General features: G+C 52.1%; 4 protein-coding genes and 2 long non-coding RNA genes across 7 annotated transcripts; all 6 read right to left on the bottom strand.

The window, feature by feature from the left end:
• Nucleotides 1-9,923: 9,923 nt before the first annotated feature.
• Nucleotides 9,924-17,466, bottom strand: LOC104147571 (uncharacterized). Of its 2 annotated transcripts, XR_011138803.1 has the most exons (4): nucleotides 15,766-17,466; nucleotides 13,084-13,356; nucleotides 12,915-12,955; nucleotides 9,924-12,432 (listed from the first exon to the last, which is right to left on the bottom strand). It is a non-coding gene; the product is annotated as an uncharacterized lncRNA (long non-coding RNA). The 2 variants fall into 2 exon arrangements; XR_011138802.1 differs by having other exon boundaries at nucleotides 12,915-13,356.
• A 485-nt stretch (nucleotides 17,467-17,951) lies between these two features.
• Nucleotides 17,952-25,556, bottom strand: LOC138060924 (uncharacterized). The gene is made up of 3 exons (XR_011138804.1): nucleotides 25,400-25,556; nucleotides 22,802-24,616; nucleotides 17,952-19,404 (listed from the first exon to the last, which is right to left on the bottom strand). It is a non-coding gene; the product is annotated as an uncharacterized lncRNA (long non-coding RNA).
• Nucleotides 25,557-31,106: 5,550 nt separating this feature from the next.
• LOC138065852 (folate receptor gamma-like) lies at nucleotides 31,107-33,878 on the bottom strand. The gene is made up of 4 exons (XM_068931274.1): nucleotides 33,609-33,878; nucleotides 32,671-32,859; nucleotides 32,158-32,293; nucleotides 31,107-31,857 (listed from the first exon to the last, which is right to left on the bottom strand). Exons 1-4 carry the CDS (start codon nucleotides 33,744-33,746, stop codon nucleotides 31,535-31,537), a joined length of 786 nt encoding a protein of 261 aa, XP_068787375.1. The 5' UTR covers nucleotides 33,747-33,878; the 3' UTR covers nucleotides 31,107-31,534.
• Nucleotides 33,879-42,184: 8,306 nt separating this feature from the next.
• LOC138065851 (folate receptor gamma-like) lies at nucleotides 42,185-46,607 on the bottom strand. Its single transcript, XM_068931273.1, has 5 exons — nucleotides 46,294-46,607; nucleotides 44,685-44,849; nucleotides 43,747-43,935; nucleotides 43,213-43,348; nucleotides 42,185-42,916 (listed from the first exon to the last, which is right to left on the bottom strand). Exons 1-5 carry the CDS (start codon nucleotides 46,351-46,353, stop codon nucleotides 42,594-42,596), a joined length of 873 nt encoding a protein of 290 aa, XP_068787374.1. The 5' UTR covers nucleotides 46,354-46,607; the 3' UTR covers nucleotides 42,185-42,593.
• A 7,162-nt stretch (nucleotides 46,608-53,769) lies between these two features.
• On the bottom strand, nucleotides 53,770-55,988 carry LOC138066335 (folate receptor alpha-like). The gene is made up of 4 exons (XM_068935451.1): nucleotides 55,851-55,988; nucleotides 54,917-55,105; nucleotides 54,389-54,524; nucleotides 53,770-54,029 (listed from the first exon to the last, which is right to left on the bottom strand). Exons 1-4 carry the CDS (start codon nucleotides 55,986-55,988, stop codon nucleotides 53,770-53,772), a joined length of 723 nt encoding a protein of 240 aa, XP_068791552.1.
• Nucleotides 55,989-64,508: 8,520 nt separating this feature from the next.
• On the bottom strand, nucleotides 64,509-67,253 carry LOC138065692 (folate receptor gamma-like). Its single transcript, XM_068930957.1, has 4 exons — nucleotides 66,984-67,253; nucleotides 66,050-66,238; nucleotides 65,537-65,672; nucleotides 64,509-65,240 (listed from the first exon to the last, which is right to left on the bottom strand). The coding sequence occupies exons 1-4, from the start codon at nucleotides 67,119-67,121 to the stop codon at nucleotides 64,918-64,920; spliced, it is 786 nt and encodes a 261-aa protein (XP_068787058.1). The 5' UTR covers nucleotides 67,122-67,253; the 3' UTR covers nucleotides 64,509-64,917.
• Nucleotides 67,254-67,867: the final 614 nt, after the last annotated feature.

Below are 67,867 nucleotides of genomic sequence, written 5' to 3'. Positions count from 1 at the left end.
GAGATCTTGGCATGGGGTAGCATTTGCTTGGGGAATCAAATCTCAGCCAAGATCTTTGGTCGCTGTCTGCATGTAGACGGGAGTGTCTGCTGCAAGGGTCCTTTCAACAGCCTCTTCAGCTGGATCAAGTGCGACTCTCCAAACCCTTCTTTGTGCTGAACTCTTATATCCACCTGGCCATTTGTCCTGCGTGACTACTCCAGTGCATCCATTGCTGTTGGTCATCTTAAAACGCATACAAAACATTTCATACCTACTATGTCTTACAGGATGAGGTTCTACTGACATTGCAAGTCTCTTATCTATGGACAGTTTGGTCCATTCTACAGCTGCTTGGGTAAGTCTCTGGGATGGACGGGATGTTAATCCAACTAGCGAAGCATACAAACAGTGCCTGTTGTATGGTCAAGGCCTCGCAGGACCTGTCTGGGGGAATCTTTGGGACTGCCTGAAATTCCCACCTGGACACCTCCTGTAACGAGATTAATCCAATATTTTGTTCTAAAAGTGGTTAGGAGTTCAGTCAATCACCTTGCCTGGGTCCATCTTTTCATCTCTCCAAAGATGAGCCAGGAAGCTCCTGGACCATCAAGGGAATTAAGGGCACTGGGTGTGCACAGCCCTGATAGCGAGCTACACAGTTACAGGAATAGGATAAACTTGAATTTCCTCCTTGTTATCTCACTTGTAACTCAAATTCCACAGCTCTGGCCATAGGTGATGTTTCTCAGTGGCTTAAGTCCTCTCAGTTCTGTTGCCTTCAGTGAATCTCTAAGAGGGTTCGTGGAAGAGAAAGGTTAGGTCTGAATTTTTAGCGATAAGCAGAGATGTGGTGGCACAGAAGTGTGCGGTTTTTAGCTGAAATTTGATGTGATGAGGAGCCACGAATGAATTGAGCCTGGTTCAGCGTGAACCCTGTTGGGTAAAATACCTGCACTCCTGGCCCAGCTCTCTGGGGGACTATTGTGCTGAGAGGCATGGCGTGGACAAGGAACAAGTCTGGGTCTCCAGCACCTGCACAATCAGCCTGGTTTGGGAAGTGGCACATCCCCAGTTCTGTCAAGAATGTGCCTGGAGCATTTTACCAACCTCAGATTACCCGCTCCTTCCCAGCAAACAACACCTGAGCGGCAAAGAGCCCTCCTGAAGCCCATGACTTGCCAGTGTGCTGTCCAGGACATCCAGGCGGAGCTGTGGGTCACCTGGTGGGGATGTCTGCAGTCTTCTCCTGCAAGTCCCAGCGGGGATGCAGAGCCAGCAGGGAGCAGCAGGACATTAAACTCCATGAGCTGGAACAAAACTAGCCTCCTGTGACCACAGTGAGCACTGCTTGCTTGCCTCTGCTCCCCCTTCCCGTGCATTGGGCAGCACAGCCATGGCCCAGCACTGTTCCTGCTGAACTGAATAGCAAACCTCCTGCTGGTGTCTCTGGATCGGGAATTCATGTCACAGCCCTTCTTTGGGGCACTGTGGCCACAGACTAAGGACGCAAAATGCATTTGTGCACCAAAGCCCCGTTTTCAGGTTTAGTGACTTATATGCTAAAATGGGAGGATGACATAGAGACTGCATCATGACAAGACATCAACCACGTGTGCACAAGACTGTTCTAAAAAACTTTTTTTATCCTGCTACTAGATGTCATTCTTTTAATGAGATGTTAGCACTAACCTTACCAGAAGCACCAAACTTCATCATTCTGAGACAACAGTACGCCTGACGTTGTTGTTGTGCTGGCTTTGATGCCAGGCCTTCCCTAACTTTTTTGTCAATCACAGTATATATATGTTATATATTTATAAGCAGAAAGTCATTTGAAAAATGTATATTTATAACTCACTAAATACTTTAGCACTGCACAATCCCTGACTTTAACTTGACATTTGTAATCATTGCAGGCTTAAACACCCATAAAGACTGTGTTTGTCTGAAGAAGCTGACACAGCAGTGCCCTTCAAGTGTTGATTATGATGCAGTAAGAATAATTCTGCCATTTTTAATCTCCTAGTAGTATGCAAGGCTGAGCGCACAAAGCGTGCTGCAAATCAGAAATCTGATAACTGGCAACTGCTAGTTAGTTCAAAAAGGAAGCTGACAGCCTGTGGCTAAGGCTATGCTCTCCACAGCCTGCAAGGAAGCTATTTCATTTTGTCACATGAGCATTTCCGCTGTGTTGAAACCACAGAAATATTTCACTTCGCCTTCAGCCCCTGCTGCCACTAGTTCTGTTGGAATGGGAAGGAGAAAAATCATACGCAACTCCCTGAGCCTTCCCATCTCCTCGATGGGCTGTGGGTGGAGAAAGGCCATCTGGAGCTGTTCGTGACTGTCACTGTCAAGACTTCCAAGGAAAGCTTGGTTAGAAACATGCCAGGCTTCAGTTTTGACAGATGAGGCCATATTCTGGATCTCTTTAGCATATTTATCCTTGCACAATGCAGTCTCCGCAGCAGATCTAAAGAACTGGAAGTTGCTCAAGGAATTGCAGTTAGGACTGAGAAAGGGAAAAGGATCCCATAAGTATAAAACAGCCATAGGATTCAGACATGGCCTTGAAGTGCTTGGGCATGGACGGGAGGATGAGGATGGGAACACAAGGTGGTGAGAGCCCTGTTGTTCAGAAAGCTGCAACCAGCCCTTCGATCCTATTGCTGGCACTGTCTGTGCAGGCCAGCATGGTGGTATCTGTGAGGCTGTGTTACGAATGATGGACCACATGCGACCTGCAGGACTGCATCCATTCCAGCTTCAGGCCGGAAGCAGAAACTCAGAGAATGTGGGCTAATCCCGCTGCGATCCTCTCTGGGGTGGCCAGGATGGGGTATAGCTCATGGGATTATGAAGTGTTGATGGAAAGCCGTGACCAACATCCCCTGAGAGCAAGTGCTGAACAACATCTCCCCAAAGAGACGTAGCCTCCATTTGCAGCTGGACAGGTACCAAACCTCATTCTGAATTTAGAGTCGTTGCATTGCAAATGGTCTAGACAGAGTGTCTGCAAACACCAGTTCCCATTGTGCACATTTATTTGATTTGCAAATCACACATTTAGAGCATTTTCTTCCAAGGTTCTTGCCAATGCCTTCTGGCAACTGGAGTCACTTATGGTCAATTTCTGCTAATATTGGTTTCCTATCAATAAAGACATGACATTCATTGCACAATTATTACACAATAAGCCTAAGTTTTCTTCTTTATTTGAGAGTACTGATGTTAATGTTTTGCTAGTAACTGTGGTGCATAAACTATTGGTTTCAGTTTTAGCAGCACAAAGACAGCTGTGGACAGTTCAGTTTTGTGTTCACAGTTACAGTACCTCCCAGAATTTACCCAAAGGTTCCTCCCATCAGTTCCCTCAGTTCCTCCTGTCTACTTGTGTCTTGGTAGTCTTTTCTCAGTAATACTTGTAGGTTACTTCTTGGATTAAGTTCAAAATTCTCTACATAGTGGGCTTCTCCAGAGGCCCTTTTGTATCTACTTCTTGAGTTTTGGAGTAAGAAAATGTTGCTTCAACCTTTCTAGAACATAGTTGTACACACAGTTTACCTAAAATTATTCATTACCAATGTGTAGTCATTTGGGGTGATGTTAACGTAATCAGCTAGCTCTTCCCTGTTGCTGGGGTTTGCTTTTATGGTATATTTGGGGGGAGCAATGATATCTACTCCCTGAACCACTACTTCATTATATTTTTATCTCTCCTGTAACAGAATGTACCAGTCTCTTTTTGGATGTCTCAGGAAGACTGAATTTTTGCTGCAGTTTTTGGGGGTTTGAGGTTTTTGTTTGTTTGGTTGGTTTTTGTTTTTTTCAGGAGTCTCAGACAATAACCAGCAGTGGCACTCTTTTGCCAAAGAAACTAAAGTCCGTTGATATCGTCCATGAGGGTGTGAACCAGAGGAGAATAGTGTCTACCAGATCTGTGTAGCACAGACAAACTGGTCATCAGGATGTAATAAATCAGGACAGTACAGATAAGAGAGACACAAGTGTTCAGGGCCTTGAGGTGCTTGTGCTTGGAAGCAATACTCAGCATGGTCTTAATGACCGTAAGACGAAATGATAGACATCAAGTCCAGCTCAAATGCGGCCAGGACAACAAATTATTATTGTTGATAGTGATGCTTGCATGTGGCAGCTGGATTAAACTGGGGTGCAAACAAGAGGGGTGAGCCAGCACATGGGGGGTTTGCAAAAGGCAGTCTTTTCAGAAGAAAAAGCAATGGCATCGTTAGTGCTACACTCCTCGCCGTGAACCCCAGTCCCATGAGGCCTGTCCTTGGGTTGATAAGGACAGACGCGTATTGCAGAGGTTTGTAGATGGCCATGAAGCTGTGGGGTTTAGCTCCAGTATTCCTTCTAAAGAAAAGAGAAATGGCATAAATATTGTAGTCTTATGCCATGAAGACACAAAGCTGGCAGCACGGAGAGGAAGACATCATTATTTAGTGTCTTTTGACAAAAATCTGTATCCTTAATCTTTGGGTAATTCTGAAGTTTGGATGGTGTGCTACGTGAGTGAGTGGGAAGATACAGGGAGACGGAGCATAAACTAGTAGGGAAAGGCGCGAATAACTGGTGGATGAGGGGAAGCCATAGCTGAGAAAGGGGGAAGAGAGGAGATTTGTGGAGAAAAGCAGTGCTGGGTGCAGGTATTGGAGCTGACAAGGATAAATGGAATGTATATTCTCATTAAGCACTGGCTGTCTCTACATTTCTGGGGGCAGGACAATTATTCCTTGCTAGCCAAGATTTTTTAAAATTATTTTCCTACCAAGAATAGAATAAGTATGGTAGAATAAAAGCATTTTTAATGTAACTCCAGAAGAAAATGTAGAATAACCCATGTAGAAGGCCACGTGGGCTGGACGACAGAGCATGAACTTCAGCCTGGGAAGAGCTCTATTATAGTCCTACTTCTTGTGTTTGCTCGCTACTTTGCACCAGACAGCTTGAACTCTAACTCATCCAAACAAGGACTGCCATCTCATGTGTGCACAGTACCTACCACTCCTGGGATCTGATCTTGGTTGGGACCAGGAAAAAGAGTGACAGAGAGGACGAACTTGCCTCTGAAACCCACAGAATGGATCAGACAACTGGGAATGAATGGCCATATACAAAACAGACAAGACCAAAAACACAGCTAAAGTAGATTAACTTAGCTCCTCAGAAGTCTATGAAAGCACGTCAACTCTTGGCTGTTGAAGAAAGAAATCTAAGGATCCTTTAAGCTGCACCTGTTCAGCTGGATAGGTCTTGCTCCACTGCATAGAAATGCTTTCTTTCTGAAAACTTCTACAAAACTATGAATAGTCAGAGTGAAGCTGAGAAACCATCTAAGTCACAGAATTACAGAATCACAGAATGGTTTAGGTTGGAAGGGACCTCTGGAGATCATCTAGTCCAACATCCCCACTCAAGCAGGGTCCTCTAGAGCACATTGCCCAGGATCACATCCAGACGGGTTTTGCATATCTCCAGCGAAGGAGACTCCACTACCTCTCTGGGCAACCTGTTCCAGGGCTCAGTCACCCTCTTAGTGAAGAAGCTTTTCCTCAGGTTTAGATGGAACTTCCTGTGGTTCAGTTTGTGTCCGTTGCCTCTTGTCCTGTTGCTGGGCACCACGGAGAAGAGACTGGCCCCATCCTCTCAACAACCCCCCTTCAGATACTTGTACACATTGATGAGATTCCCTCTCAGTCTTCTCTTCTCCAGGCTGAACAGGCCCAGCTCTCGCAGCCTTTCCTCAGAGCAGAGATGCTCCAGTCCCCTCATCCTCTTTGTAGCCCTCCACTGCACTCTCTCCAGCAGTGCCATGTCTCTCTTGTACTGGGGAGCCCAGAACTGGACACAGTACTCCAGGGGAGGCCTCCCCAGGGCTGAGGACAGGGGCAGGATCACCTCCCTCCACCTGCTGGCAACACTCTGCCTAATACACCCCAGGAGACCATTGGCCTTCTTGGCCACAAGGGCACATTGCTGGCTCATGCTTAACTCGTTGTCTACCAGCACGCCCAGGTCCTTCTCTGCAGAGCTGCTTTCCAGCAGGTCAACTGCGAACCTGTCCTGGTGCAGGGTGTTATTCCTCCCCATGTGCAGGACCTAACTGTTGCTCTACCTTAAGCCTGATCTGTGATAATGAAAACTGCCTCCAAACTGTTGTTTTAGAAGATGATGTCCTTCTTTTTAGTTGGTGCAGATCCTGACCTTCATGTCTTACTATGAATCCCAAATTTCAACAAATAATTAAAAAAAAAAAAGCTGTCTCAGTTCCAAAACTGTTCAGATCTCACTTGGCTCCTAGTCTTGCAAAATTGCAGTGAAAATGATCCAGCACAGGCATGCAAGCTGCCAGAGAGAATTAAACTAGTGCTATAATACTCAGCAGGAAGTTTCCTTCAGGAAACAGAGAGCTTGCCTTTTTTCCAGGGAGGGGGCAGCTGAATTTCTTTATGCCAGAAGTCTTTGAATTCACGTAGTTTTGAAGTAAAAAACCTAATCTTTGTTTGACTTTCTTTTCAAATTTTGATTTACATTCATCTGAACGACTACTTTGGGTTTAATTTATAGTAAGAATTTTGCATGTGTCTCATCTTTTTTCAATGCACAAAATCGTCTTTGCATTCTTGAGTCAAATATGGCCTAATATTTTTCAGAAAGTTTGTTTTAGGAATACATATCCTGTCCTAAACACTGCTCTTTTAGAGAAGAGTAAAGGAGCAATTTTCCTGGTTGGCTAGAGAATTGCGTAAACGGCATCTCATTGATCAGTAAAACCTTTCTGATAAATTCAGCTGGTGAACCTGAGGCAATCTAATAACTAGCACACATAGCTGTGTCACTGACCAAACAGCCTCTGCAGAAATGTTTGGGAGGAATTATTACCTACATTTTCAGAATGAGAGAAGTATGTGCACAGCCTGCCAATATCTCACCGCAAGACCTCATTGAGCCTGTATTTATGGAGCAACTTTATGAAATGTCACTAGGGCCCTTGGGTCACCAAGGACTCTGCACCACTCCAAGAAAATAATGTAAACTCAATTCCATCTCAACTTTATTAATGGTTTGAATTAATGGAGGGCAAAACTCAGGCAGTCAAACCCTGGGCTTTAATTTGGGACTCTGTTGACACCTCAGGAAATGCCGGTCCTGGCTCGCTCAGTGAAAGTACATAACACTATGCATGGGTAGGTAATCTTACTCAGTCAGACGCCTGCTAAATTGGAACTAGTCCTGAGCTAGCAATAAGATAAATTAGGTCCTGTTTCTAGTTCATAATTACTTTCTACGGTAGCTGGGAGTCCAGAAGCGAAAGGGCAGGATCTTGTGTTACACTAACGTTAGGTGGCCAGACGCAGGTAATGAGGAAGACGCCAGACCATCTCTGGGTCCTTAAAGCAAAGGGAGGCACAAAACCTCAGGGCGAGAGCGGAGGATTGGGTCTGTGCACAGTGAACATGGGCAGAGATGTCCACTGAAATCAGAAAGGGAGAAAAATGCACAGGGACCAGGTGGGAGCCATGAAAATCTGCGAACCTCTGCAGACATCTCCAGAGCATGCAGAAGAGAATAGTTTTTGCCTGTGGAGCAGTTGTGCAGATTCAGCTTCTGAGGTTCACACACTCCCGAGGGGGCTGCAGCCGACTGAGGCTAGTCAGGAGCACAGCCAGAATTTCAGGCCAGATTATCCTGACGATATCCTTATGAATTTCTATTGCTTCGTTGCTGTAAATGATGGAGTTTAGCAATGGAAAATCAAAAAGGAAGATATGGGAGATAAGAACGTGTGTATGTGTGAGTGTAGGATGAACAAGGTCTACTGGGGCAGAAAAGTAGCATAGCACAAATACATAATACAAGTGTTCAGAACCTTGAAGTATTGTTCAAGGGATATAATATTTAAGATGATATATGATTAGGAAACTAATGAAAAAAAAAAAAGACAGAACATGCACTGAATGTGTTCCGGTCTGGAGAGGAATGTCTGTGCCTGAAAACTTGCCTTTTTTGTCCATGTGCACAAGCCTAGCTACTGAAGACAGAAATTGCCTAGTACATGGATTAATTAACCTCTTGCAAAAGAAGCTTTCCTGATTTTAAAAAGGCTGAATACACAATGTAATTTCAAGCAGCAGTCTAAGCATGCTTCAATAGGACTTAATTTGCCATAGTTTGAAATGTCTGCTTTTCAATGAGCTGCCTGCTGCTTTGCATGTAAGTAAGAGTGTAGTTTGATTCACATCTTTGCTTCTGGGTCCACCTCTTCGCTCCCATGCTCGCAGCCTCAGCCACACAATATCATAATATAATCTTGAGGTCATCCAACTTACAACGTGCTAAAGGAAACTGAAAAGGCTAGACTTTTGTTTGATATGCTATATAGAACAGGATTTTCGTGCACAGAGTTATTGGCAAAAATACTGCAATTTTCAGGACCTGATACCTGGCAAAGGGACATTTAGTCCTTAGGTTTCTAAGTCCTTGACACAAAGAGTGTTGGAGAAATTAATTGCAAACCAGGCAATCATATATTGTTTAATTACTAAGTATCGGCAAGGAAAGCGTAATATAGTTGACCATCTGCATTTAATTGCAGTTGGGATGGTGCCACAGAACTGCAAAATTTGGAACTCATTGTTCAAACATGTGGTATGTGTGTGGCTCTGGAGAGGCGCAGTGCTTTCAAGGAGTGCTTTTACAAAATTAATGCGTTAGTCTTGTGCAAATTCAACACAGCCACCACTGCAAATATGGCTACCTACTGCAGATTGCTGCCTGCAAGGGGATGGAACCAACTAAGGACGGAGGTTCAGTGCCCCAAATGTTGGGGAAATGATACCTTTGTTAGTGCTCGTGCTGTTTAGTGGGCTTGAGACTGGCAAGTAGATGGTCCAGGCTGCACAGCTGCTGCTTAAGCTGCTGCTCACACCTGTCTGCCTGGGCACTTGTGGCTCCTGGAGCATTTCAACCACACAAAAGATCTGAGTGATTTAGGTCATTACCGTAACAAGCTGTCAGACTCTGGATCCGAGGAAGAGGCATTAATGCAAAGGTGGAGCAAACTGCTTATTTACAAGGACTGTTTTAAAAGTCCCAGTAGCTCCCTCTGGTCCTGTACTTCTGGAGAGACAGGCCACCCCAGTGTGCAGCACTGCTCAGCAGCATTGGTGTTTGGACTTTCTTGTCACGAAGGTGTACTGCAGACTGTGAGCAATTCCCCACGAAAATAAACGGCTGTTTTTCTTTCCATGGACCATATGTTAGTATAAGCTGAAGATGGGATGTAAGGGACTCTGAGGTTGGCAGGGACACAGTTTCCCCGCTATTTCAGGAAACTGGGACATTGTGCATGCCAAAATCAAAAGCAATAACCAATTGCTCGTCATAAGGATTAGATTAGAGACTACAAGTCATGGACATGAGTCCCAAAGCGTTCACAAAGGGTGCTTATAAAGAGCATGTTTGTGTGCTCTGTACAACCGTTCATCTCTCTGCAGTCTCTGAGATAGGCAGTGGGTTGGGTCCAAGTATCCTTTAAAGTACATTAAATGATCAAGGAAAGAAGGCTGAAAACAAAGAAGTGTATTGCTTAGTGTAGATCACCTTATGAAGTTCTCCTGCATACGCTATTTATGATGGTGTAATTTCATATCACTGCAAGCGAAATAAAATATTTTGGGCTACTTAAAGCAATGGTTTCATGGTTCTTGTTTTCATAAAATAAATCCAAGCAAGCTTCGTGTCAAAATGCTTTCCTTTATACTTTCTCAAATGATTAAATTCTCCTCTGTGAAATGAAAAGCCAACTTTTCTTTCAGATCAACAACCTGGAGGGAAAGGTAATAATGCTTTTCACTTTTTATTCTTCTTTTTCTTTTTTTTAAAATGAAGATTATTTACACTGTGTAAAGGAAAGACATAAAACTTGGTACCACAGAATCACATGAGTCAACATCTTGGGTAACAAAAAGAGAAATTTGTTCCACTGAGCAGAAGAAAACAGTGTGCAAAGGATAACAATTTCCTGGGTAGTGTGCCATTCTGAATTTTTAAGTGCAGTCTCTCAGACAAAGTAATAAAAATAAACAAACAACTAGCCTCTGGCTCCAGGAATCATACAGGAAACATTGTTTAATAATTACTACTCACATTCATCTTCTCTTGCCATATTCTCATTGCATTTACATTGATTTGATGTTTGAGGCAGCTGTAGTATTTCTCATCTCCCAATATTCAAGAGTTTAAAATAGTGATAAAATGTATATTAAAACTGAATGGCCTCTGTATATTGAATATATTGAAACAAATAGAGATAATGCTATTGTCTAATGGCCGAAGTCTAAAGACTAAGAGAAGTTTGTCGGCCAGTTAGACATACGCATTTCCTGAAAGCCCATTTAGCACTATGATTGCAAATTGCAAAGCAGAGCCACCGTCTAGGTGCCTCAGGGCGCAGGATGGACACTGTTGGGAAGTGAGCGCCTGGCACGCTGCCCACCCTTGCATGCCCTTGCATGTCCTTGCACGCCTCCTGGGCATGGGGCTGAGGTCATGTGCTGCGTGGTAGTGACTGCAAAGGCCACCAGTCTCTCCAGCACATGTGAAACCCAGAGGCACTCGACCGGCACCCAAAACACTGCTGCTGAACCCTGCTCAACAAGATGGGTGGTATTCCTGAGCCACATTTACTCCCATCTGGAGCCAATTGGAGCTCTACCCAGCCACAGGCTTTTGACCTTTACCATGGCTGGCCAGCTAAACTCAGGACACTGCAGATGGTTTTATTCCTCCATATGATGGACTCTGTATGAAGATGTATAAATCCTGTCTGCTCACCACTTACCCGCCTGGACACAAGCAACACAAGACTATTGACTAAACAGGCTGTGTCATAGATGAGAATTACAAATACTCCCTCTGTGGTTGAGAAACAGCTTCTCAGCTGGAGCAGGAGGGGCAAAAAGCCTAATTGTCTGAATTTAAACAGTTCTAAAAAAGTGTGTTCTGTGGTTTCCTGTGCTGTGAAGGGACTGGGCTGAACTATCTGAAGGTCCCTTCAAAAATGCACTCCTAAATCGCAGGTTTTTTAGGTTTATTACCTGGAGGTCGTTCTCAGGATGCCTTTTTGACTATCTTTGTTGTTTATACTGTAAATGATTGGGTTCGGGACAGGAGGCACAAAGAGGTAAGTAGTGGACATCAGAACCTGTGCAAGAGGAGGAAGGTTCTCCCCAAAGCGGTACATGGCAAAGAGAGCAACCATCGGGATATAGAATATTAAGACAGCACAGACCTCGGAGATGCAGGTGTTCAGGGCTTTGAGATGCTCTCCTCGAGATTCAGGGTTGAAGACAGCTGTCAAAATCATAAATGTAGGAGATGACAATGAGCAACGAAGCTATTCCGAAGACAAGGATAACAACGCACAAACCATGTAAGTTATGGAGAGAAATATCTGCACACACCAGCTTCGTTATGTCCGGATGCAAACAGTAGGGATGAGAGAGAGCTTTGCCGTTACAGAAAGGCAAGCACATGAAACGAAAGGATAAGGACGATATCACACCAAACCGCCTAATTGCAGCAGCCAGCCCTATGCCCAGGATCCTGGTGTAATCACAGTGGATGTGTAGTGCAGTGGGCTACAGATAGTAAGAAAGTGATCAAAGGACATGGCCAGCAGCAGCCTAGACTTGGTTAAGGAGAAGGAGCATCTGGGCCAAACAGGTGCTGAAACCAACTTCTCAGGAGTCAAAGCAGAAACTGCTGAGCACTGTGGGAAGGGTCGAGAGAGAGAGATCCCAAGGTCGTTGAGAGAAAACATGCAGAGGAACGAGTACATAAGTTGATGGAGATGTTGGCCTTTTCGTATGACCCAGAGAATGATCCAGTTGCCCATGACGGAGATGGTTTAGAGGATGCAGAAAGGGAGAGTGAGCCAGCGATGGGCAGCCTCCAGGCCTGGGAAGCCCGAGAGCAGGAATGTAGCAGTCTGGAAGACGGTGATGTTGAGGGCTGACATGATATGCAGTGGTTGAGCTGGCTGCCACCAAACCTTGCAACAAGGTACGGATGTGGGTGGTGGTTTGACCAGGTCAAAAGCAAAGTCATCGTGAACCTCAGAGCTGCAGTCAGAGGAACATCCCAATAGTATGAGGGTGATGTGCCCAGGGAGCTCATCTGCCGGGAGGCGGGAGGGGCAGATCCCAAGAATTTCATAGGCTGGTCAGCAGGTGAAGAGTCTTCCAGGCCTTTCGATATATACAGTTTTTACAAGTCACTCAGTACCTCTGTGTTTCCAGCAGACCTGTCCCTGGGAGTATGAGCAATTCGGAGGGCTGTGTGGAACTGACCTGATCCAGGCTCCACATTTAATCTGTTTCTGAGGGCTCTCTCTCACACCCACTGTGATAGTCTCCTCAAACACTGGTAAAGAAACACAACAGCACTCAGTTGTTAATGTGGGCATTATTTCCATTGGTGTCAGTGTATGCTCTACCTTTACACAGAAAATAAAGAAAAAGGCATCAGCTTTCAGATGCTCACAGATTGAAAGGCTAATTCACTTGGGACACACCACATGCACCCTTAAATTGTCATATCAGGACCACAGCTCCATCTCCTATCCCCAGATTAGGACATGAGCCTTGCACCTCACCAGTCTTCCTCCTGTACCCATTCAAAGCAGGACCTGATCCTACACTCCCAACCTCCTCACTCCTGCAGCACATGTTCCTGCCCCCCTCAGGCAGGGCTCCTGGCTGTACTTCATCATCCTCTTTCCCCTGCGTCCTGCCATTTTCAAAGCGGGGTTTGCTGCCTGGAGGAGCTCGCCCAGAGTGCCGGTGGCTTAAACCTTCCCCTGCTCCTACTAGGCACACTAGCGTACTTCCAACTGACTCACTCACCTCTAGTCGCTCGTGTTCCTCTGGTTCAGCAATGAATTAGCCTGAAATAAAAATGGAAGAAAGATGCTTTGCCATCTTGGAAAATTCTGACTCCTGGAAGAGTCTAAAGCAACGTAGCTCTTGAGAAGGCAAGGTAAAAGACACTGGAACATAACGTGACTTCTGATACCTTAGACAAGGAAGAGCTATACCAGGCAGACAGTAACTCATCTACACCTTGGTCTCTGTGGATTTTTCGGTCTAAGAGGAGTATAGAGGTTAGCTGGCTCTGCAGAGCTGCACTGCGTTTTCCCCGGATGTTTCACAACTCTGTAATGATGCATGTACACCTGGCAGATGCTCAGAAGCTGAGAAGAGGCGAGGATAGGTAATGCAAACAAACTCTCCCAAACAAATGAAGGCAAGGCACCCACGTGCATTTTGGCCTAGAGAAAGAAAAATCCTAAAGAAAGGTAAATCCACTTTTTACAGTGTCCTGATTATAAGCTTTAAAAACAAAACAAAGCAAACACACATCTGGAATGCTCCCAATTGCTGTTGGAACTCAGAATTAAATGTGCCAAAAATCAGTCTCCTTATCTCACCTACCAAGGCTGCTTTGGTTGTTACAGTCATGCAAGAAACCAATCTGAGGAATCAACTGATCTGGCCTGTCAGATACTGACTTTCAGGTTTAAGACTCTCATATTTATAACCTGTCCTTGCAACAATACCTTGGGGATTGGAGTCTTATGGGAACTGTAGGAGAGTCTGCTGTTTCCATATGTAAAATCCCCACCGTGAATCTACGTCCCAGAGCAAGCCTTAACCTTTCTGGGTCTTTTGCTTATTCACCTAATGTTTTGTGAGCCTGGACTTTAGACTTACCCTATAGATACTGCAGTAGCTCAAGGGTGCGTGTAGCTTGCTTTCCATATAACGTGGACAGTCCCTACATTGCTTACTGGCTACGCAGGAATAAAGTACAGGCACCGAAGTTAACAGCGCCAGAGCAGCTCTTCAGACTATGCTGTGTACAAGAGTGGGACTGCAACAGTTTTTTGTGGCACCATAATATTGCATGGCTCCTCCTTACTTCCAGGGCAGTTTATGGCTCTGGAGTGAATTATGCACACCATCTCCTTTAGGAAAGAAGGGACACACCACTTCCAAGGAGTTGTCCTCTCCATAGGCTGCAGAATCAGGCTCTTGGTGTGAATAACTAAGATGCAGGGATAGTTCCAGTACAGAATAGCTTCTATCCTGGTTGTTAGAGCACTCTTCTAGGAAACAGGACATGTGAGTTGAAACCCTTTTGAGCGCTATTGCTGTTATCTTGCTGTAGGCTGACTTTGTTTCTAGTAGTACTATGCATGGAAGAATTGAGGATATGTGACCATAGAGCAGTCCCTTGTTTGAACTTGCCAACTCCTGCATCAGGCAAAGCACCGATGGTACAGAATTCATCTCCTGAAACTCTGGATTTTGTTATTATTGCTGCTTTTTAATGTTATCTGTCTTCACATAGTGACACAAACACTCAAAAGTGACTAGAAATACTTGTTACCTTTTTGGTAATTTATTTTGGTGCTCAGGTTGAAAATTCTTCATATATGCTGGTTTTCAAAGACACACTCCTGCCTGTCTTCAGCATTGGATCACTGAGCAATGTTTCAGTTTGGATAACACATTAACCCCACCGTGCATCACCAGGAACTTCTGCATTAAGGCAGTGCTAAGGCACTCACCTGACTCTAGGGGGGTAATCATGAGTTTCTTTGCCACTGAGTCACCACCCAAGACTTAACACTTTGCAGGGTTGAGCCCTGTCAAAACAGTGAGGACCCTCACTTGGAAATTCTCACCGACATCCCGTGAGGTTGAGTAAAACAAATGCAAAGTCCTGCACCCGGGGCAGAACAGCCCCTGCATTGGTACTGGCTGGGACTGACTGGCTGGAGAGTAGCTCTTCAGAAGATGACTTGGGATTGTGGCGGAATGCCCGTGCAGCAGTGAAGAACAGCTGCATCTTGGCCTGCATTTGTAAAGTGTAACCAGCAGGTCAAGGGAAGAGTTTTTTTTCCATTTATTCAGCAAGGGTAGAACTTCTTCTCTAGTACTTGCCCCATTGTGGATCCTTCTACAGAAGGAAAATTAATCTTGATAAGTGGAGCAAGTTCATGGGAGGCCACTAAGATGCTCAGGAACTCATGAAGTGAGGAGAGGCTGAAGCATCTGGGTTTGTTTAACCTGGCAAAGAGAAGGCAAAAGAGGTCTCCGAACACCTGAAAAAAGTTGCAGAGAAGATGGAGACAGATTCTCTTCAGAGATGAAAAGACAAGAGGCTGTGGACAGAAGCTGCAGTAGGGGAATTTCAGCTAGACATAAAGGAAAAATTTTTCCTCATGGGTGGTGAGACTACAGTCCTTGGAAATTTTAAAAGTCATCAGGACAAGGCCCTGAGCAACCTGATCTAAGTAGACATTAAGACTCTGAGCCAGGCAGCTGAAGCGTACACATTCATTTTGCACAGGCACTTCTAGGGGAGAGTAAATAAAGGAAGACAGTTTTCCAAGAAAATGTGCTTGGAGTCAATCCCCCAATCCAGACCCTCGCGGATATGCCCCAGCATAATTCCCTAGACATGCAGGGAGCACGTCCATTTCGGTGGGTTTCACAGAGATTAGATTCTCCTTGTGTGCGTGGTGATGTTTGCACACAGTTGTGCAACGTGTCTCCTGTTTGCTGCCAAGTGGAGCTGTGGTGCGCTTTGGGTAGCAGTAATATAGGCACTCTTAATCTCTTTTCCCTCATTTTGTGTCTTATGCAGTCTGGAGGCTCTGTCCACTGCTCCTTCAAGAGAAGCACTTACCCAGGTGCCTTTCTATGATGGTAGCTGGCCTCTCCTAGGCCAGCATTCCCTCCATGTTCGTACATGCAGTGAGCTAGCACCTGGTCCCAGCTCTGCTGGAGGAGGTGTTCTGGGCCAAGCATCTGCGAAATGCTCTGTGGAGTGTCCTCCAGGTTCTCGCTGGTCCTGTCACAGGGATCTTCCAAGGCTTGCACAGGGATTCTGCCCTTTTCAGATCTTTAACAGAGGTTCTTCCTCTAACTTGTTCATCTGGGGAGAAAGTAGTGGGACAGATAAGAAAGGTAGAGGCTTTAACTAGAGAGAATGTCTCCTGTGGCCCCACAATCCCCACCACCTTGCTTGTTCTTACTTCCGGCTGTGTTAAGTTCTCTTTACTGAAGTTTTGGTTATGGAAACGGATTGTCAAATCAAGGGACTTCTGCATCATTTTGCTTTTCAGATGTCCCCCCATAAGGTGGAAAGATGCAGCAGCTAAGAGGCTGTTTCACTCCGATTCTGGAGGGTGTGATGGCAGTGGTTTCCCACCTTTTAGGCTCTGTCTTGCCTCCTTGTCACACTCTCGGCAGTTCTTCATAGAGCTGGACCCCTCTGAGCTCTAGGTCGCTTTTATTTTGCTGTCCTCAGTCTGGGAAGGGAGGCTACTTTGGTTGCAGAATGTCTGTTTGCTCCCTGGGGAGGTGAATGGTGTGTGAGGAACCTCTGCCCTTGTTGGAGGGAGCTCAAAGAGTCTGGCCGATGCTGTGTTGTGGACAGTGGCAGGAGACACTGTTCAGGGAAGGAATAAGAACGCCGCAGGCACCGGGGGATAATTTCTCTGTTAGCTTCTATCGATCTGAGGCTTGGGCACTTCCTGAACTAAGAGCAGTATTTTGTGTTGAATGTTTCTTAATGGATTTTTTTCCTGTGGATTTGTCTCATTTTTCAGTTAAGCCCCTGCAGAGTTTTGGCGTTTGCAACTCACTCTGACAAAATGTTCCAAACATTAATCCTATTGAGTGAAAAACACCTCCTGTAATTGGTTTTAAATTTGCCACCTGCTATTTTATTTAATGCTTCTTTATTCTTGTATTAAAAGAGACAGAGGACAATTCCCCCTAAATGTTCTGTTAATGTCACGGCATTTTACCGACCACTTCCCTACCCCGTCAGTCATCTCTCTTCCAGATGAAGAGTCCTAACTCACTCAATTCTTTCTTGCATAGAGATTAGTCTAGGCCTTTCATTGTCTTTGTTGCCTCTCCCCAAAACCTTTCTGATTCCTGTAAGGGTATGTGGAATGAGATAGCATCTGCTTCATTAAAGTTATCAGAGCAGGTCCTTAGTGATAAACAAAACAATGGAGACACCAACCTGATAGAGAAGCAATAATGGAGACAATAATGAAGACTAAGACTCTTCAGCCACTAGTTGGTGGACTGTTAAGAAACTGCAGGCATAGCTTTGAAGAGGGACAACCTGGACTTTGGATAAGAAGGGGGAAAGAAGACTAAGGTGAATATTGTGGATATTTGAGGTGGCCTGTGCGACTATGCAAAACTTATTAAGGGCTGATTAGCAGAAGGGTCAAAAGTGGGGAAAAGGGAGGGGAGGGAGGAGCAGGTGGGGGAAGCAAAAGGGAGGAGGGATGAAAGGTGCCGTCGTCTGTAAGCAGCTGCCGGTCAGCATGCTTCTCTGACCAAGGCTGCACCAGATCACCACAGCCTGTCCTGCCTGCTTATTAAATCTTTTCTTAGCTGTCTTTCTGTATGATTTCACCCTCTGCCCCAGGCGTGAGCGTTGCAAGGTCTAGGTGACAGCAACTGGAAAGGCAAGGGTGAATCGAGTACCAGCAAGTGGAGCCAGACCTCAGGTGACAGTGGCTGCTGGGTCTGCATCTCCAGGCCCGTTGAACGCTGCAGATGCTGCCCCTATAACCGCCCTTAACAGCTCCGCTGTGGACTTCTTGAGATGAGATGAGAGACTCATAACCGCATATAGCCCTGAGCAGGCTGGCACAAATGGGCCTGCATAGTGGAGCAATCCTGTTCCCCACTTTGTCCTCTGTTCCTCTGCTGCTAATTCTCAACAGCTGTTTTGGGCTCTTTGACTCATATCAGACACTGAACTGATGTTCTTGGCCAGTATCAAGTCCAATGCAAGAACCCATCATACTATACATGAAGATAGGACTGATTTTTCCTGTTAACATTTATTAACATTTATCATGTATGGAATTACATCTGTCTTTTTCTTGTCTCACTGGACTGTTCTAAGCTCCCCCTACAGTTCTTCACAGGGGGTCCTCATTAGTGTCATGGAAGACTTGATGTAATCAAGGTACTTTGTCATTCCTTCATTATTTATCCCTTTTCCAGATGATTTACAAATATACCAGGTAACACTAATGCAATAGGCCTGAGGGCCAAGAAATTCAGTAGATGGCCTAGTCTGCAGAAAACAGGACACACATACTGAAATGTACCACAGGGCATGCATATGTATGCATATGCATACAGGGCATGCCTGTAACACAGCATTCACATACACTATAACTAAAATTACATGTTACCATCACTACTAGTACTATTTTACAGATTCATATATTGCATCAGCCAAGTTTTTCCAAGGAAGAGGGGTAACCAAGAAATAAATGATATTTCATTTATTATTGACGATTTACTCAGTGAAGAGTAAATATATCTCACATGGATCAAGGTCCGAGTTCTTGCTGCCATGAAACATGACATACAAAGCAAGGGGCTGCTTGCACAGCAGTAGTTACACCAGCAGATAGGTATTTGCTGGTCCAAATGGATTTGTAACTGATTGATATCTGTTATGGGCTTTTGCCTGTGTTATCTTATAAGGCCTGAGTTGTTGTAAGGTCTGCGTATGGGTCCTCCCCTCTGTAGCTCATCCTGCAGTAATCTATGAACTGAGATGTGGTCAGCGGGGTACCCCAAACCCGAGGATAGCAGAGCTCAGGGGCCAGCAGCAGCAGAGGGGAAAATCAAAAGGCAGCTGCAGGCTCTGCCAGCTAAATCACATCTGCTGCACGCGATGGCTGGCTGTGCTTATGCTAATAACAGTGCCAGGAAACGTTTCCCAGCATGGGAATTTCAATTTCTAGACCGCTAAACGGTTAGCACGTTCCCTGGCACGCCTTTGGTCTATTCCAGATCTGAGCTCAGATCCAAGCAGGTCCCAGGCATTGGGGTTACCCTCCCGGATTTGCAGCAGAAAGGACATGTGGACAGGGGCAGCCTGTGCCAGCTGGCTCTGGTGACAGGGGCAGGCTCAGGCTTGTATAATTTAGGAATAGAGATGTAGCCACCTTGAGTTCTGCAAAAAGGGCTAAAAGGCAACTTAGAAGCTCTGCGCTGATCGAGGAGGTGTCAGGAGCCAGAAAGCAGGAGGTGCTGAGCAGAGGCAGGGTGTGAACCCACCTTCACCCAGCAGGAGCTTAAGTGCGTGGACCATTGCTACAGCCCTCTGTCTTCACCCCTGCAGGGCAAGCAGTCCTGAGCTCTTCCAGCAAAAGGTGTTTCAGTGCAGGGTATCTGGAGAACTGAGCAGGGATTATGATTTTTCTCTGAAGAACAAAGTAGGAACTGTTTCTGGTGGAACAGCTGTTTTCTGGAAGAATCTCCTGGATATTCACTACAACAAAAGTTGAAAGGGGAATTAGACTGTCCTCTCCAAATATGTAATTTCCAGATATGAGCAAAGTGCTTTTGCTAACAGGTTATAGGCTCTTTGTGGTGAGGGCCCAGGAAGGGTGACTTACTAACCCACTTCAGCACTGTAGGAGGAAACATCCTCTGATGATGCTGTTTGTCACTTGGTGCAGAAAAGCACAGAGCCAGAAGGGAATATCATGCAGTTCTGCTGTGTCTCCTCTGGCTTTTGGCCCTTCCACTCACTGAGAAAATGGGTATAGCTACATCCCTAAGGATGCAGAATTTAGATGATGATCCCATTCTACAAAATGGAAAAAAAATAATTGGGGGAGATGAAAAAAATATATTGAAATTGAGCTTTATTCTAACACAGGGTGTGAACAATGCCTTTTGAAAGTTTAACATATGAAATATATGACTGAAGGGCACCAGGACACAGAGTAGTCATAAAAACTGTTATCCAGCTGCAGAATGGGAGGTCATATACTCATTCCCACTGAAAATCAAGCAGTGCAAGGATGTGAAAAATGCCAGCATACTTCTCAAAGGAGTGACCTGTCCCCTGTGTTAGTCTCAGGTGGATCTTACTCTTTATTGACTGAAATTTCATATTAACTGCCTAACATGTTGTGGGAACAACCTTCTTTAAAACCATGTGTTTCTGGAAAATACTGCCATTTCAAAAAAAAAAAAAAAAGCTGTCATTCGCACCCAGTGGGTTAGAAAGGACAATATTTCTACATATACAAAGGCAAGGCCCCGTATACCCTGTGCTTTTTGTTGCACTTACTTAAGTGAAAATGCAGTCAGCTGGCAACCTGCATAAGGAAAACCGCAGAGAAGATTTTTTTCACCATTCTAAAAACCAAATAGGCTATTCAGACACAATGTCCAAATGACTCTTAACAAGATAATACGCTACTGTTCAGATCTATTAAACTCTATATACGCAGGTGTACATATACACATGTACACAAAGTATGCCACAAGTGCAAGGACAGAAATACAAAAGCTCTCGTGTAATGAATTGAATGTAATGGTATTAGGTATGACCAGAACGGAGAAAGGATGATGGGTGGGTAAGTGGGTGGAGGGAGTGTCAGGGTCTATACAAAAGATTAAACAGAAATTTGTTTTTACTTGTGACACAAGAAATTTGTTTTTAATTGTGATACACATAACCTGGGTGAAATAGAGATTGCCACCAAATGCATTGCAAAGGCAAGAATCTCTTCATCAAAGAAATAATTATGCGTTTCTTTGCTTTGCATGCTGCAGGAAACGACCTCCTGCATGTGTGTAGGACAATGTAAGCACAAGATGTTGGCTCAGACTGGTACAAACATGAGCACAAGCTCCATGGCAGGGGTATTTTTTTGTAAATGATGCCTGGGGCTGGAAAATGCCCACCTTTGGATCTCTATCCCCTTTACTCCACCTCTGCTGCAGTCCTGGCTGGCAGTGTGGCCATGCTCCTGGCCATCCTGTTGGAACATGGCCAGCACCAGCCTATGCTCGTTTTCCTCTCCACACTCTCATTAACAATTAATTTGCAGTGTATTGAACCCCATAGCTTGTTTTTCTCCAAAGCATCTTCCAAAAAGTCATTCAGTCAAGTTCTAAAAAGCTCAGGGCCTGGAGAATACAGTATTTTTCTGATGTTTCCACTAACTTCTTTCAATGGTTAAACATCACCACTGTAAAGTATGCACAACTATTCATGTGGATTCTGAGAGAAAAGCTTTCTGACCTGTACACTGAGTCTCTCATTTTGCTGGAAATGGGCAGGAAACAAATACATTCAGAGAAATCTCTCCCCAGAGGAACTGGTTTTGAGCATTGAAGTGAAGGATAATGAGCTGCTCTTCTGGTCTTTGCAGCATGGGTATAAATGCAGAGTGAAATTAATGTGGCTGCTGTGGTATGGGAGATGTCACAATGTGAACGAGAGAAATGCTGGGTTTAGGAAGTCTTTGTGATGCACTGTATGAAAAACATCTTGTTCCTTGTGCAGAGGAATGCATGAGCCTTGTAACTGAAGCTGGATGAAAAAGTAAGAGTCCCTATTGCCCTGAACCCTCTCATTTTTGTTTCATCTATCTTTCTGCCTGAGACCAACTTCTGTACAGCAGAGATGTTCCTAATTTGGGAAGAAATCAGACAGCTTGGCTTCCATTGCATGTCTAGTCTTGACATAATATAGCTCGGTGGGAACCGACTACCTGCATGTTCACAGCTTCTCAGGAGGCATTTTTTGCCCGCAGTGAACTCTGTGCTGTCACAAAACATCAAATGTTAGCTTAAATGTTGTTCAGCCAAGCCTGTGTTAAGTTGTAGTGACAGCAGCCCCTGTGCCATAGACAAACCTGCAGACCTATCTCCTCGTAGGCCATGTTTACTCTGGCTGAGCATCATGTTAACACAGTTATATGGCATCTGAGGCACAGCACAGAGGAGCGAGCTCATGTGTGCTCACATCACGGTCGGAAGGCGGCCATGTAGCCTACAAACAGCCATGGAAATCTTCCCTAAGCGACCTTGGGCGTCAGACTCACAACAGGAGGCTGAGACCAGCTGGATGCTGGAGAAGGTGCTGAGACAGCTCAAGGTCTCTGTAGCTGGCCATGCCCAGCACCAGATATAAGATTCATTGCCAGAGTATAGAAAACTGCCTGTCATGCCTAACAAGTGCCCTTGGTGTCCAAGCTGTGGTTGGTGGAAATGTCGTGGAGATGCTCGCAGGCATTAGTGTCTGGACAGCAACTCAGCTCCCCAGGGCAGGGGATTTTGGCTGAGCTGAGCTGCTCTCCAGGCTCCAGTGACCGTATTGGCTGGATGTGCACTGCCTCCAGTGGGAGCTCCACCACTGGCTGCACAGGTAGGCAGGCATAGATGTGCGGACAGAGGAGGGTGGCATGTGGCTGGGTAGTGACTCTTGTCCCTGGAGCAGAAGGCATAGGATTGACGTCCACCTTCCAAGAAGCTGCAGCTGTGTGACGTTCCCAGGCTGAAGGTTTTGGAAGTGAGGGAATGGGGTGTTGGAAATGTGAGTTTTAACCCACTTCCCCTGTCTCAGGTTGCTAGTGTTCATTGCTATTGTCCTCTGTTCCTGGGTGCTTGAAAATAGAGCAGAAGGGAGGGCAGAGTGGAAGATGGGAGAAGCCCCTTGAATAACTGACTGCTGCTGTGTAACAAGACCAGAAAATTTTGGCCTGGACAAGGTGGGAAATAAAGACTGTTGCTTATGACTTGTCATTCTCTGTCACATATGCCCTAAAACAACATCGCTGTCTATGTTGTGTCCTTAGCCCTAACTGACTGAAGGGGTTAATACCATGGAGTCTCCTCAGGAGCTCTCTCTAAGGTCCCACAGTTACCTGTTTTGCTCCTTTTTCTGGTCTTGTCATTATCATTTCTCAAAGTGCAGCAGCCGTTCATCCCAGGCCTAGGTGTTGGGTGCTGTGCATATGCAGAACAGGAACAGCCATGAAGCACTGCTAGCAAGGTCACCCTTCCGGTCTTTGGGGGTGAGCGGGTATTGAAACTCCTGCCTTACCATCCTGCATGGCGCCAGGGGTGTCTTGAGCCCATTCTTGTGGGGCAGTTGCTAGCCAAACATTTGGGGGCCATCAGCCAGTGTCGGCCAGCTGGAGAGCGGGAAGGTGGTCCTGCCAGTGAGGCTGTGCTGCGGTCCTGGGTTCACATGTTGCAAGGGTGGCATTGACCCACTGCTTCCCAGATCTCATCACCTGTCTGGGGAGAAGGTGGGCTCTCACTCTGTTGGCAAAGCCTGCTGAGGACATCAGTCTAGCAGGAACAAATCAGGAACTGGGAGATATTTCCCAAAATGGAGGCTGGGAGCAGCCATATTGAAGGAGAATGGTATTTTGCAAGATTGACGAAGGTTGCTGAAGGATGACGGACAGAGAGGACATGAGCCTTCCATCCTAACTTGATATGCAACACCAGAATGGTGATTTGGCTGGCGGGAGCACACATACCCTTGGTCCTTGGCTTGTCACTTGTGAAACCTCTGGGATACAACAAGCAGAATCACTGATGCCTTCTCAGTGCAGGGCAGCTGGTATGTTCCTGCCTGTGCAGACTTCTTGCCCAGGCCTACAGGACAGAAAAGCTCCTGTGCTAGCATGGTGGGGGCTGACAGCGCAAACGGTACAGCTTCATGACTCCCCTCACAGAGATGTAAGGTGTAGGTTCCTTCAGATAGTCCTTTTGTGAGCGATTTCCCACGGTATATCTAGCAGCACAGGCCAGGTAATGAAGCTCATGGTGGTACCTCTGTTTCTCCGCTGGCTATGAAAGGCAACTTCATATCCCAGGGAGAGATGCTCCACTGGAGTGTCTGGGCAACTAAACAGCCATCTTTTGGAGGCTTAAGTAAGCTGAAGTGAATCCTAGTAAATTTGGCCCTGAACGAGTGAGTTTTGCCTAAAATCTTATTTTCCATTTTCTTATTGTTATTTCTAGTACAATTTATTGCCAGGAAAAAGAGAGTACAGCACCTGCCAAACTGCAAACCAGAAGCCTTGCAAGCTGGCTGTTTCATCTCAGTAGACATTGATGATTCTGTCCACCAGGATTGTGTTTGCTCCTCTTGTCAACCGATTTATTCACACCGGTGTCTTTTACAATCTGCCCAAGGTGCACTTGGTTGCCACTAGATAAATCCCCAGCATAAATCAGAGGAAGAGCCACTCTGAAAGGCAGGAACGAGTAGGTGAAGCACGGCTGAGATGGACTCTCAGCATCTGAAATGAGGGAAACCCTCAGGAAAGTCCTAGCTAGTACCTGGCATAAGGGAACCACCTCAAAAGTAGTACCTTTGCATTGTCCCAGGTCTTTCCGTTTTAACCACATTCGCATTTTGGAAATCAAGACCTTCAATTTTCACATGCTGGAATTAATGTGTTTTACCCTTCGAGACTGTTCTGGGACCTGAAGTGAACCTGGCAGTCATGGAACATGTTGCTCCTCCTGGAGCAGTAAATCCTGGTTGTTTTGCATATGCGATCCTGAGATTTGGGTCATACTCCATAACCTGAGAACTTGCACAATTTGCTGTGACAGTCCCACTAGAGACTCGTAGCATCAGTTGACAAAACCAAGGGATAATTTTCCCTGCTGGACATTTTCTCTGGCAATGACAGGCAGTAGCGAAGCAATCCAATCTACTGAGAAAATAGAAGAAAAATTAAATAGTGAGACTACGTCTAAGATAGTGGGGTGATTTTTTTGAAGCACTCTGTTGAATGCAGAAGGCCTGTTTTTGATAAAGTTTCAAATTCGATGCTTAACTGCTTTTTTGCCTCTCTTGCCAGGAGTGTTGGTTTACCCAGATGAATAGTGGATCAGTGATCAGTGTCCAAATGGTCAGCATGATGTGGGATTTTATTATCCATTTTGTCTCATAATTAGCCCAGCTTCTGGGAAATAAACCCTTACGAGTCTCCAAAGACATTTATTGCTGACCTCTGCAGTGACCCTGACACTGACAGTCATCTGATCAAGGTTAATTACCCATTCATCTAATGAAAAGGTTAGCTTCCACATCAGTAATTATTTCATTTTCATTCATCAGAAGGGCATGGTTTTGCTATTGGGAACAATGTTTCCAATATTAGAAAATGGTCATATATAATTTTTTAAAAACCTAAAAGCTCTTAATGCTGGCTACATTTTACCCCCAGGAAACAATGATCATTAATGACGCATTTTCTTAAAAAAGCGTTTTTATCAGATGTTAGCATGTTGACCCTGCTTTTTGTTTCATAAGAGGGATAATTTTTTTTATTAGCATAATGGATGTGGTTGGAAGACAAGCTTGCAGAAGAGCCTTCTTATTTGCATTGATGCAAAAAAACACCCCCTGATCACAAGTAGCTATTACTGTGCTCTGCTTTGTCATTTGTGGCTCTAAGGGTCCTCATGGTTTCAGAGAGGAAAATTTCACTTACATGTGAGTTTCCTCTGTTGGGACCCTCTGTGTGTGTCCAGCTTCCAAGGAGGTTTCACAGCAACATTTCTACTCAAAGTCACCCAGGTCCTCGGGTATCCCAGAAGTGATATTTGTTTTGGTGCTGCTCAGTGGGCAGGGCTCACAGGGCTCAAAGCCTGCCTAAAATCCAGGATGTTCGAGAAAAACAAGCATACATACCTTTTTGTTTGACACCTGAGAAATGTGAGCAGCAGCTTACTCTATATGCAGTTTACTGATGAAAACACAGGAAGATCAAGAGTGCTGGTAGTTCTTTAACAAAATCCAAGTATTTATTATTAGTAAAGTCATACAGAGGAGTGCAATTCCCCTAATTTCTGCTTAGTGAAGTTCATTATAGCACTAGGCAGAAGAAGCTACCCTACATGCAGATAGGGAGTATCAAAATACACATACAACAAACAAGATAGAGGATCGAGATAGATATTATATATTTAATGTGAAAGTTTATGTAGAAGCACGAAAAGTAGAAACGGAGGAAACCTCAAGAGATCTTGTAGTCCATCTGCCACCCTAAAAGACAACAGTTAACCTAAACCATCCCAGAAGGATATTTGGTTCATCTGTTGTAAGCATTCCTGGCTGGCACTGGAGAGGCCTCAAAAAATTCTCCTCCCATGTCGGAGGAGTCTTCACAGTTCATATTCTGTGGCCTCTTAATATTTCCTTGCTCTCCTCTAGACTTTCTCTAATGGTTCTTCATCTTTCCGCACGGAAGATTCCCAAAGCTGTGCTTGCAGTGCACAGTGGTTCCAGGGGACCTGGTTTCCCTCAAAGTCTTCCACTTCCTTCGTGAAGGATTCAGCATCAGGGACACTGGGTCCCCTGTACGCATCCCTCACACCTCTGATTCATGTTTTCTTACACCTGGTTGTATATGGTCTGGCTGAACAGACAGACCCTTTGTCTGGACATGGAGGCGTAAAAATAAGAACAGACAGCATGCAGCATAAGTTTGCCTCTTTTAAGCAAGATCAAGTCTGCCTACCCAAAATGGCATGACTGTGGCTACATTGAGAACCCCCCAAAACTGCTATTTCCTCACAAGTTCATTAATGAAAATATTGAATAATTGCACAAATAAGACAGCTTCCTTCAAATCCCTGTTTGCTTCATCGTTCCTCTTTGATAATGAATAATTGATAACTTTCCTTTGAAAAAAAGGTTTTTCAATGAGTTTTACCTTCACTGTGTAGTAGTTTCATTTAGATCAGTTTCTCCTTTCTTGTTTCTGAATATTGATGTGAAATGTGTCAGAAGTATAATTAAAGTCACGGCAGATTTAATTTTCTGTTTCTTTCCTGTCAGTAAGGCAAGTTACCCTGCCTAAAGAAGAAATTAGATTGCTTTGCCACAGTTTGTTCCTAAGAAATTTGCGGTCACTACTGATTATTTCCTTGATATGCCGCTCATGCTTCTTAAATACTCGGTGTGGCTGCTTCAGTGTTTTTCAGGAAATTAAAGTTAATCTAACTGTTTCTAATTCCCCATTTCTTCTTTACCCTTTTCCACCTTTATGAAGTTGGGCCCTAAGGTTTTCTTTCTCCAGTGAGGTTTTCATTCACATCTACTTTCCGTCCATGTTCTTCAGTCTGTCCATATTTTCCTTGCCAGTCTGTATGTGCTGGTTGCACCTGTACCAAACTCTGTCATATATGAGGTGAAAACAGGGAAGATTTGGGAGAAACTGCTGAAAATACACAATTCTCAGGATATTTTGCCCTGAGAGGTCTCCTGACATCATCCCATCCTGCCAGAAAGCTGTGCAAAGCAAAGCACAGGCTCCAGCACAGGAAGATTCATACAGACCTCCCTCCCCCAGCTAGCAGAAGATAATCACCCTGGTGTGGTGCTGCAGGCCCAGTGTTTTCCAGATATGACTCAGTCAAGGCCCTTTAGCAGCTCAGCTCTACCACATGTAAAGAGAAATGATTGCACATCTGCAGTTCAAGGTAAGAAGGGACTTGGCAGCTCCATTTCTGCATCCTGCAGTGCAGCAAGAGGGGCGCAGAGAAGTTTGACCAGCAGGAGTGCAGGATGCCTGGCTTTCCAGGACACTTACACCAGTCTTCACATTGCTGGGGACTTACTCGTTGCTCTTTTACTATCCTTTAGCCCTGAGTCAGCCTTTCTTTGACATCTCTGCTACACTAGCATTTCCATGCATACACCGACATTTTCAAAGAAGTCAGCGTGCAAAAGCAGCGCTGCAAGCCTCTGCGGTGCTGTGGCTCCTTATTTACAGCTCTGCACTGGGCTCCTCCAAGCCTTAGTCTGCCTCTGCTCCCTAGCTCGAGTGTCCTGGCATCTCTATGAGACCTGCAGAAGGCCTAGTGTGCCCAGAAGCGTGGCTTTCTTCTACCAGTATCGAGGGACAAAAAGAGACATTATGAATCTCTGCTTGTCCACGTCCTCAGCCCATCACAGCTGCAGCTACAGCAGTACCCTGCCAGCTCCACACATTACCTTCTTCGTCTGCCAGAGAGCTCATGGAGCCAAACCTCCCCCACTGGTTCATCTCCCCCTGCTTTCCAGCTCTCATGAGGTTAGCTTCTGAGACCTGGGAACCACGTGCAAATCAGAGCCCTGATTTTCATTGATCGTGGCTTGTATGCAGAGCACATAGCTCATCAGCAGTCGTTTACATAGCCGCCTCCACAACACCATAACAACAAACCAACACAGCCAGCTTGGAAGCACCCTGTGACTAAATAAAATGACTCACTGCAGCAAAAACAGATTGGAAAGGGGGCTCATGCTGCTGTGCTCTCAGAGGGAGGGGAGTCTGTACTCCTACTGCCCTACACCAAGGGCTCCAATAAATCAGACAACTTATTGTACTGACTACAAGAAATCATGGTCCAGAAAAGCTTGGCAGAAAAGAGGAGATTCCCAACCTGCAGCTGCAGCAGGAAAAAAGGACAGCAGTGATCGGAGAGTAAAAATGGAAAGGTTTAGCCTAGAACTGTAGACCTAGTGTTAACTGTGACAGCAGCACACTTCCAGGATCCCTGGCTGAACAATAGGGTGACTTCTCTGCAAGCAGAGGAGCTTTCACCAGGACTGGAAATCTCTCACCAAGATCAGTGCCACCCACTCGTCCCCTCCCAAGAAGACAGGAGGACACACTGCAGGCTGGCAGCACCCCACAGTCTCAGTTACTGTCATGCAGAGCAAGCAGTTACCTGAGTGGCTTGCGCAGATAAAATCTCCACCTCTCTGAAGAAGGGAGCAACACAGGTGACAGCAGGAATTAGCATGAGCATCGAAAGTGGGGAGAAGCCCCTCCACAGAGTTTGCTCACACAGCTTCTGTGCTCAGGAGGGAGCTGAGAGAAACAGCTGCAGGATCTAGCACAAGCATGCAGTAGGAAGAGCTTGCATCTCTAGCTGTGATGCTTTCACCTTGCGCTCCAGATCCTCTGCAAATCCTGCCAGACAAGCACCTTCTGAAAGAGAGGAGCACGTCACAGCCAGCCTCACTCGCGCTCTGCCGGTACAAGGTTGCTTATAAGCCCACTAAGAAAGCCCCATGGGCAGCCTAGCATTCATATGCCAGCCGTGGGGAATGGGAAAGTCAGGTCAGAAATAACAGGCAAGCTATAGCACTCAGCCTGGTCCCTCCTGAGACTGCAGCCAACAGCCTGCAGCATGTTTTATCACCAGAGCCAGGCCATGGGCCAGGTGGCAGCTCACAGGGCTGTATGGGATACCATGAGGGCTCCTTTGTCTTCCAGGTGGGCAGAGCCAGGTCTCAAATGACTGATGTCCCCAGTGGTCGGCCTTTGGCTGAGCCAGGCTGGGAGCTTGCATTGTGCTAGTTAGTGGTTTCATGCTGAGCGGAGGGGAACCGCTGCCGCTGCTGGGTGAGCTGCGGTCCCAGGCCAGGGAAAGAGATGCCACAACCTCTCTGGGCAACCTGTTCCAATGCTCTGTCACCTTCACAGTGAAGAAGTTTTTCCTCATGTTCAGACGGACCTGCCTGTGTTTCAGGTTGTACCCGTTGCCTCTTGTCCTGTCACTGAACACCACGGAAAAGAGTCTGGCTCCATCCTCTGGACACCCTCCCTTCAGATACTTGTACACATGGATCAGATCCCCCCTCAGCCTTCTCTTCTCCTTGCTGAACAGGCCCAGCTCCCTCAGCCTTTCCTCACAGGAGACATGCTCCAGTGTCCATACCTCATCATTGGTATCAGCCACTCTTCCCAGTTGTGGATGATCAGCGAGCTTGCTGAGGAGGCCTTCTGTCGCTTCATCCAAGTCACTGATGAAGAAGTTAAATAATCCTGGACCCAGTACTGACCCCTGGCGGACACCGCTAGCTACAGCCTCCAACTAGACCCTGTGTCACTGATGACAACCCGCTGAGCTCGGCCATCCAGCCAGTTCTCAGTCCACCTCACCGTCCACTCCGCCAGCCCGCACTTCCTGAGCTTGCCTATGAGGATGGGATGGGAGACAGTGTGAAAAGCCTTGCTGAAGTCGAGGGAGACAACAGCCGCTGCTGGCCACTTGTCCCATCAGGGAAGGCTATCAGGTTGGTCAAGCATAGTTTTCCCCATGGGGAATCCATGCTGGCTGCTCCCGATCACAGTCTTGTCCTCCACATGCTTAGAGATGGCCTCTAGGACGAGCTGTTCCATCAGCTTTCCCGGGATGGAGGTGAGGCTGACTGGCTCCTCCTTCTTGCCCTTTCTGAAAACTGGGGAGAGCTTGGCTGTGCCCTGGCCAGGCTGGCTGGTGTCTGCCATTTGTGGCCCTCGTTGGGCACAAAGGTGGAAGGGAGAACAAGTTCAGGAGAGGCGTCCACCAGGGATAACTTCTCTTTGCAAACTCACACAACAAGCGAGCCAACGTGAAACGTGGCTGGGTGCCTGGGAGGGCTAGTGTCGGCCCTTTGGCTCAGTTCAGGGCGCAGCAGGTGCACTTCACCCGTGAGAACTGATGGGCCACTGACCTGATCAGCCTCCTCTCCTGAGAGGTGTCTCATCTCCAGCACAGCTTCACTAAAGCAGAAGTTGTCTGGGGCAGGCAAGCCACGATCCCTGCCCAAGCACGAGCACGGACTTGCCCACTCTGCTCACACGGCTAGCTTCTCCATCTGCCAGCAGGCACTGCCCATCACTATAGCCCAAGGGATATCACAAGTGAAAGCTGAAGAAACCCCCTCCCCCACCCCCCAAAAAATCCCCAATGCACGGGAATCCTAACGCAATGACACAGGGAAAGAATGAGAAGCTACAGATCAAGAAAAAGCAGGCGGAGCATCAAGACGAACCTCTCTGGCATCAAAGCCCCAAACGCTCAGCACAGTCAGTTCTGCAGCCTGAGACAAACCTCACATCAGTCCTGACCAGCACGGGGAGGAATTGGCATACGGGCTTGGGGAGGCTTACACCTCACCTGGCAGCCTACAGGGCTCTGCAGTTGCTTGCAGCAGGCAAAAACATTCCTCTCACTGACAGGCATGGCAATAGCCCCACGAGAACCAGTGACGTGTCCAGGGAGCAAAGGGCTCTACCTGAAGGTGTCTCACAAAGCAGTTTTGTTGGTGGGTTTTCCTTCTCTTGGGGTCCATGAGAGAAGGCTGCACCTCTCCCACCCACACACTGCTTGCTCCATTTACACAAAGCCCCTGTCCCACCCAGACCAGCAGGCTTGTTTCCCCCTGGGAGACGTGCTTCACAGGGGTCATGGTTTTATTTCAGCTCCAGGAAAGCAAGGCTGATTCAGAAGGCTGACTTCTGTTCTCCCCTCCCCACCCACCCCACCCCACCACCCCCCTTCAGGGAAGCTGGAGAGGAGCCTGAGAAACCCAGCCCCAGAGCTCAACTGAGGGCCATGAAGGGCAGGGACACAGGGGCCTCCACCAGTAACTCTGAGCAGAGGCAGGGACCAAGGTCCAACAACATGCATGTCAAGCAGTTACTGGCATGCACGAGCAGTTCAGACAGACCCAAGCGTTAGCCATGCCAGCTCCTCTGGAGGGCAGCTTGCGCAGCCCCTTCCTTCAGCATGGCCACAGTGAAGGCCCTTGGGAGAGCTGTCAGAGGGATCGCCCACCATGCACAGCACCAAGAGCTCCCCGGTGCCTAGGGGAGCATCACGAGGGCAAGAGGCAGCAGGAGCAGGGCAGGCCACGGCAGAGCCCGTGCCGCTTTGCCAGGCTCGGCGGGAGTCGCGTTCGTCCTCCAAGCAGGAGACGCTCTCCTCTTCCAAGCATAGTATTTTGCCACAAGCACGTTGGGGTTTCCCTGGGCAGGGTCAAACCACATCTGGATGCAGCGCCCACTGCCCCGGCGCTCGGTGGTGTATTTGTAGGAGTTGGACCAGATCTTCTCACACAGGTCTGCTGGGCGGGGGAAGACTCGGGAGAAGGGCCTGCACACGGAGCCCCAAGGACAGCGGTTTGTTCCTGCAGACAGACAGCCCCAGAGAGACCCTCCTGAGGGAGCACGCTGCAGTTCCTTCCTTCCTTCCTTCCTTCTTCCCTTCCACCCAGAGGAGCGGGCCACCAGGGGACAGCCCACCCACAGCCCACTGCGGCATTCCAGCTGGTGGAGGGTGGCTGGGCCACCACCTAGCCTGCAGCCCCCAAGCCAGCTGCGAGCAACCCAGCGTCTTGGCTTGGGCCACTGGGCAGGCAGCACTCACCCCTCCAGGGCCATTTTGTTGGCCAGCATGAGGCAAGGCTTGCTCCATGGAGCCCACTAACCTGTGGCCCAGTTCCAGCCCTTGTGCCAGTTCTCTTTGCAGGTGACATAGTCTTTGCAGTCCTCCCACCACTCCTCACAGTCCTCTCTGCAGAGCGGCACGTGCAGAATCCTCTCCCGACGCCAGCTGCTGTCAGCCTCCCAGAGGAGACAACCACACCCATTGGTGGTGGCCCTCCACACCTAAGCCACCTGCCACACCCCAGAGGTCCATCTCAATCCCCTTCCAGCCCTTTCCCCTGGCCTCCAGGGCTGACCCCCCTCCTCCTCCCCCAAGGAGTTCCAGTCCCAGCAGACATACCTGCAACAAGAGCCACCTGTGTGCCTAAGCAGAGGCTAGCAAAAGCCTGTGGAAGTCTACCTTCCAGGTGGAAAGGCTCAGCATGCCTGGAGAGCACCCATGCCAGCCCACAGCCAGGTGGGCCACAGCATAGCAGCCAGGGCACCAGCTGAGAACACAGCATGGCAGCAGCACAGGGCCCCTTGCCTTCCTCCGGGCCAGGGCAGAGCCCTACCTTGTCAATCCAGGGCCCCAGGTTGGGTGAGCACTCATACAAGCACGTGTCCTGGATGAAGTGGCGCTTGCACTTGGGTGGCATCACCCCACAATGGTTCCAGTTGAAGTTGTAGAGGTAGGACTGGTCCTTGTGCGCTTCCGAGCTGGTGTTGGCTGTGCAGCAGGCATTGTCCTTCCAGGGGGAACACTGCAACGGAGCAGGAGACAGGCCCATCAGGAAGGCCAGGCAGCAGCTCCAGACAGTCACAGGCTCCCTCCACTGCCTCCAGCAAGAGCCCGTGAGCAGCGACAGCACGGGCCCTTCAGACTGCGGGGTTTAGGGCTGCAGCAAGGCGGAGTTTGAGGGAGAGCAGGAGGGGCACCAGGAAGGCCAGATGCTAGCCTGCATCACACACCCCCAGTCAGTACCAGGGAGCTGCAACAAGAGCTCCCTCCTGCTGGGCCCTGGCTTGCTGTTAGCCCTGTCCCCACCCAGGCCAGGGGAAGAGAGCTCTCAAGGAGCAAGAGGGAGCTCTAACACAGAGAGGGAGCAGAAGAGACAGCCTTGTCTTGCCCCCATTTCTCTCACTGGGATCTCAGGTAGCCCAGCTTTGGGCAAAGGGGGCTTCCTTGCTGCAGGGGTGCAGGGTGGAAATTGAGCTAGCTCCGGAAATCCTCCCCCCCCCCCCCCACCACCACCCCACCCCACCCGGGGCAGGAGTGACCCACAGCCCATCTGCAGTAGCCTTTTGCTGGAAGAAAGGGGCAAATCAGGCAGCCTCCTACACAGCACAGGCCACCTTCCCCAGGCAAGAGGTGGCTAAGCCCAGAGCTCCACACCAGCCTCTCTGGTGCGGGAAGGTGGGCAGAGGGGACCTAGACAATGCCACCTGGCATCTCCTAGAGTGCAGGGGTGATGGCTGGGCAGGAACAATCACGAGCACAGCAGCACCCTACCTGGCCATGCAGCAGCCCCTCTGGGCCAGGCTTGGTTTTGTGGTGTTTGGCATCCATGCAGCTATTCAGCAGCGGGTCCTTGGTGGCAGTCGCTACAGAGGCGGCCAGCAGCACCAGCAGCACCTGCCCCGCTGCCATCTCCACAGGGCCAGGAGAAGAGCAAAGCTGCACAGGCAAGGCCACAGCCGAGGACAGGCTTCAGCAAGAGCAGCAGGAGCAGAGGGGCTGAGCAGGCAAGGCAGCCAGCAGCATACCAGCAGGTTGCTAGTGCCTCACAGCCCCCAGGACACACAGAGCACTGCTCCAGGGAAAGGCTGCCAGGCCAGCCAGGTGTTACCCCTGGACAACCTGGCACCATCTCCTCAGTCACTGCTGGGGCTGCTTGCTAGTCAGCCTCCGAGATCCCACAAGGCCCCGTGATCAGCGAGACTGGGCTGCGTTAGAGCCGTCCAAGTTGCACTCCTGCCGGCATTAAGCCACCCCACTGCTTACGGGCAGAGCTCTCAGATCCCCAGCTCCATGCAAGCTGGGCATCACTCCCTGGGGAGGGTCTTTAGCTGGCGGTTCAGAAGAGGCCCTGAGAAGCACTAGCACACCGAGCCCTTGCCTGCACCACCAGCTGCAAGAGGCCCACCTTGTTTTCAGTGAGGGCTCAAAAGAAAGAGGCCTTTGCTCCACTGCCTCAGCATCTCAGAGCCATTGCAGGGCCAGAACTACGGCCTTCCAAGGAGGAGGGACTAGAGCAACAAGAGACCACTTCACGTTCAAGTGTCTCGGCCTCTCCTTCCTACCCAGAGGCCCATAGGTCTTTCATGCTCCTCCAGGAAGAGGAGGCTACTCCCTCCCTGTCCTTGGCGAGGCAGGGTAAGGCTCCAGAACCACCACTTGTAAGACATGTTTTGGGAAGCACAGAAGGCAGACAAACTGCCTGCAGCATTAAAAGCAGTGGGAAGGCACAGAGGACAACAGAGCAAGCATTAAACTGAAGAAACATGCGCAGAAACCCCCCAGGGCAAGGAAGCTTACTAATCCCCCTCATAACTAGACAGACAGACAGAAGCAAGCAACTTACCAAGAGCCCCCAAGAGCTCTGAGAGACCTTAGAAGCACTCAGGAGAGGAGCTTCCTGGGGTCAGTTTAATAGGAGAGCCTTCCCATGCAGGTGCTGGCACTTGGAAGTCCTTGGGTGAGATGCTTAACAAGGTTTACCTCCTGGCAGCACTGCTCAGCTGAGGAGCAGTGGTTTAGCGACAAGCAGCTGTGCCCAGCTCCTCTGGCAAGCCACCCCCTCTGGCCTGGGGAGACAATCTAGTAGTTTCTTTGGAAAGACACGGCCCTGATCAGCCTTGGCCATTCGTAGCAAGCCCTCTTTCCTCCACTCTCCACCTGAAAGCGACGTCTGATCACAAGAGCCGTGTGGGGAGCCCCTAGCCCATTGCAGCTGACAGGCAGAACCTTCCCTCTGAAACCACACAGGTTCTGCAATCCCAGCCCTGGTTTTTGGTGATGAACCCACTTGCCTGAGGAGCTCATCTTTCTAGGTGGCACTCATGAACGCTTTCAGCTCCACAAGACCCTGTCTTCGTGATTTCCACCGTCTCATTACCTGGTGCGTGAAGATCGGCCTCGAGATGGTCGCTCTGAAGCAGCCGGGAGCTGTTTCCGTTTCTCATGCTTCTCGCTCTCGCGTTGGAAGCAACAGTGAGCAATTATTCCCCACTCATCTTCTCTGGGCCTTTGTCACCCCTATCGCATCTCCCCTCAGCTGCCTCTTTCCCATGCTGGAGAGTCTCGGTCTGCTCGTGTCTTGTGGCACGTTGTTTGCCTTCCGCGAAGGAGACTCAACTGCAGCAGTATCCCAGACCCATGACGCCCTTCTTGCCCTGTCGTCTACTCCTTTCCAAGGAATTTCTAATATCTGGCTTGTGTGTGGACACTGCTGGTCACTGCAACGATGCTGTCATGAAACTGTCAGAACTCGGGAGGCTTGTTCCTGGGAGATAATTGTTAGCCACAAGCCCAGCATTTCCTATCGAAAGTGTTCCGTTCTTTTTTTTCCCCTCCTCCACTGCATCACTTCATGCAAGTTGTCTGTGGGGTTTGGGATTGAGCGTGTCCTGGGGACCTCCCACCCCCAGGTGAGCTGTGGTGAGCCGGCTGCCCTGGGGCGGACGACAGGGACGTTTCTCGCTGTCCCGGCACATCCCGTCAGGGACACCTAACCTCGTGCTCCGGGTGCTCCTTCCCGGGGGGAAGACTCAACCCAGCGACTGTGGGGCAGTGACTTTGGGGTGTGCCGAACCCCCCTGCCCGATGATGTCCCACCCGGCTTCAAAACGCTGTGAGCATCATGACACTCAAAGTCTTGCTTGCGGGCAGAAAGGACACACCTCATATAGAAAGCCAAGAAGTTATTGTCAGTGCAACTGAGATCTTAACAGTCCAACAAAGCAATCCCGAGTAGTCCAGATCTAATTATTACTGCAAAAAGAAAGAAAACAGAAAGAAACGAACAAATAGTTCTCCACAGCAAAAAAAGGTCTCAATCATAACAACAACAACAACAACAATAATAATGCAGTTAAAATTGTTATGCGTACACTTCCTCGTTTCTTCCCCTTCTGCTGGGGTTTTACGCATGCCTTCACTGCTGCTCTGGGTCCTCCTGTTGGGGCTGAAATTCAGTGTGGTGGGGGGTGGGATGTTACAGCAAACTTGCTGAGGAGGCCTTCTGTCTCTTCATCCAAGTCACTGATGAAGAAGTTAAATAATCCTGGACCCAGTACTGACCCCTGGGGGACACCGCTAGCTACAGCCTCCAACTAGACCCTGTGCCACTGATGACAACCCGCTGAGCTCGGCCATCCAGCCAGTTCTCAGTCCACCTCACCGCCCACTCCGCCAGCCCGCACTTCCTGAGCTTGCCTATGAGGATGGGATGGGAGACAGTGTGAAAAGCCTTGCTGAAGTCGAGGGAGACAACAGCCGCTGCTGGCCACTTGTCCCATCAGGGAAGGCTATCAGGTTGGTCAAGCATAGTTTTCCCCGTGGGGAATCCATGCTGGCTGCTCCCGATCACCGTCTTGTCCTCCACATGCTTAGAGATGGCCTCCAGGACGAGCTGTTCCATCAGCTTTCCCGGGATGGAGGTGAGGCTGACTGGCTCCTCCTCCTTGCCCTTTCTGAGGACTGGGCTGACGTTTGCTTTCTCCCCGGCCTCCGGCACCTCTCCTGATTGCCATGACCTTCCAAAGACGATGGAGAGTGGCCCAGCAATGACGTCCGCCAGCTCCCTCAGCACTCGTGGGTGCATCTCAGCAGGGCCCATGGTTTTGTGGGTGTCAAGTTTGCCTAAGTCATCTCTAACCCGATCCTCCTCCACCAAGGGAAAGTCTTCCTTTGTCCACCCTTTCTCCCTGGGCTCCTGGGTCCGGCATTGCCTTGGGCTGCCCTTAGCACTGAAGACTGAAGCACAGAAGGCATGCAGTATCTCCGCCTTCGCTGGGCCCTCTGTCGCCAGGCAGGCTCCCTGCCCCAGTCAGGAGCAGGCCCACTTTTCCCCTAGTCTTCCTTTTGTTAATGATGTCTTAGAAGAAGCCCTTCCACCTGCTTCCACCTCCTGTACACCCCCTGCTTACTGTGGAGTTTTGTCAGGACGTCCTTGTCCGTCCGTGCAGGTCTCCCGCCCCTTTTGCTCGACTTCTTGCTCAGAGGGATGCCCCGTTCTTGAGCCTGGAGGAAGTGATGCTTGAATACTGACCAGCTCTCCTGGACCCCTCTTCCTTCTAGAGCCCTAACCCATGGCATGCTTCCAGGAAGGTCCCTGAAGAGGCCAACGTTGCCTCTCTTTGAGGCAAGTCTGTCCTCTAGAAGTCTTTGTGGATAGGAAGGAAATTACACACCCGCTATCGTCCCCAGGCCTTGGGACAGGAAGAAAGGAAGAACAGGCCCTTGGAAGAGAAATTAGCAGAAATCTGTGTACCCAGAGGGCTAAAAGGGCCAGAAGCCCGAAACTTACCTCCATGGGATATTTGGAGTATTCCAAAAGAGCCCATAGGCTTAACAGGGGCAGACATTCTTGCTGGGAGACCTCTAACTGCACTGGGAACCTGTATGCCCACCAAGACCAGCCTATTGGATGGAGAGGAGCGGTTGGCTCAGTATGTACTAGCTGTGCAAGAAAGATTTGAAACCTTTAGCAAACAAGCCTGATGGTACCAACCCACTCCACCAACACTATGGGGGCATGATATATTGCCTGGAGAGGAGGTTTTGATTAGAGTGTTTTCACAAAAGTCTGAATTAGAACCAAAGCAGGAGGGACCATACACTGCTTCAAGATGTTTGTTCTTTGCTGTTAAGGTTTCAGGGAAGAAAACAGGATACACCATTGGCACGTCAAGCGGGTTGTGAGCAACCATCCACCAGAGAAGTAAGCCATCGCATGGGATGGCTGGGCCTACTGCTTACGTGCTCATGATGTTTTTTGCCTCAACCCATTACAGAGAATCCACACATTTTTACTTATGACCCTCACAGTAATAAGGCCACGGCTTTTGTCCTAACGACACGCAATGCTTCCGTATTTATTATATACCCTATCCTTGCGCTGGGATGGAATCACAATGGAACTATGCTGGACCCAACAGAACACGGAGCGCGGGCCCTAAACAATGGAGACAAATGGCAAGCGGCCGATGTTAGCGCGTGTGTCGTGCGAGAGCAACGGGGATTTATCTGTGAGAGTAATACTATCAAGGCCCAGGACAGTTGTCTTGATGCTGAACAAAATGTCTGTCATTTTGAAATACATCCTGATGAAACTCCTGAAACTGCCCGTGTGTATCTCACACAACAAGGATGTGTCTGCATGGGAACCCGCTGTGATTTTATATCTGTAGGTAATGTTAATATAAGTGCAAGTAATCACTGGAATATTTGTCTCTGTAACTTTACTGAAATCCTGGGATGTGACTTGAACTAGGTCACGTAGCCATGAACCAATCAGAGGGAAAGAGTCCACCGACTCCGGAAAGAAGATTGGAAGAGACTTTCACTGGCAGGCGGGGAAATGAGACTGTAAGAAGTACAACTCCTTGGAAACCTAGGGTCCAAGTGATTCCAGCGCACTGAAGCCCAGCACTGCAGTCCTGCTTCTTGCCCTGCTTCCTCCTCGCAGCATCCTCAACTCCACCATCTCGTGGTCACTGTAGGCAAGACTGCCCCCAAGCTTCCCCTCTCCAACCAGTCCTTCCCTGGAGCCATCCATGACAGCATTCCAGGCACGCGCGCTATCCCACCATGTCTCTGTAATTGCAATGAGATCAGAGCCCTGCAACTGCACACAGGTCTTTCACTCTTCCTCTTTATTCCCCAGGCTGCGTACACTGGTGTACAGGCACTTGAGAGAGGTATTGGAGCACGCCGGTTTCTCAGGAGGGGGTGCAAGAGGATCTGTGGGATCATAGCTAACCTCACCGCTGCTCAGTCAGTTGCTTGCTTGCTTTCATGCTGCAGCTTGGGACTTGGGGGAAGTCACACTTGGGACTTGGGCACCTGGGAGCAAGTACAACCGTCCCGCTCTGAAGCGGGGCCCCAGGCATAACCAGGGGATGCCTTCTGCAACGGGATTTGGATCCCTCCCCCTCCTCAGACGTACTCATGACTAGCAGCGGGCCAGAGGATGGGGCAGGGGACCCAAGGCGAGTGTGACTGCCAGCACTACAACAGCACTCTGCTCAGGGCTTTTCCTTGCCCTTCGGGAGGAAGCTCTGCTCTCAACCCCAGCACGCCTGAAGGCTCAACACTGCTCAGGGCTGGAGGTGCCCCACGTTAGGGACGGAGCCAAGGCCTTGAAGAACAGCACTCATTGCAGCGTGTGCTCTTCCGAGAGCGTTGCAGGGTGTGCAGGGAGGCCCAGCATGCGCGCCCTGGATAGTGGCAATGGCAAGAAGCATTGCTGGGGAGGTGAATTTTGGGAAGGTCAGGGGGCGGGGGGGCGGGGGGTGGGGTGGTTCTTCTAATGAAGAACTCGGCAGCTGGTCTGGGAAAGGCACGTGTGCCAGGCTGCCTCTAGGGACAGCACAACGTGCCTTTGGGAAGGAATTCAGGATCTCGAGTGCAGTGGCCCTACCCGCTTCTCCCACTTCCGTTTCAGATGGGGGCTTCGGCTCAGCAGCTGTTGCCCAGCAATGGTTTCCCGGCTCTTGGCATCCTCGTGCCGTCCACGAATAGAGAGAACAGCTCCAGCGCAGGGAGCATTTGGGAGTCAGACTTGCAACGCTTGGACCCTTCCTTGCCTTCCCACTGCACCCAGTGGGTCACAGAGCTCTGCCAGGGCAGGGCAGCTGCACCACTCCTCTTGCCCTGGCTCCTGAAAAAGCATTCCAGACTCTCAAGAAAGGCTGCAGATTGGCTACAGGTTTGCATCCCTCGCCCTGAGCAGCAGCCTTGTCCTTGTCCCTCTATTTGATGGATAACTTCACTTTCCCGGACAGCATCATGAACAAGCTGTGAAGCTCACAGGAGTTTGCGTTCTGCTTGCAAGGAGAGGCAAAGAAAAGCAGCAAGAGCAGAATACAACAGGGCTCCTTTCCCCAACCAACTCCATAGCACAGCCCGAGCCACCCCCAAAGACACAGTGTGTGTGGGGGGGGGGGAGGGGGGGCAGCCTGACCCCCACGCTCTCCCCTGTGCCCTGCTCCTGCCAGGAACAGCAGTCCTGTGCTGGAAAGGTAGCTATGGAGCCACGGCAGGAGGGATCAGCTGCCTAAGAGCAGACAGAGAGCTGGAGCTATTTAACAAGTCTGCCAAGGAGTCCCTGGAGGGCCACGAAGCAGGAGAGAGATGCAAGTCCCAGTTGTCCCCACAGTGGGCTTAGAGACACACACCACAGCGGAACCCTTCCTTCCCTTGCCCTGCCCCACCGCGCACTGTTGCCCAGCATGCTTGCAGAGGGGCTTGCAGGGGTCACTCCAACAGAGCCACCAGAGCCAGGACCGATGCAAACTCAGGCATGCTTGGTAGCAGAGGAAACGGCACCCTGACCTTCCCCTAGTTCAGGGCTGGTCCTGGAGCCTACAGAAAGGAAACCAAGGGGGAGGCTGTGGCCACAGCACCTGAACTAGCTCCCACTCTTGGCAGGGTGAGGGTGGCATCTCATGTCCTCCTCCCTCCCTCCCTCCCCCACCCCACCTACCAGGCCCCCCTCCACCTTGTGAGCTGTGTGCTTGGGGCTTGGCCTCACCCCCACCTCCTAGGCCCATGCCTAGGGGACAGTGCCCAGGAGACCCAGGAAGGTTTCTTCTAGGCTACTGTCACTCACACCTTCTGGAGTCCACAGCATATGCGGGAGCCCGGTCCCTGTTTGCACAGGCCAATTACAGCCTTGCACCATGACTACAGGCCCCTCCACCAGGACCACCAGGGCACAGCAGGAGGCTCTCCCAGCTCCTTTTCATCTCATTCCTTCACAGCCTAAGGCCTTATTGAGCACCTCCCAGCCCTGCCGGGCACTTTTCTTTGCCCTGCCCAGCACACTGTACACATACAACCCACGTATTGCAAGACAGGGAACACAAGTACTTCACGCGGTCTCCCAAGGAGCTTGGCTGTGCCCTGGCCAGGCTGGCTGGTGTCTGCCATTTGTGGCCCTCGTTGGGCACAAAGGTGGAAGGGAGAACAAGTTCAGGAGAGGCGTCCACCAGGGATAACTTCTCTTTGCAAACTCACACAACAAGTGAGCCAACGTGAAACGTGGCTGGGTGCCTGGGAGGGCTAGTGTCGGCCCTTTGGCTCAGTTCAGGGCGCAGCAGGTGCACTTCACCCGTGAGAACTGATGGGCCACTGACCTGATCAGCCTCCTCTCCTGAGAGGTGTCTCATCTCCAGCACAGCTTCACTAAAGCAGAAGTTGTCTGGGGCAGGCAAGCCACGATCCCTGCCCAAGCACGAGCACGGACTTGCCCACTCTGCTCACACGGCTAGCTTCTCCATCTGCCAGCAGGCACTGCCCATCACTATAGCCCAAGGGATATCACAAGTGAAAGCTGAAGAAACCCCCTCCCCCACCCCCCAAAAAATCCCCAATGCACGGGAATCCTAATGCAATGACACAGGGAAAGAATGAGAAGCTACAGATCAAGAAAAAGCAGGCGGAGCATCAAGACGAACCTCTCTGGCATCAAAGCCCCAAACGCTCAGCACAGTCAGTTCTGCAGCCTGAGACAAACCTCACATCAGTCCTGACCAGCACGGGGAGGAATTGGCATACAGGCTTGGGGAGGCTTACACCTCACCTGGCAGCCTACAGGGCTCTGCAGTTGCTTGCAGCAGGCAAAAACATTCCTCTCACTGACAGGCATGGCAATAGCCCCACGAGAACCAGTGACGTGTCCAGGGAGCAAAGGGCTCTACCTGAAGGCGTCTCACAAAGCAGTTTTGTTGGTGGGTTTTCCTTCTCTTGGGGTCCATGAGAGAAGGCTGCACCTCTCCCACCCACACACTGCTTGCTCCATTTACACAAAGCCCCTGTCCCACCCAGACCAGCAGGCTTGTTTCCCCCTGGGAGACGTGCTTCACAGGGGTCATGGTTTTATTTCAGCTCCAGGAAAGCAAGGCTGATTCAGAAGGCTGACTTCTGTTCTCCCCTCCCCACCCACCCCTCCCCACCCCACCCCTTCAGGGAAGCTGGAGAGGAGCCTGAGAAACCCAGCCCCAGAGCTCAGCTGAGGGCCATGAAGGGCAGGGACACAGGGGCCTCCACCAGTAACTCTGAGCAGAGGCAGGGACCAAGGTCCAACAACATGCATGTCAAGCAGTTACTGGCATGCACGAGCAGTTCAGACAGACCCAAGCGTTAGCCATGCCAGCTCCTCTGGAGGGCAGCTTGCGCAGCCCCTTCCTTCAGCATGGCCACAGTGAAGGCCCTTGGGAGAGCTGTCAGAGGGATCGCCCACCATGCACAGCACCAAGAGCTCCCCGGTGCCTAGGGGAGCATCACGAGGGCAAGAGGCAGCAGGAGCAGGGCAGGCCACGGCAGAGCCCGTGCCGCTTTGCCAGGCTCGGCGGGAGTCGCGTTCGTCCTCCAAGCAGGAGACGCTCTCCTCTTCCAAGCATAGTATTTTGCCACAAGCACGTTGGGGTTTCCCTGGGCAGGGTCAAACCACATCTGGATGCAGCGCCCACTGCCCCGGCGCTCGGTGGTGTATTTGTAGGAGTTGGACCAGATCTTCTCACACAGGTCTGCTGGGCGGGGGAAGACTCGGGAGAAGGGCCTGCACACGGAGCCCCAAGGACAGCGGTTTGTTCCTGCAGACAGACAGCCCCAGAGAGACCCTCCTGAGGGAGCACGCTGCAGTTCCTTCCTTCCTTCCTTCTTCCCTTCCACCCAGAGGAGCGGGCCACCAGGGGACAGCCCACCCACAGCCCACTGCGGCATTCCAGCTGGTGGAGGGTGGCTGGGCCACCACCTAGCCTGCAGCCCCCAAGCCAGCTGCGAGCAACCCAGCGTCTTGGCTTGGGCCACTGGGCAGGCAGCACTCACCCCTCCAGGGCCATTTTGTTGGCCAGCATGAGGCAAGGCTTGCTCCATGGAGCCCACTAACCTGTGGCCCAGTTCCAGCCCTTGTGCCAGTTCTCTTTGCAGGTGACATAGTCTTTGCAGTCCTCCCACCACTCCTCACAGTCCTCTCTGCAGAGCGGCACGTGCAGAATCCTCTCCCGACGCCAGCTGCTGTCAGCCTCCCAGAGGAGACAACCACACCCATTGGTGGTGGCCCTCCACACCTAAGCCACCTGCCACACCCCAGAGGTCCATCTCAATCCCCTTCCAGCCCTTTCCCCTGGCCTCCAGGGCTGACCCCCCTCCTCCTCCTCCTCCTCCTCCACCCCCACCCCCAAGGAGTTCCAGTCCCAGCAGACATACCTGCAACAAGAGCCACCTGTGTGCCTAAGCAGAGGCTAGCAAAAGCCTGTGGAAGTCTACCTTCCAGGTGGAAAGGCTCAGCATGCCTGGAGAGCACCCATGCCAGCCCACAGCCAGGTGGGCCACAGCATAGCAGCCAGGGCACCAGCTGAGAACACAGCATGGCAGCAGCACAGGGCCCCTTGCCTTCCTCCGGGCCAGGGCAGAGCCCTACCTTGTCAATCCAGGGCCCCAGGTTGGGTGAGCACTCATACAAGCACGTGTCCTGGATGAAGTGGTGCTTGCACTTGGGTGGCATCACCCCACAATGGTTCCAGTTGAAGTTGTAGAGGTAGGACTGGTCCTTGTGCGCTTCCGAGCTGGTGTTGGCTGTGCAGCAGGCATTGTCCTTCCAGGGGGAACACTGCAACAGAGCAGGAGACAGGCCCATCAGGAAGGCCAGGCAGCAGCTCCAGACAGTCACAGGCTCCCTCCACTGCCTCCAGCAAGAGCCCGTGAGCAGCGACAGCACGGGCCCTTCAGACTGCGGGGTTTAGGGCTGCAGCAAGGCGGAGTTTGAGGGAGAGCAGGAGGGGCACCAGGAAGGCCAGATGCTAGCCTGCATCACACACCCCCAGTCAGTACCAGGGAGCTGCAACAAGAGCTCCCTCCTGCTGGGCCCTGGCTTGCTGTTAGCCCTGTCCCCACCCAGGCCAGGGGAAGAGAGCTCTCAAGGAGCAAGAAGGAGCTCTAACACAGAGAGGGAGCAGAAGAGACAGCCTTGTCTTGCCCCCATTTCTCTCACTGGGATCTCAGGTAGCCCAGCTTTGGGCAAAGGGGGCTTCCTTGCTGCAGGGGTGCAGGGTGGAAATTGAGCTAGCTCCGGAAATCCTCCCCCTCCCCCACCACCACCCCCCCACCCCACCCGGGGCAGGAGTGACCCACAGCCCATCTGCAGTAGCCTTTTGCTGGAAGAAAGGGGCAAATCGGGCAGCCTCCTACACAGCACAGGCCACCTTCCCCAGGCAAGAGGTGGCTAAGCCCAGAGCTCCACACCAGCCTCTCTGGTGAGGGAAGGTGGGCAGAGGGGACCTAGACAATGCCACCTGGCATCTCCTAGAGTGCAGGGGTGATGGCTGGGCAGGAACAATCACGAGCACAGCAGCACCCTACCTGGCCATGCAGCAGCCCCTCTGGGCCAGGCTTGGTTTTGTGGTGTTTGGCATCCATGCAGCTATTCAGCAGCGGGTCCTTGGTGGCAGTCGCTACAGAGGCGGCCAGCAGCACAAGCAGCACCTGCCCCGCTGCCATCTCCACAGGGCCAGGAGAAGAGCAAAGCTGCACAGGCAAGGCCACAGCCGAGGACAGGCTTCAGCAAGAGCAGCAGGAGCAGAGGGGCTGAGCAGGCAAGGCAGCCAGCAGCATACCAGCAGGTTGCTAGTGCCTCACAGCCCCCAGGACACACAGAGCACTGCTCCAGGGAAAGGCTGCCAGGCCAGCCAGGTGTTACCCCTGGACAACCTGGCACCATCTCCTCAGTCACTGCTGGGGCTGCTTGCTAGTCAGCCTCCGAGATCCCACAAGGCCCCGTGATCAGCGAGACTGGGCTGCGTTAGAGCCATCCAAGTTGCACTCCTGCCGGCATTAAGCCACCCCACTGCTTACGGGCAGAGCTCTCAGATCCCCAGCTCCATGCAAGCTGGGCATCACTCCCTGGGGAGGGTCTTTAGCTGGGGGTTCAGAAGAGGCCCTGAGAAGCACTAGCACACTGAGCCCTTGCCTGCACCACCAGCTGCAAGAGGCCCACCTTGTTTTCAGTGAGGGCTCAAAAGAAAGAGGCCTTTGCTCCACTGCCTCAGCATCTCAGAGCCATTGCAGGGCCAGAACTACGGCCTTCCAAGGAGGAGGGACTAGAGCAACAAGAGACCACTTCACGTTCAAGTGTCTCGGCCTCTCCTTCCTACCCAGAGGCCCATAGGTCTTTCATGCTCCTCCAGGAAGAGGAGGCTACTCCCTCCCTGTCCTTGGCAAGGCAGGGTAAGGCTCCAGAACCACCACTTGTAAGACATGTTTTGGGAAGCACAGAAGGCAGACAAACTGCCTGCAGCATTAAAAGCAGTGGGAAGGCACAGAGGACAAAAGAGCAAGCATTAAACTGAAGAAACATGCGCAGAAACCCCCCAGGGCAAGGAAGCTTACTAATCCCCCTCATAACTAGACAGACAGAAGCAAGCAACTTACCAAGAGCCCCCAAGAGCTCTGAGAGACCTTAGAAGCACTCAGGAGAGGAGCTTCCTGGGGTCAGTTTAATAGGAGAGCCTTCCCATGCAGGTGCTGGCACTTGGAAGTCCTTGGGTGAGATGCTTAACGAGGTTTACCTCCTGGCAGCACTGCTCCTCAGCTGAGGAGCAGTGGTTTAGCGACAAGCAGCTGTGCCCGCCCAGCTCCTCTGGCAAGCCACCCGCTCTGGCCTGGGGAGACAATCTAGTAGTTTCTTTGGAAAGACACGGCCCTGATCAGCCTTGGCCATTCGTAGCAAGCCCTCTTTCCTCCACTCTCCACCTGAAAGCGACGTCTGATTACAAGAGCCGTGTGGGGAGCCCCTAGCCCATTGCAGCTGACAGGCAGAACCTTCCCTCTGAAACCACACAGGTTCTGCAATCCCAGCCCTGGTTTTTGGTGATGAACCCACTTGCCTGAGGAGCTCATCTTTCTAGGTGGCACTCATGAACGCTTTCAGCTCCACAAGACCCTGTCTTCATGATTTCCACCGTCTCATTACCTGGTGCGTGAAGATCGGCCTCGAGATGGTCGCTCTGAAGCAGCCGGGAGCTGTTTCCATTTCTCATGCTTCTCGCTCTCGCGTTGGAAGCAACAGTGAGCAATTATTCCCCACTCATCTTCTCTGGGCCTTTGTCACCCCTATCGCATCTCCCCTCAGCTGCCTCTTTCCCATGCTGGAGAGTCTCGGTCTGCTCGTGTCTTGTGGCACGTTGTTTGCCTTCCGCGAAGGAGACTCAACTGCAGCAGTATCCCAGACCCATGACGCCCTTCTTGCCCTGTTGTCTACTCCTTTCCAAGGAATTTCTAATATCTGGCTTGTGTGTGGACACTGCTGGTCACTGCAACGATGCTGTCATGAAACTGTCGGAACTCGGGAGGCTTGTTCCTGGGAGATAATTGTTAGCCACAAGCCCAGCATTTCCTATCGAAAGTGTTCCGTTCTTTTTTTTCCCCTCCTCCACTGCATCACTTCATGCAAGTTGTCTGTGGGGTTTGGGATTGAGCGTGTCCTGGGGACCTCCCACCCCCAGGTGAGCTGTGGTGAGCCGGCTGCCCTGGGGCGGACGACAGGGACGTTTCTCGCTGTCCCGGCACATCCCGTCAGGGACACCTAACCTCGTGCTCCGGGTGCTCCTTCCCGGGGGGAAGACTCAACCCAGCGACTGTGGGGCAGTGACTTTGGGGTGTGCCGAACCCCCCTGCCCGATGATGTCCCACCCGGCTTCAAAACGCTGTGAGCATCATGACACTCAAAGTCTTGCTTGCGGGCAGAAAGGACACACCTCATATAGAAAGCCAAGAAGTTATTGTCAGTGCAACTGAGATCTTAACAGTCCAACAAAGCAATCCCGAGTAGTCCAGATCTAATTATTACTGCAAAAAGAAAGAAAACAGAAAGAAACGAACAAATAGTTCTCCACAGCAAAAAAAGGTCTCAATCATAACAACAACAACAACAACAATAATAATGCAGTTAAAATTGTTATGCGTACACTTCCTCGTTTCTTCCCCTTCTGCTGGGGTTTTACGCATGCCTTCACTGCTGCTCTGGGTCCTCCTGTTGGGGCTGAAATTCAGTGTGGTGGGGGGTGGGATGTTACAGCAAACTTGCTGAGGAGGCCTTCTGTCTCTTCATCCAAGTCACTGATGAAGAAGTTAAATAATCCTGGACCCAGTACTGACCCCTGGGGGACACCGCTAGCTACAGCCTCCAACTAGACCCTGTGCCACTGATGACAACCCGCTGAGCTCGGCCATCCAGCCAGTTCTCAGTCCACCTCACCGCCCACTCCGCCAGCCCGCACTTCCTGAGCTTGCCTATGAGGATGGGATGGGAGACAGTGTGAAAAGCCTTGCTGAAGTCGAGGGAGACAACAGCCGCTGCTGGCCACTTGTCCCATCAGGGAAGGCTATCAGGTTGGTCAAGCATAGTTTTCCCCGTGGGGAATCCATGCTGGCTGCTCCCGATCACCGTCTTGTCCTCCACATGCTTAGAGATGGCCTCCAGGACGAGCTGTTCCATCAGCTTTCCCGGGATGGAGGTGAGGCTGACTGGCTCCTCCTTCTTGCCCTTTCTGAGGACTGGGCTGACGTTTGCTTTCTCCCCGGCCTCTGGCACCTCTCCTGATTGCCATGACCTTCCAAAGACGATGGAGAGTGGCCCAGCAATGACGTCCGCCAGCTCCCTCAGCACTCGTGGGTGCATCTCAGCAGGGCCCATGGTTTTGTGGGTGTCAAGTTTGCCTAAGTCATCTCTAACCCGATCCTCCTCCACCAAGGGAAAGTCTTCCTTTGTCCACCCTTTCTCCCTGGGCTCCTGGGTCCGGCATTGCCTTGGGCTGCCCTTAGCACTGAAGACTGAAGCACAGAAGGCATGCAGTATCTCCGCCTTCGCTGGGCCCTCTGTCGCCAGGCAGGCTCCCTGCCCCAGTCAGGAGCAGGCCCACTTTTCCCCTAGTCTTCCTTTTGTTAATGATGTCTTAGAAGAAGCCCTTCTTGTTGTGCTTGACATCCCTAGCCAGCTTTAATCCCACACGGGCCTTGGCCTTCCCCGTCGCAGCCCTGCACACTCTGGCAACGTCCCTGTATTCCTCCCAAGTGGCCTGCCCCTGCTTCCACCTCCTGTACACCCCCTGCTTACCGTGGAGTTTTGTCAGGACGTCCTTGTCCGTCCGTGCAGGTCTCCTGCCCCTTTTGCTCGACTTCTTGCTCAGAGGGATGCCCCGTTCTTGAGCCTGGAGGAAGTGATGCTTGAATACTGACCAGCTCTCCTGGACCCCTCTTCCTTCTAGAGCCCTAACCCATGGCATGCTTCCAGGAAGGTCCCTGAAGAGGCCAACGTTGCCTCTCTTTGAGGCAAGTCTGTCCTCTAGAAGTCTTTGTGGATAGGAAGGAAATTACACACCCGCTATCGTCCCCAGGCCTTGGGACAGGAAGAAAGGAAGAACAGGCCCTTGGAAGAGAAATTAGCAGAAATCTGTGTACCCAGAGGGCTAAAAGGGCCAGAAGCCCGAAACTTACCTCCATGGGATATTTGGAGTATTCCAAAAGAGCCCATAGGCTTAACAGGGGCAGACATTCTTGCTGGGAGACCTCTAACTGCACTGGGAACCTGTATGCCCACCAAGACCAGCCTATTGGACGGAGGGGAGCGGTTGGCTCAGTATGTACTAGCTGTGCAAGAAAGATTTGAAACCTTTAGCAAACAAGCCTGATGGTACCAACCCACTCCACCAACACTATGGGGGCATGATATATTGCCTGGAGAGGAGGTTTTGATTAGAGTGTTTTCACAAAAGTCTGAATTAGAACCAAAGCAGGAGGGACCATACACTGCTTCAAGATGTTTGTTCTTTGCTGTTAAGGTTTCAGGGAAGAAAACAGGATACACCATTGGCACGTCAAGCGGGTTGTGAGCAACCATCCACCAGAGAAGTAAGCCATCGCATGGGATGGCTGGGCCTACTGCTTACGTGCTCATGATGTTTTTTGCCTCAACCCATTACAGAGAATCCACACATTTTTACTTATGACCCTCGCAGTAATAAGGCCACGGCTTTTGTCCTAACGACATGCAATGCTTCCGTATTTATTATATACCCTATCCTTGCGCTGGGATGGAATCACAATGGAACTATGCTGGACCCAACAGAACACGGAGCGCGGGCCCTAAATAATGGAGACAAATGGCAAGCGGCCGATGTTAGCGCGTGTGTCGTGCGAGAGCAACGGGGATTTATCTGTGAGAGTAATACTATCAAGGCCCAGGACAGTTGTCTTGATGCTGAACAAAATGTCTGTCATTTTGAAATACATCCTGATGAAACTCCTGAAACTGCCCGTGTGTATCTCACACAACAAGGATGTGTCTGCATGGGAACCCGCTGTGATTTTATATCTGTAGGTAATGTTAATATAAGTGCAAGTAATCACTGGAATATTTGTCTCTGTAACTTTACTGAAATCCTGGGATGTGACTTGAACTAGGTCACGTAGCCATGAACCAATCAGAGGGAAAGAGTCCACCGACTCCGGAAAGAAGATTGGAAGAGACTTTCACTGGCAGGCGGGGAAATGAGACTGTAAGAAGTACAACTCCTTGGAAACCTAGGGTCCAAGTGATTCCAGCGCACTGAAGCCCAGCACTGCAGTCCTGCTTCTTGCCCTGCTTCCTCCTCGCAGCATCCTCAACTCCACCATCTCGTGGTCACTGTAGGCAAGACTGCCCCCAAGCTTCCCCTCTCCAACCAGTCCTTCCCTGGAGCCATCCATGACAGCATTCCAGGCACGCGCGCTATCCCACCATGTCTCTGTAATTGCAATGAGATCAGAGCCCTGCAACTGCACACAGGTCTTTCACTCTTCCTCTTTATTCCCCAGGCTGCGTACACTGGTGTACAGGCACTTGAGAGAGGTATTGGAGCACGCCGGTTTCTCAGGAGGGGGTGCAAGAGGATCTGTGGGATCATAGCTAACCTCACCGCTGCTCAGTCAGTTGCTTGCTTGCTTTCATGCTGCAGCTTGGGACTTGGGGGAAGTCACACTTGGGACTTGGGCACCTGGGAGCAAGTACAACCGTCCCGCTCTGAAGCGGGGCCCCAGGCATAACCAGGGGATGCCTTCTGCAACGGGATTTGGATCCCTCCCCCTCCTCAGACGTACTCATGACTAGCAGCGGGCCAGAGGATGGGGCAGGGGACCCAAGGCGAGTGTGACTGCCAGCACTACAACAGCACTCTGCTCAGGGCTTTTCCTTGCCCTTCGGGAGGAAGCTCTGCTCTCAACCCCAGCACGCCTGAAGGCTCAACACTGCTCAGGGCTGGAGGTGCCCCACGTTAGGGACGGAGCCAAGGCCTTGAAGAACAGCACTCATTGCAGCGTGTGCTCTTCCGAGAGCGTTGCAGGGTGTGCAGGGAGGCCCAGCATGCGCGCCCTGGATAGTGGCAATGGCAAGAAGCATTGCTGGGGAGGTGAATTTTGGGAAGGTCAGGGGGCGGGGGGGCAGGGGGTGGGGTGATTCTTCTAATGAAGAACTCGGCAGCTGGTCTGGGAAAGGCATGTGTGCCAGGCTGCCTCTAGGGACAGCACAACGTGCCTTTGGGAAGGAATTCAGGATCTTGAGTGCAGTGGCCCTACCCGCTTCTCCCACTTCCGTTTCAGATGGGGGCTTCGGCTCAGCAGCTGTTGCCCAGCAATGGTTTCCCGGCTCTTGGCATCCTCGTGCCGTCCACGAATAGAGAGAACAGCTCCAGCGCAGGGAGCATTTGGGAGTCAGACTTGCAACGCTTGGACCCTTCCTTGCCTTCCCACTGCACCCAGTGGGTCACAGAGCTCTGCCAGGGCAGGGCAGCTGCACCACTCCTCTTGCCCTGGCTCCTGAAAAAGCATTCCAGACTCTCAAGAAAGGCTGCAGATTGGCTACAGGTTTGCATCCCTCGCCCTGAGCAGCAGCCTTGTCCTTGTCCCTCTATTTGATGGATAACTTCACTTTCCCGGACAGCATCATGAACAAGCTGTGAAGCTCACAGGAGTTTGCGTTCTGCTTGCAAGGAGAGGCAAAGAAAAGCAGCAAGAGCAGAATACAACAGGGCTCCTTTCCCCAACCAACTCCATAGCACAGCCCGAGCCACCCCCAAAGACACAGTGTGTGTGTGTGAGTGTGAGTGTGGGGAGGGGCAGCCTGACCCCCAAGCTCTCCCCTGTGCCCTGCTCCTGCCAGGAACAGCAGTCCTGTGCTGGAAAGGTAGCTATGGAGCCACGGCAGGAGGGATCAGCTGCCTAAGAGCAGACAGAGAGCTGGAGCTATTTAACAAGTCTGCCAAGGAGTCCCTGGAGGGCCACGAAGCAAGAGAGAGATGCAAGTCCCAGTTGTCCCCACAGTGGGCTTAGAGACACACACCACAGCGGAACCCTTCCTTCCCTTGCCCTGCCCCACCGCGCACTGTTGCCCAGCATGCTTGCAGAGGGGCTTGCAGGGGTCACTCCAACAGAGCCACCAGAGCCAGGACCGATGCAAACTCAGGCATGCTTGGTAGCAGAGGAAACGGCACCCTGACCTTCCCCTAGTTCAGGGCTGGTCCTGGAGCCTACAGAAAGGAAACCAAGGGGGAGGCTGTGGCCACAGCACCTGAACTAGCTCCCACTCTTGGCAGGGTGAGGGTGGCATCTCATGTCCTCCTCCCTCCCTCCCTCCCCCACCCCACCTACCAGGCCCCCCTCCACCTTGTGAGCTGTGTGCTTGGGGCTTGGCCTCACCCCCACCTCCTAGGCCCATGCCTAGGCGACAGTGCCCAGGAGACCCAGGAAGGCTTCTTCTAGGCTACTGTCACTCACACCTTCTGGAGTCCACAGCATATGCTGGAGCCCGGTCCCTGTTTGCACAGGCCAATTACAGCCTTGCACCATGACTACAGGCCCCTCCACCAGGAGGCTCTTCCAGCTCCTTTTCATCTCATTCCTTCACAGCCTAAGGCCTTATTGAGCACCTCCCAGCCCTGCCGGGCACTTTTCTTTGCCCTGCCCAGCACACTGTACACATACAACCCACGTATTGCAAGACAGGGAACACAAGTACTTCACGCGGTCTCCCAAGGAGCTTGGCTGTGCCCTGGCCAGGCTGGCTGGTGTCTGCCATTTGTGGCCCTCGTTGGGCACAAAGGTGGAAGGGAGAACAAGTTCAGGAGAGGCGTCCACCAGGGATAACTTCTCTTTGCAAACTCACACAACAAGCGAGCCAACGTGAAACGTGGCTGGGTGCCTGGGAGGGCTAGTGTCGGCCCTTTGGCTCAGTTCAGGGCACAGCAGGTGCACTTCACCCGTGAGAACTGATGGGCCACTGACCTGATCAGCCTCCTCTCCTGAGAGGTGTCTCATCTCCAGCACAGCTTCACTAAAGCAGAAGTTGTCTGGGGCAGGCAAGCCACGATCCCTGCCCAAGCACGAGCACGGACTTGCCCACTCTGCTCACACGGCTAGCTTCTCCATCTGCCAGCAGGCACTGCCCATCACTATAGCCCAAGGGATATCACAAGTGAAAGCTGAAGAAACCCCCTCCCCCACCCCCCAAAAAATCCCCAATGCACGGGAATCCTAATGCAATGACACAGGGAAAGAATGAGAAGCTACAGATCAAGAAAAAGCAGGCGGAGCATCAAGACGAACCTCTCTGGCATCAAAGCCCCAAACGCTCAGCACAGTCAGTTCTGCAGCCTGAGACAAACCTCACATCAGTCCTGACCAGCACGGGGAGGAATTGGCATACAGGCTTGGGGAGGCTTACACCTCACCTGGCAGCCTACAGGGCTCTGCAGTTGCTTGCAGCAGGCAAAAACATTCCTCTCACTGACAGGCATGGCAATAGCCCCACGAGAACCAGTGACGTGTCCAGGGAGCAAAGGGCTCTACCTGAAGGCGTCTCACAAAGCAGTTTTGTTGGTGGGTTTTCCTTCTCTTGGGGTCCATGAGAGAAGGCTGCACCTCTCCCACCCACACACTGCTTGCTCCATTTACACAAAGCCCCTGTCCCACCCAGACCAGCAGGCTTGTTTCCCCCTGGGAGACGTGCTTCACAGGGGTCATGGTTTTATTTCAGCTCCAGGAAAGCAAGGCTGATTCAGAAGGCTGACTTCTGTTCTCCCCTCCCCACCCACCCCACCCCACCACCCCCCTTCAGGGAAGCTGGAGAGGAGCCTGAGAAACCCAGCCCCAGAGCTCAGCTGAGGGCCATGAAGGGCAGGGACACAGGGGCCTCCACCAGTAACTCTGAGCAGAGGCAGGGACCAAGGTCCAACAACATGCATGTCAAGCAGTTACTGGCATGCACGAGCAGTTCAGACAGACCCAAGTGTTAGCCATGCCAGCTCCTCTGGAGGGCAGCTTGCGCAGCCCCTTCCTTCAGCATGGCCACAGTGAAGGCCCTTGGGAGAGCTGTCAGAGGGATCGCCCACCATGCACAGCACCAAGAGCTCCCAGGTGCCTAGGGGAGCATCACGAGGGCAAGAGGCAGCAGGAGCAGGGCAGGCCACGGCAGAGCCCGTGCCGCTTTGCCAGGCTCGGCGGGAGTCGCGTTCGTCCTCCAAGCAGGAGACGCTCTCCTCTTCCAAGCATAGTATTTTGCCACAAGCACGTTGGGGTTTCCCTGGGCAGGGTCAAACCACATCTGGATGCAGCGCCCACTGCCCCGGCGCTCGGTGGTGTATTTGTAGGAGTTGGACCAGATCTTCTCACACAGGTCTGCTGGGCGGGGGAAGACTCGGGAGAAGGGCCTGCACACGGAGCCCCAAGGACAGCGGTTTGTTCCTGCAGACAGACAGCCCCAGAGAGACCCTCCTGAGGGAGCACGCTGCAGTTCCTTCCTTCCTTCCTTCTTCCCTTCCACCCAGAGGAGCGGGCCACCAGGGGACAGCCCACCCACAGCCCACTGCGGCATTCCAGCTGGTGGAGGGTGGCTGGGCCACCACCTAGCCTGCAGCCCCCAAGCCAGCTGCGAGCAACCCAGCGTCTTGGCTTGGGCCACTGGGCAGGCAGCACTCACCCCTCCAGGGCCATTTTGTTGGCCAGCATGAGGCAAGGCTTGCTCCATGGAGCCCACTAACCTGTGGCCCAGTTCCAGCCCTTGTGCCAGTTCTCTTTGCAGGTGACATAGTCTTTGCAGTCCTCCCACCACTCCTCACAGTCCTCTCTGCAGAGCGGCACGTGCAGAATCCTCTCCCGACGCCAGCTGCTGTCAGCCTCCCAGAGGAGACAACCACACCCATTGGTGGTGGCCCTCCACACCTAAGCCACCTGCCACACCCCAGAGGTCCATCTCAATCCCCTTCCAGCCCTTTCCCCTGGCCTCCAGGGCTGACCCCCCTCCTCCTCCTCCTCCACCCCCTCCCCCAAGGAGTTCCAGTCCCAGCAGACATACCTGCAACAAGAGCCACCTGTGTGCCTAAGCAGAGGCTAGCAAAAGCCTGTGGAAGTCTACCTTCCAGGTGGAAAGGCTCAGCATGCCTGGAGAGCACCCATGCCAGCCCACAGCCAGGTGGGCCACAGCATAGCAGCCAGGGCACCAGCTGAGAACACAGCATGGCAGCAGCACAGGGCCCCTTGCCTTCCTCCGGGCCAGGGCAGAGCCCTACCTTGTCAATCCAGGGCCCCAGGTTGGGTGAGCACTCATACAAGCACATGTCCTGGATGAAGTGGCGCTTGCACTTGGGTGGCATCACCCCACAATGGTTCCAGTTGAAGTTGTAGAGGTAGGACTGGTCCTTGTGCGCTTCCGAGCTGGTGTTGGCTGTGCAGCAGGCATTGTCCTTCCAGGGGGAACACTGCAACGGAGCAGGAGACAGGCCCATCAGGAAGGCCAGGCAGCAGCTCCAGACAGTCACAGGCTCCCTCCACTGCCTCCAGCAAGAGCCCCTGAGCAGCGACAGCACGGGCCCTTCAGACTGCGGGGTTTAGGGCTGCAGCAAGGCGGAGTTTGAGGGAGAGCAGGAGGGGCACCAGGAAGGCCAGATGCTAGCCTGCATCACACACCCCCAGTCAGTACCAGGGAGCTGCAACAAGAGCTCCCTCCTGCTGGGCCCTGGCTTGCTGTTAGCCCTGTCCCCACCCAGGCCAGGGGAAGAGAGCTCTCAAGGAGCAAGAGGGAGCTCTAACACAGAGAGGGAGCAGAAGAGACAGCCTTGTCTTGCCCCCATTCCTCTCACTGGGATCTCAGGTAGCCCAGCTTTGGGCAAAGGGGGCTTCCTTGCTGCAGGGGTGCAGGGTGGAAATTGAGCTAGCTCCGGAAATCCTCCCCCCACCACCACCCCCCCCACCCCACCCAGGGCAGGAGTGACCCACAGCCCATCTGCAGTAGCCTTTTGCTGGAAGAAAGGGGCAAATCAGGCAGCCTCCTACACAGCACAGGCCACCTTCCCCAGGCAAGAGGTGGCTAAGCCCAGAGCTCCACACCAGCCTCTCTGGTGCGGGAAGGTGGGCAGAGGGGACCTAGACAATGCCACCTGGCATCTCCTAGAGTGCAGGGGTGATGGCTGGGCAGGAACAATCACGAGCACAGCAGCACCCTACCTGGCCATGCAGCAGCCCCTCTGGGCCAGGCTTGGTTTTGTGGTGTTTGGCATCCATGCAGCTATTCAGCAGCGGGTCCTTGGTGGCAGTCGCTACAGAGGCGGCCAGCAGCACCAGCAGCACCTGCCCCGCTGCCATCTCCACAGGGCCAGGAGAAGAGCAAAGCTGCACAGGCAAGGCCACAGCCGAGGACAGGCTTCAGCAAGAGCAGCAGGAGCAGAGGGGCTGAGCAGGCAAGGCAGCCAGCAGCATACCAGCAGGTTGCTAGTGCCTCACAGCCCCCAGGACACACAGAGCACTGCTCCAGGGAAAGGCTGCCAGGCCAGCCAGGTGTTACCCCTGGACAACCTGGCACCATCTCCTCAGTCACTGCTGGGGCTGCTTGCTAGTCAGCCTCCGAGATCCCACAAGGCCCCGTGATCAGCGAGACTGGGCTGCGTTAGAGCCATCCAAGTTGCACTCCTGCCGGCATTAAGCCACCCCACTGCTTACGGGCAGAGCTCTCAGATCCCCAGCTCCATGCAAGCTGGGCATCACTCCCTGGGGAGGGTCTTTAGCTGGCGGTTCAGAAGAGGCCCTGAGAAGCACTAGCACACCGAGCCCTTGCCTGCACCACCAGCTGCAAGAGGCCCACCTTGTTTTCAGTGAGGGCTCAAAAGAAAGAGGCCTTTGCTCCACTGCCTCAGCATCTCAGAGCCATTGCAGGGCCAGAACTACGGCCTTCCAAGGAGGAGGGACTAGAGCAACAAGAGACCACTTCACGTTCAAGTGTCTCGGCCTCTCCTTCCTACCCAGAGGCCCATAGGTCTTTCATGCTCCTCCAGGAAGAGGAGGCTACTCCCTCCCTGTCCTTGGCGAGGCAGGGTAAGGCTCCAGAACCACCACTTGTAAGACATGTTTTGGGAAGCACAGGAAGCAGACAAACTGCCTGCAGCATTAAAAGCAGTGGGAAGGCACAGAGGACAACAGAGCAAGCATTAAACTGAAGAAACATGCGCAGAAACCCCCCAGGGCAAGGAAGCTTACTAATCCCCCTCATAACTAGACAGACAGAAGCAAGCAACTTACCAAGAGCCCCCAAGAGCTCTGAGAGACCTTAGAAGCACTCAGGAGAGGAGCTTCCTGGGGTCAGTTTAATAGGAGAGCCTTCCCATGCAGGTGCTGGCACTTGGAAGTCCTTGGGTGAGATGCTTAACGAGGTTTACCTCCTGGCAGCACTGCTCCTCAGCTGAGGAGCAGTGGTTTAGCGACAAGCAGCTGTGCCCGCCCAGCTCCTCTGGCAAGCCACCCCCTCTGGCCTGGGGAGACAATCTAGTAGTTTCTTTGGAAAGACACGGCCCTGATCAGCCTTGGCCATTCGTAGCAAGCCCTCTTTCCTCCACTCTCCACCTGAAAGCGACGTCTGATCACAAGAGCCGTGTGGGGAGCCCCTAGCCCATTGCAGCTGACAGGCAGAACCTTCCCTCTGAAACCACACAGGTTCTGCAATCCCAGCCCTGGTTTTTGGTGATGAACCCACTTGCCTGAGGAGCTCATCTTTCTAGGTGGCACTCATGAACGCTTTCAGCTCCACAAGACCCTGTCTTCGTGATTTCCACCGTCTCATTACCTGGTGCATGAAGATCGGCCTCGAGATGGTCGCTCTGAAGCAGCCGGGAGCTGTTTCCGTTTCTCATGCTTCTCGCTCTCGCGTTGGAAGCAACAGTGAGCAATTATTCCCCACTCATCTTCTCTGGGCCTTTGTCACCCCTATCGCATCTCCCCTCAGCTGCCTCTTTCCCATGCTGGAGAGTCTCGGTCTGCTCGTGTCTTGTGGCACGTTGTTTGCCTTCCGCGAAGGAGACTCAACTGCAGCAGTATCCCAGACCCATGACGCCCTTCTTGCCCTGTCGTCTACTCCTTTCCAAGGAATTTCTAATATCTGGCTTGTGTGTGGACACTGCTGGTCACTGCAACGATGCTGTCATGAAACTGTCGGAACTCGGGAGGCTTGTTCCTGGGAGATAATTGTTAGCCACAAGCCCAGCATTTCCTATCGAAAGTGTTCCGTTCTTTTTTTTCCCCTCCTCCACTGCATCACTTCATGCAAGTTGTCTGTGGGGTTTGGGATTGAGCGTGTCCTGGGGACCTCCCAGCCCCAGGTGAGCTGTGGTGAGCCGGCTGCCCTGGGGCGGACGACAGGGACGTTTCTCGCTGTCCCGGCACATCCCGTCAGGGACACCTAACCTCGTGCTCCGGGTGCTCCTTCCCGGGGGGAAGACTCAACCCAGCGACTGTGGGGCAGTGACTTTGGGGTGTGCCGAACCCCCCTGCCCGATGATGTCCCACCCGGCTTCAAAACGCTGTGAGCATCATGACACTCAAAGTCTTGCTTGCGGGCAGAAAGGACACACCTCATATAGAAAGCCAAGAAGTTATTGTCAGTGCAACTGAGATCTTAACAGTCCAACAAAGCAATCCCGAGTAGTCCAGATCTAATTATTACTGCAAAAAGAAAGAAAACAGAAAGAAACGAACAAATAGTTCTCCACAGCAAAAAAAGGTCTCAATCATAACAACAACAACAACAACAATAATAATGCAGTTAAAATTGTTATGCGTACACTTCCTCGTTTCTTCCCCTTCTGCTGGGGTTTTACGCATGCCTTCACTGCTGCTCTGGGTCCTCCTGCTGGGGCTGAAATTCAGTGTGGTGGGGGGTGGGATGTTACAGCAAACTTGCTGAGGAGGCCTTCTGTCTCTTCATCCAAGTCACTGATGAAGAAGTTAAATAATCCTGGACCCAGTACTGACCCCTGGGGGATACCGCTAGCTACAGCCTCCAACGAGACCCTGTGCCACTGATGACAACCCGCTGAGCTCAGCCATCCAGCCAGTTCTCAGTCCACCTCACCGCCCACTCCGCCAGCCCGCACTTCCTGAGCTTGCCTATGAGGATGGGATGGGAGACAGTGTGAAAAGCCTTGCTGAAGTCGAGGGAGACAACAGCCGCTGCTGGCCACTTGTCCCAACAGGGAAGGCTATCAGGTTGGTCAAGCATAGTTTTCCCCGTGGGGAATCCATGCTGGCTGCTCCCGATCACCGTCTTGTCCTCCACATGCTTAGAGATGGCCTCCAGGACGAGCTGTTCCATCAGCTTTCCCGGGATGGAGGTGAGGCTGACTGGCTCCTCCTCCTTGCCCTTTCTGAGGACTGGGCTGACGTTTGCTTTCTCCCCGGCCTCCGGCACCTCTCCTGATTGCCATGACCTTCCAAAGACGATGGAGAGTGGCCCAGCAATGACGTCCGCCAGCTCCCTCAGCACTCGTGGGTGCATCTCAGCAGGGCCCATGGTTTTGTGGGTGTCAAGTTTGCCTAAGTCATCTCTAACCCGATCCTCCTCCACCAAGGGAAAGTCTTCCTTTGTCCACCCTTTCTCCCTGGGCTCCTGGGTCCGGCATTGCCTTGGGCTGCCCTTAGCACTGAAGACTGAAGCACAGAAGGCATGCAGTATCTCCGCCTTCGCTGGGCCCTCTGTCGCCAGGCAGGCTCCCTGCCCCAGTCAGGAGCAGGCCCACTTTTCCCCTAGTCTTCCTTTTGTTAATGATGTCTTAGAAGAAGCCCTTCTTGTTGTGCTTGACATCCCTAGCCAGCTTTAATCCCACACGGGCCTTGGCCTTCCCCGTCGCAGCCCTGCACACTCTGGCAACGTCCCTGTATTCCTCCCAAGTGGCCTGCCCCTGCTTCCACCTCCTGTACACCCCCTGCTTACCGTGGAGTTTTGTCAGGACGTCCTTGTCCGTCCGTGCAGGTCTCCTGCCCCTTTTGCTCGACTTCTTGCTCGGAGGGATGCCCCGTTCTTGAGCCTGGAGGAAGTGATGCTTGAATACTGACCAGCTCTCCTGGACCCCTCTTCCTTCTAGAGCCCTAACCCATGGCATGCTTCCAGGAAGGTCCCTGAAGAGGCCAACGTTGCCTCTCTTTGAGGCAAGTCTGTCCTCTAGAAGTCTTTGTGGATAGGAAGGAAATTACACACCCGCTATCGTCCCCAGGCCTTGGGACAGGAAGAAAGGAAGAACAGGCCCTTGGAAGAGAAATTAGCAGAAATCTGTGTACCCAGAGGGCTAAAAGGGCCAGAAGCCCGAAACTTACCTCCATGGGATATTTGGAGTATTCCAAAAGAGCCCATAGGCTTAACAGGGGCAGACATTCTTGCTGGGAGACCTCTAACTGCACTGGGAACCTGTATGCCCACCAAGACCAGCCTATTGGACGGAGGGGAGCGGTTGGCTCAGTATGTACTAGCTGTGCAAGAAAGATTTGAAACCTTTAGCAAACAAGCCTGATGGTACCAACCCACTCCACCAACACTATGGGGGCATGATATATTGCCTGGAGAGGAGGTTTTGATTAGAGTGTTTTCACAAAAGTCTGAATTAGAACCAAAGCAGGAGGGACCATACACTGCTTCAAGATGTTTGTTCTTTGCTGTTAAGGTTTCAGAGAAGAAAACAGGATACACCATTGGCACGTCAAGCGGGTTGTGAGCAACCATCCACCAGAGAAGTAAGCCATCGCATGGGATGGCTGGGCCTACTGCTTACATGCTCATGATGTTTTTTGCCTCAACCCATTACAGAGAATCCACACATTTTTACTTATGACCCTCGCAGTAATAAAGCCACGGCTTTTGTCCTAACGACATGCAATGCTTCCGTATTTATTATATACCCTATCCTTGTGCTGGGATGGAATCACAATGGAACTATGCTGGACCCAACAGAACATGGAGCGCGGGCCCTAAATAATGGAGACAAATGGCAAGCGGCCGATGTTAGCGCGTGTGTCGTGCGAGAGCAACGGGGATTTATCTGTGAGAGTAATACTATCAAGGCCCAGGACAGTTGTCTTGATGCTGAACAAAATGTCTGTCATTTTGAAATACATCCTGATGAAACTCCTGAAACTGCCCGTGTGTATCTCACACAACAAGGATGTGTCTGCATGGGAACCCGCTGTGATTTTATATCTGTAGGTAATGTTAATATAAGTGCAAGTAATCACTGGAATATTTGTCTCTGTAACTTTACTGAAATCCTGGGATGTGACTTGAACTAGGTCACGTAGCCATGAACCAATCAGAGGGAAAGAGTCCACCGACTCCGGAAAGAAGATTGGAAGAGACTTTCACTGGCAGGCGGGGAAATGAGACTGTAAGAAGTACAACTCCTTGGAAACCTAGGGTCCAAGTGATTCCAGCGCACTGAAGCCCAGCACTGCAGTCCTGCTTCTTGCCCTGCTTCCTCCTCGCAGCATCCTCAACTCCACCATCTCGTGGTCACTGTAGGCAAGACTGCCCCCAAGCTTCCCCTCTCCAACCAGTCCTTCCCTGGAGCCATCCATGACAGCATTCCAGGCACGCGCGCTATCCCACCATGTCTCTGTAATTGCAATGAGATCAGAGCCCTGCAACTGCACACAGGTCTTTCACTCTTCCTCTTTATTCCCCAGGCTGCGTACACTGGTGTACAGGCACTTGAGAGAGGTACTGGAGCACGCCGGTTTCTCAGGAGGGGGTGCAAGAGGATCTGTGGGATCACAGCTAACCTCACCGCTGCTCAGTCAGTTGCTTGCTTGCTTTCATGCTGCAGCTTGGGACTTGGGGGAAGTCACACTTGGGACTTGGGCACCTGGGAGCAAGTACAACCGTCCCGCTCTGAAGCGGGGCCCCAGGCATAACCAGGGGACGCCTTCTGCAACGGGATTTGGATCCCTCCCCCTCCTCAGACGTACTCATGACTAGCAGCGGGCCAGAGGATGGGGCAGGGGACCCAAGGCGAGTGTGACTGCCAGCACTACAACAGCACTCTGCTCAGGGCTTTTCCTTGCCCTTCGGGAGGAAGCTCTGCTCTCAACCCCAGCACGCCTGAAGGCTCAACACCGCTCAGGGCTGGAGGTGCCCCACGTTAGGGACGGAGCCAAGGCCTTGAAGAACAGCACTCATTGCAGCGTGTGCTCTTCCGAGAGCGTTGCAGGGTGTGCAGGGAGGCCCAGCATGCGCGCCCTGGATAGTGGCAATGGCAAGAAGCATTGCTGGGGAGGTGAATTTTGGGAAGGTCAGGGGGCGGGGGGTGGGGTGGTTCTTCTAATGAAGAACTCGGCAGCTGGTCTGGGAAAGGCACGTGTGCCAGGCTGCCTCTAGGGACAGCACAACGTGCCTTTGGGAAGGAATTCAGGATCTCGAGTGCAGTGGCCCTACCCGCTTCTCCCACTTCCGTTTCAGATGGGGGCTTCGGCTCAGCAGCTGTTGCCCAGCAATGGTTTCCCGGCTCTTGGCATCCTCGTGCCGTCCACGAATAGAGAGAACAGCTCCAGCGCAGGGAGCATTTGGGAGTCAGACTTGCAACGCTTGGACCCTTCCTTGCCTTCCCACTGCACCCAGTGGGTCACAGAGCTCTGCCAGGGCAGGGCAGCTGCACCACTCCTCTTGCCCTGGCTCCTGAAAAAGCATTCCAGACTCTCAAGAAAGGCTGCAGATTGGCTACAGGTTTGCATCCCTCGCCCTGAGCAGCAGCCTTGTCCTTGTCCCTCTATTTGATGGATAACTTCACTTTCCCGGACAGCATCATGAACAAGCTGTGAAGCTCACAGGAGTTTGCGTTCTGCTTGCAAGGAGAGGCAAAGAAAAGCAGCAAGAGCAGAATACAACAGGGCTCCTTTCCCCAACCAACTCCATAGCACAGCCCGAGCCACCCCCAAAGACACAGCGTGTGTGTGTGTGTGGGGGGGCAGCCTGACCCCCAAGCTCTCCCCTGTGCCCTGCTCCTGCCAGGAACAGCAGTCCTGTGCTGGAAAGGTAGCTATGGAGCCACGGCAGGAGGGATCAGCTGCCTAAGAGCAGACAGAGAGCTGGAGCTATTTAACAAGTCTGCCAAGGAGTCCCTGGAGGGCCACGAAGCAGGAGAGAGATGCAAGTCCCAGTTGTCCCCACAGTGGGCTTAGAGACACACACCACAGCGGAACCCTTCCTTCCCTTGCCCTGCCCCACCGTGCACTGTTGCCCAGCATGCTTGCAGAGGGGCTTGCAGGGGTCACTCCAACAGAGCCACCAGAGCCAGGACCGATGCAAACTCAGGCATGCTTGGTAGCAGAGGAAACGGCACCCTGACCTTCCCCTAGTTCAGGGCTGGTCCTGGAGCCTACAGAAAGGAAACCAAGGGGGAGGCTGTGGCCACAGCACCTGAACTAGCTCCCACTCTTGGCAGGGTGAGGGTGGCATCTCATGTCCTCCTCCCTCCCTCCCTCCCCCACCCCACCTACCAGGCCCCCCTCCACCTTGTGAGCTGTGTGCTTGGGGCTTGGCCTCACCCCCACCTCCTAGGCCCATGCCTAGGGGACAGTGCCCAGGAGACCCAGGAAGGCTTCTTCTAGGCTACTGTCACTCACACCTTCTGGAGTCCACAGCATATGCGGGAGCCCGGTCCCTGTTTGCACAGGCCAATTACAGCCTTGCACCATGACTACAGGCCCCTTCACCAGGAGGCTCTCCCAGGTCCTTTTCATCTCATTCCTTCACAGCCTAAGGCCTTATTGAGCACCTCCCAGCCCTGCCGGGCACTTTTCTTTGCCCTGCCCAGCACACTGTACACATACAACCCACGTATTGCAAGACAGGGAACACAAGTACTTCACGCGGTCTCCCAAGGAGCTTGGCTGTGCCCTGGCCAGGCTGGCTGGTGTCTGCCATTTGTGGCCCTCGTTGGGCACAAAGGTGGAAGGGAGAACAAGTTCAGGAGAGGCGTCCACCAGGGATAACTTCTCTTTGCAAACTCACACAACAAGCGAGCCAACGTGAAACGTGGCTGGGTGCCTGGGAGGGCTAGTGTCGGCCCTTTGGCTCAGTTCAGGGCGCAGCAGGTGCACTTCACCCGTGAGAACTGATGGGCCACTGACCTGATCAGCCTCCTCTCCTGAGAGGTGTCTCATCTCCAGCACAGCTTCACTAAAGCAGAAGTTGTCTGGGGCAGGCAAGCCACGATCCCTGCCCAAGCACGAGCACGGACTTGCCCACTCTGCTCACACGGCTAGCTTCTCCATCTGTCAGCAGGCACTGCCCATCACTATAGCCCAAGGGATATCACAAGTGAAAGCTGAAGAAACCCCCTCCCCCACCCCCCAAAAAATCCCCAATGCACGGGAATCCTAACGCAATGACACAGGGAAAGAATGAGAAGCTACAGATCAAGAAAAAGCAGGCGGAGCATCAAGACGAACCTCTCTGGCATCAAAGCCCCAAACGCTCAGCACAGTCAGTTCTGCAGCCTGAGACAAACCTCACATCAGTCCTGACCAGCACGGGGAGGAATTGGCATACAGGCTTGGGGAGGCTTACACCTCACCTGGCAGCCTACAGGGCTCTGCAGTTGCTTGCAGCAGGCAAAAACATTCCTCTCACTGACAGGCATGGCAATAGCCCCACGAGAACCAGTGACGTGTCCAGGGAGCAAAGGGCTCTACCTGAAGGCGTCTCACAAAGCAGTTTTGTTGGTGGGTTTTCCTTCTCTTGGGGTCCATGAGAGAAGGCTGCACCTCTCCCACCCACACACTGCTTGCTCCATTTACACAAAGCCCCTGTCCCACCCAGACCAGCAGGCTTGTTTCCCCCTGGGAGACGTGCTTCACAGGGGTCATGGTTTTATTTCAGCTCCAGGAAAGCAAGGCTGATTCAGAAGGCTGACTTCTGTTCTCCCCTCCCCACCCACCCCACCCCACCACCCCCCTTCAGGGAAGCTGGAGAGGAGCCTGAGAAACCCAGCCCCAGAGCTCAGCTGAGGGCCATGAAGGGCAGGGACACAGGGGCCTCCACCAGTAACTCTGAGCAGAGGCAGGGACCAAGGTCCAACAACATGCATGTCAAGCAGTTACTGGCATGCACGAGCAGTTCAGACAGACCCAAGCGTTAGCCATGCCAGCTCCTCTGGAGGGCAGCTTGCGCAGCCCCTTCCTTCAGCATGGCCACAGTGAAGGCCCTTGGGAGAGCTGTCAGAGGGATCGCCCACCATGCACAGCACCAAGAGCTCCCAGGTGCCTAGGGGAGCATCACGAGGGCAAGAGGCAGCAGGAGCAGGGCAGGCCACGGCAGAGCCCGTGCCGCTTTGCCAGGCTCGGCGGGAGTCGCGTTCGTCCTCCAAGCAGGAGACGCTCTCCTCTTCCAAGCATAGTATTTTGCCACAAGCACGTTGGGGTTTCCCTGGGCAGGGTCAAACCACATCTGGATGCAGCGCCCACTGCCCCGGCGCTCGGTGGTGTATTTGTAGGAGTTGGACCAGATCTTCTCACACAGGTCTGCTGGGCGGGGGAAGACTCGGGAGAAGGGCCTGCACACGGAGCCCCAAGGACAGCGGTTTGTTCCTGCAGACAGACAGCCCCAGAGAGACCCTCCTGAGGGAGCACGCTGCAGTTCCTTCCTTCCTTCCTTCTTCCCTTCCACCCAGAGGAGCGGGCCACCAGGGGACAGCCCACCCACAGCCCACTGCGGCATTCCAGCTGGTGGAGGGTGGCTGGGCCACCACCTAGCCTGCAGCCCCCAAGCCAGCTGCGAGCAACCCAGCGTCTTGGCTTGGGCCACTGGGCAGGCAGCACTCACCCCTCCAGGGCCATTTTGTTGGCCAGCATGAGGCAAGGCTTGCTCCATGGAGCCCACTAACCTGTGGCCCAGTTCCAGCCCTTGTGCCAGTTCTCTTTGCAGGTGACATAGTCTTTGCAGTCCTCCCACCACTCCTCACAGTCCTCTCTGCAGAGCGGCACGTGCAGAATCCTCTCCCGACGCCAGCTGCTGTCAGCCTCCCAGAGGAGACAACCACACCCATTGGTGGTGGCCCTCCACACCTAAGCCACCTGCCACACCCCAGAGGTCCATCTCAATCCCCTTCCAGCCCTTTCCCCTGGCCTCCAGGGCTGACCCCCCTCCTCCTCCCCCAAGGAGTTCCAGTCCCAGCAGACATACCTGCAACAAGAGCCACCTGTGTGCCTAAGCAGAGGCTAGCAAAAGCCTGTGGAAGTCTACCTTCCAGGTGGAAAGGCTCAGCATGCCTGGAGAGCACCCATGCCAGCCCACAGCCAGGTGGGCCACAGCATAGCAGCCAGGGCACCAGCTGAGAACACAGCATGGCAGCAGCACAGGGCCCCTTGCCTTCCTCCGGGCCAGGGCAGAGCCCTACCTTGTCAATCCAGGGCCCCAGGTTGGGTGAGCACTCATACAAGCACGTGTCCTGGATGAAGTGGCGCTTGCACTTGGGTGGCATCACCCCACAATGGTTCCAGTTGAAGTTGTAGAGGTAGGACTGGTCCTTGTGCGCTTCCGAGCTGGTGTTGGCTGTGCAGCAGGCATTGTCCTTCCAGGGGGAACACTGCAACGGAGCAGGAGACAGGCCCATCAGGAAGGCCAGGCAGCAGCTCCAGACAGTCACAGGCTCCCTCCACTGCCTCCAGCAAGAGCCCGTGAGCAGCCACAGCATGGGCCCTTCAGACTGCGGGGTTTAGGGCTGCAGCAAGGCGGAGTTTGAGGGAGAGCAGGAGGGGCACCAGGAAGGCCAGATGCTAGCCTGCATCACACACCCCCAGTCAGTACCAGGGAGCTGCAACAAGAGCTCCCTCCTGCTGGGCCCTGGCTTGCTGTTAGCCCTGTCCCCACCCAGGCCAGGGGAAGAGAGCTCTCAAGGAGCAAGAGGGAGCTCTAACACAGAGAGGGAGCAGAAGAGACAGCCTTGTCTTGCCCCCATTTCTCTCACTGGGATCTCAGGTAGCCCAGCTTTGGGCAAAGGGGGCTTCCTTGCTGCAGGGGTGCAGGGTGGAAATTGAGCTAGCACCGGAAATCCTCCCCCCACCACCACCACCCCCACCCCACCCGGGGCAGGAGTGACCCACAGCCCATCTGCAGTAGCCTTTTGCTGGAAGAAAGGGGCAAATCAGGCAGCCTCCTACACAGCACAGGCCACCTTCCCCAGGCAAGAGGTGGCTAAGCCCAGAGCTCCACACCAGCCTCTCTGGTGCGGGAAGGTGGGCAGAGGGGACCTAGACAATGCCACCTGGCATCTCCTAGAGTGCAGGGGTGATGGCTGGGCAGGAACAATCACGAGCACAGCAGCACCCTACCTGGCCATGCAGCAGCCCCTCTGGGCCAGGCTTGGTTTTGTGGTGTTTGGCATCCATGCAGCTATTCAGCAGCGGGTCCTTGGTGGCAGTCGCTACAGAGGCGGCCAGCAGCACCAGCAGCACCTGCCCCGCTGCCATCTCCACAGGGCCAGGAGAAGAGCAAAGCTGCACAGGCAAGGCCACAGCCGAGGACAGGCTTCAGCAAGAGCAGCAGGAGCAGAGGGGCTGAGCAGGCAAGGCAGCCAGCAGCATACCAGCAGGTTGCTAGTGCCTCACAGCCCCCAGGACACACAGAGCACTGCTCCAGGGAAAGGCTGCCAGGCCAGCCAGGTGTTACCCCTGGACAACCTGGCACCATCTCCTCAGTCACTGCTGGGGCTGCTTGCTAGTCAGCCTCCGAGATCCCACAAGGCCCCGTGATCAGCGAGACTGGGCTGCGTTAGAGCCATCCAAGTTGCACTCCTGCCGGCATTAAGCCACCCCACTGCTTACGGGCAGAGCTCTCAGATCCCCAGCTCCATGCAAGCTGGGCATCACTCCCTGGGGAGGGTCTTTAGCTGGCGGTTCAGAAGAGGCCCTGAGAAGCACTAGCACACTGAGCCCTTGCCTGCACCACCAGCTGCAAGAGGCCCACCTTGTTTTCAGTGAGGGCTCAAAAGAAAGAGGCCTTTGCTCCACTGCCTCAGCATCTCAGAGCCATTGCAGGGCCAGAACTACGGCCTTCCAAGGAGGAGGGACTAGAGCAACAAGAGACCACTTCACGTTCAAGTGTCTCGGCCTCTCCTTCCTACCCAGAGGCCCATAGGTCTTTCATGCTCCTCCAGGAAGAGGAGGCTACTCCCTCCCTGTCCTTGGCAAGGCAGGGTAAGGCTCCAGAACCACCA

Source organism: Struthio camelus, chromosome 1 (genome assembly GCF_040807025.1).
Source record: "Struthio camelus isolate bStrCam1 chromosome 1, bStrCam1.hap1, whole genome shotgun sequence".
Taxonomy (NCBI): domain Eukaryota; kingdom Metazoa; phylum Chordata; class Aves; order Struthioniformes; family Struthionidae; genus Struthio; species Struthio camelus.
Note: the sequence above shows the minus strand (reverse complement) of the source record. Positions and strands in the feature narration are given on the sequence as shown.

What these genes read in the sequence shown, in the direction of transcription:
- LOC138065852 (XM_068931274.1), bottom strand. Translation starts at nt 33,746, where the DNA reads ATGGCAGCGGGGCAGGTGCTGCTGGTGCTGCTGGCCGCCTCTGTAGCG. An exon ending in TGGGGCCCTGGATTGACAAG is followed by an intron (nt 32,294 to 32,670) that starts GTAGGGCTCTGC and finishes CTCCTCTGGGAG; the next exon opens with GCTGACAGCAGCTGGCGTCG. An exon ending in GGGCTGGAACTGGGCCACAG is followed by an intron (nt 31,858 to 32,157) that starts GTTAGTGGGCTC and finishes GTCTGTCTGCAG; the next exon opens with GAACAAACCGCTGTCCTTGG.
- LOC138065851 (XM_068931273.1), bottom strand. Translation starts at nt 46,353, where the DNA reads ATGGAAACAGCTCCCGGCTGCTTCAGAGCGACCATCTCGAGGCCGATC. An exon ending in GGCCGATCTTCACGCACCAG is followed by an intron (nt 44,850 to 46,293) that starts GTAATGAGACGG and finishes TTGCCTGTGCAG; the next exon opens with CTTTGCTCTTCTCCTGGCCC. An exon ending in GGGCTGGAACTGGGCCACAG is followed by an intron (nt 42,917 to 43,212) that starts GTTAGTGGGCTC and finishes GTCTGTCTGCAG; the next exon opens with GAACAAACCGCTGTCCTTGG.
- LOC138066335 (XM_068935451.1), bottom strand. Translation starts at nt 55,988, where the DNA reads ATGGCAGCGGGGCAGGTGCTGCTGGTGCTGCTGGCCGCCTCTGTAGCG. An exon ending in AGGGGCTGCTGCATGGCCAG is followed by an intron (nt 55,106 to 55,850) that starts GTAGGGTGCTGC and finishes GCTCCGTTGCAG; the next exon opens with TGTTCCCCCTGGAAGGACAA. An exon ending in TGGGGCCCTGGATTGACAAG is followed by an intron (nt 54,525 to 54,916) that starts GTAGGGCTCTGC and finishes CTCCTCTGGGAG; the next exon opens with GCTGACAGCAGCTGGCGTCG.
- LOC138065692 (XM_068930957.1), bottom strand. Translation starts at nt 67,121, where the DNA reads ATGGCAGCGGGGCAGGTGCTGCTGGTGCTGCTGGCCGCCTCTGTAGCG. An exon ending in AGGGGCTGCTGCATGGCCAG is followed by an intron (nt 66,239 to 66,983) that starts GTAGGGTGCTGC and finishes GCTCCGTTGCAG; the next exon opens with TGTTCCCCCTGGAAGGACAA. An exon ending in GGGCTGGAACTGGGCCACAG is followed by an intron (nt 65,241 to 65,536) that starts GTTAGTGGGCTC and finishes GTCTGTCTGCAG; the next exon opens with GAACAAACCGCTGTCCTTGG.